This window comes from Hypanus sabinus, unplaced genomic scaffold (genome assembly GCF_030144855.1).
Source record: "Hypanus sabinus isolate sHypSab1 unplaced genomic scaffold, sHypSab1.hap1 scaffold_105, whole genome shotgun sequence".
Classification (NCBI taxonomy): Eukaryota; Metazoa; Chordata; class Chondrichthyes; order Myliobatiformes; family Dasyatidae; genus Hypanus; species Hypanus sabinus.
In genome coordinates, this window is record NW_026779103.1 from 528,745 (window position 1) to 600,833 (window position 72,089).

The following is a 72,089-nucleotide window of genomic DNA, read 5'->3' on the forward strand; positions in this document are numbered from 1 at the left end:
CGTTGACTCTGCAAATGTAGTGGAGGATTGGTATAGGCCCATTGCTTTGTTAATGTTAATGACCAATATCTCGATGTAGAAAACTGAATCAAAAGAACTGCCACCGACTCCTAAGTTGGAGGCGTTCTTCCAGCCAGGAACTCAATCCAAGCTTGGAGCTTAATGTTGACTGACTAGGAAATGGGCTAAAAAATGCCAAATGGCATTTAATACAGAGAAGTGTGAGATGGTCAGCGTTTTGAGGGAAGAAACAATAGGTTCCGAGACAATTACTGAATACTTGGACTTTAGCGTGCAGTATTTAATAAGAGACCTGGTGATATAGACCGATGATTCCAGGAAATCGGCGTCACGGGCAGACCGGCTCGTATTCAGCGCTGATTACAATGAACTTCAGAATCAGATCTCTGAGTACACGAGTGGGGACGTTATGTTGAATCCGTACAACATGTTCGTGAGGCCTTAGATAGAATACCGTTGCTGTTCTGGCCACCTATGTACAGATTTGAAATATTAATAAGCTTCAAAATTGCCAGTAATAATCTGAAAGGAAGAGTTCGGGAAATAAACAGGGTGAATGCACGCAGATCTTCCCCAACCAGTGTCTATACAATAGCCACTATAGAGAGGGAGTGCAGAGGGGATTACTTGGAATGGATGTCGTACCTTATAGAATAGGCCCGTTTCTCCTTGTAATGACAAAGAATGAGAGGTGACCTGACAGAGGTGTGTAAGATGAAGAGAGTCATTGATCGCGTGGATAGTCAGAGATTTTTTTTCACCGCAAGGCCGAAAATGGCTGACAGAAGAGTGCATAGTTTTGAAAAGAGGGCTTTGTCTCAACGGGCTTGGGCGGAAATGGCGAGGCAAGGTAGGTTTGGGTTTCAGTTTTTCCTGTTATTTGAGGAAAGGGGGAAATATGAGTGCGAGAGTACCCAGACTCACGGACGTCCACATCTGCGCCAGGTGCGCCGAGCTGCAGCTCCTAAGGGAACATGTTCGGGAATTGGAATTGCAGCTCATGTCAGGGAGAATGAGGAGTCGATACAGAAGAGATACAGGCAGATGGTCACACCGGGGCCACGCAAGGGGAGTGGGTCACGGTTAGTAGTGGGAATGGCTGGAGTCAGCTACTAGAGCGTACCCCAGTGGCTGTTCTCTTTGACAATAAGTACTCCTGTTTGAGTACTATGGTGGGGGGTGTCAGCCAACCTGGGGGACGCAACAGTGGCCGTGCGTCCAGCACAGAATCCGGCGCTGTAGCTCAGAAGGGTCGGGAAAGGAAGAGGAAGGCAGTATTAATAGGGAACTCGACGGTTAGGGACTCAGATAAAGCTACAGAATGGTAGTTTGCCTCCTTGCGGCCAAGGTCCGGGAAGTTTCAGATCGCGTCCTAGATATCCTGAAGTGGGAGGGTGAAGAGTCAAAGGTCGCCGTACATATTGCTACCAATGACATGGGTAGGAAAAAGGAAGAGGTCCTGAAAGTAGAATATATCGAGTTAGGAAGGGAGTTGAGAAGAAGGACCGCAAAGGTAGTAATCTCAGGATTACTGCCTGTGCCACGCGACAGTGAGAGTAGGAGTAGAGTAAGGTGGAAGATAAATGCGTGGCAGAGGAATTGCAGCTAGGGGAAGGGGTTCAAGTTTCTGGATTACTGGCACCTCTTCTGGGGCAGGTGTGACTTTGTCATGGTCCGGCCGTAATCCACGCTCCTGGTTACGAGCCGGTCCGAGTGCTCTGGACTCCGGGTCTTGCAGCTGTCCCTCCCGGTCCCTTTGAGCCTGTTAAGATCATCCTGGATCAAGGAGGCACACTTGTGGCCAATTCGGCTGCAGGTGTTTATAAGGGGCCGTGAGACGGAGGCCGGGTTGCTGGTTGTTTTGTTTTGCATTCTGTTAGCTCCGAAGCCGGTTTAACCAGCTCTATACGAGGTTCGTCTACTCCTCGTCTGCTCCGAAGTCGGTTTAACCTACTCCACACCTGGTTCGTTTGGTCCGCATTCTGCTCCATATCCTGGCAATTGCCGGTTCTGCAACAGGCTCTCTCATCCGCGCTGCAACCTCTGTACCTCTTTTACCCCGTTTGTCATGCTTTTCCTACTCCTCTCGGGTGCGCTGGCCCCGCCGTCCCGTCTTATTCGTCTTGACCGCGCTTTCGGTTGCCTTTCCCAATGTACCCGGTGGATCACTGTAGTTATGCTGCTCACCCTGGACCCAGCTTCCTACTCGCTGCGTCCGTCGGGAGGATCCGGCCGGACTGCCGCTGCATTGCGGGGTTTCCGCCCCCTCCTACCCGTTGCTTCCGGCCGGAATGCCGCTGCATGGCGGGGTTTCCGCCCCCTCCTACCCTTTGCTTCCGGCGGGCGGGTCCGGCCGGACTGCCGCTGCCCGGCGGGGTTTCCGCCCACTCCTACCCGTTGCTTCCGGCCGGAATGCCGATGCCCGGCGAGGGTTCTACCTTTTCCACCTATTGCTCCCTAAGGGTTGTGCCCCGCACCTGCCGATGTGTCCGCGACTGGCCCAGGCCTCTGTGTTCCCGCCTGGGAGGCGGCCGGGCCCGGAATCCCTGCGGCCCGCCTTGAGGAATCTGCCTGCCTGCCCCGGACTGTGCAATCTGCCTGCCTGCCTCGTCTGGACTCTGGGATCCTCCTGCATGCCTGCCTCGTCTGAACTTTTGGGTCCAGCCCCGCCTGCATTAACAATTAAATGCCATGGCATCCCCATCCTGTCCTCCCCCTAGTACTTCAGTGTCTGCGTCCTGCGTTTGGGTCCATCCGGCCCCCGTTCCTGACAGACCTGTAGAAAAAGGACAGCTTGCACTGGAATCGCAGGGGGACCAGGACCCTGGCGGGGAGATTTGTTAAGGCTACTGGGGAGACTTTAAACTAGAATGGTAGGGGGTGGGAATCAAAATGAAGAGAATTGGAGAGGATATTAGTTCACAAACAGAGAAAGCTTGTAGACAGTGTGTGAGGAAGGGTAGGCAGGTCATAGTGAAGGGGAGCGCTCAGATCGAAGATGTAGGGGACAAGGAAGAAAAAGAAAATAGAAAAGTTGTTTGCACCTTTAGGGATAAACATAGAATAAGAGGAGAAAAAAATTCTTAAATGCATTTATTTTAAATCTAGGAGCATTGTAAGAAAGGTGGGTGAGCTTAGAGCATGGATTGATCCCTGGAAATATGATGTTGTAGTTGTTGGTAAAACATGGTTGCGGGGTGGGGGGGAGTGATTGGCAACTAAATATTCTTCTATTTCGTTGCTTCAGGTGTGACAGAATCGGAAGGTCAAGAGGGGGAGGGGTTGTATTGCTTGTCGGGGAAAATATTACTTTAGATTATGAGGACACTAAGTCCTCGTTTATTGTCATTTAGAAATGCATGCATGCAATACGTAATGATACAATGTTCTTCTACACGACAGAGGTGCTTTGGCAGGATATATTCGACGGCTCATCTAGGGGGACAATTTGGCTGGAATTGAGGAATGGGAAAGGTGTAATAACATTTATAGGGGTGTATTATAGACCACCTAATGGAAAGCGAGAATTGAAGGAGCAAATTTGTAATGAGATATCAGATATTTGTAGTAAGCACAAGTTTGTGATTGTGGGAGATTTTAATTGTCCACACATAGACAGGAAACCCAATTATGTAAAAGGCTGCATGGTTTGGAGTTTGTAATATGTCAGGGTAGTTGTTTTGCAGCAATACATAGATATACAAACTAGAGAAGGGGCTGTGTTGGATCTCCTGGTAGGGAATGAGATAGGTCAGGTGACAGAGATATGTGTTGGGGAGAACTTGGGGTCCAGTGATCACAATATGATTAGTTTCAATATAATTATGGAGAAGGATAGGTTGAGATATTTGATTGGAGAAAGTCTAACTTTGAGGAAATGCGAGAGGATTTAAAAGGAGTGGAGGTCATTTAAAGGTGAAATTTTGAGGGTACAGAATATTTCTGTTCTGTTCGGTAGAAAGGAAATGTTAAAAGTTTCAGAGAGACATGTTTTCAAGTGATATTGGAAACTTGGTTCGGAATAAGAGAGAGATTTACAATAAATATATGTAGCATCGAGTAAATGAGAATGTAAAAAATATAAAGAATGTATAAGGTATGTTAGGAAAGACATTAGAAAAGATAAAAGAAGATGAGTTTGATTTGGCAAGTAAAGTGAAAATAAATCCAAAGTGTTTCTATAGATATATTAATAGCAAAAGGATAGTGAGGGAAAAAGTTGTTTACTTAGAGAATCCGAGTGGACAGCTATGTGTGGAGCCAAATGAGATGGGAAGGTTTTGAACTATTTCTTTTCTTCGGTATTCACAAATGAGAGGCATATTGAATTGTGCAACGTAAGGGTAACAGGTAGGGTAGCTATGGAAACTATGGTGATTAAAGAAGAGGAAGTACTGGCGCTTTTAAAGAATATAAAGGTGGATGCCTCCGAGTCCTGACAGGATATTCCCTAGGACTTGAGAGAAGTTCGTATAGAAATAGCAAGGGTTCTGACTGAAATATTTCCAATTTCATTAGAAACAGGGATGGGATTGGCATATTGCTCATCTGGTTTCATTGTTTTAAAAGGGTTCTATGAGTAAACCTGGCAATTATCGGCCTGTAAGTTTGACGTCAGTGTTAGACAAATTAATGAAAATTATGCTCAGAAATGGCATATATAATTATCTGGATAGACAGAGTCTGATTCGGAACAGTAAACATGGATTTGTGCATGGATTTGTCATATTTGACAAACCTTATTGAACTTTTCGAAGAGGTTACTAGGAAATGTGACAAAGGTAATGCAATGGATGTTCTCTATAAGTACTTCAGTAAGGCTTTGACAAGGTTCCACACGGAAGGTTAGTTTGGTAGGTTCAATCGTCGGGTATTAATATTGACGTAGTAAAATGGATTTAACGGAGGCTGGATGTGATCTGCCAAAGAGTAGTGGTGGATAACTGATTGTCAGGTTGGAGGCCGCTGACTGGTGGTGTGCCTCAGGGATCTGTACTGGGTCCAATGTATTTGTCATATACATTTTAAATTGGATGATGGATGGCAAATTGGAATAGTAAGTATGCCAATGATACTAACATAAGAGGCTTTGTGGATAATGAAGAAGATTTTCAAAGCTTGCAGAGAGGTTTAGGCCAGTTAAAATACTGGGCTGAAAGATGGCAAATGGAGTTTAATGGTAATAAGTGTGAGGTGCTACATTTTGGTAGGAATAATCCAAATAGGGCATACATAGTAAATTGTGGAATGTAGTAGAACACAGTGATCTAGAAATAATGGTGCATAGTTCCCTGATGGTGAAATCTCTTGTGGATAAGTTGGTGAAGAAAGCTTTTGGTATGCAGGCCTTTATAAATTACAACATCGAGTACAGGAAGTTGGGATGTAGTGATAAAATTGTACAATGCATTCGTGAGGCCAAACTTGGATTAATGTGTACAGGTCTGGTCACCGAATTATAGGAAAGTTGTCAACAAGATAGAGAGAGTACAGAGGAGGGTTACTAGAATTTTACCTGGGTTTCAGCCCCTAAGTTACAGAGAAAGGTTGAACAAGTTATGTGTTTATTCTTTGGAGCGAAGAAGGTGGAGGGGAGAACTTAATAGATTTATTTAAAATCTGTGGAGTATAGATAGAGTTAACGTGGATAGGCTTTTTGTTCCATTGAGAGTAGGGGAGATTCAAACAAAAGGACGTGAGTTGAGAGTTAGGGGGCAAACATTTAGGTGTAACACGAGGGGGAACTTCTTTACTCAGAGAGAGGTAGCTTTGTGGAACGAGCTTCCAGAAGGAGTGGTAGAGGAAGGTTCTATATTGTCATTTTTAAAAAAAATGGATAGGTATATGGACAGGAAATGAATGGAGGGTAATGCGCCGATTGAGTTCAGTGGAACTATGTGAGAGTGAGCGTTCGACACGGATAAGGAGGGCCGAGATGGTGTGTTTCCGTGCTGTAATTTTTATATGGTGAGGAAGATCACTGAGTTTTCATTTGCCCTGTGGTGATTTAATATATTCACCACACCTGGAGTGGAGACATTTCCCACCATTTCAGGTCATTTCAGGGGTATCACAGCCAAGTAGACTCTGGTAATTCTGTGTCGTTAAAACCGACGAATTATACAGCTCTGTGCCATAATAATATACACGTTTTATGTCAATAACTGTATGTAAATACGCAACTTCTGTCTTTATCAACAGATAGAAATACTGCTTGTGTAATTGTCAAAATAAAAGTACGGGATTTGCATTACTGGCAGACTCCCTCAAGGAGAAGTATTACAAAGGGTTGATACACCAACCATGTCTGACCAGAGAAGGCAGCGACAGCATTATAACAATAGAGATAGGACACGATTTCCCAAAGATTGCGCGAATGTAGTGTAAAAGGAAGGTTTTCTTAATAAAAAAAACATTTACAGAAGGCTATTAAAACCAGTGAGGAGGGGGAAGTGAAATGATGGTAAACTAAACAATAACATAACAATAATACGAATCAGCCCGTAATTAGGGAGGAGTGCGGCAGATCTTTCAAGAATCAATGGATTCTGGAATGCTTCTTTGTGTTTTGAGAAAATGCCATTCCGGTCCTTGAGTAGCCTGCAGAAGGAAGGCGGTTTAGCCTGACAGCAGTGGTTGTGAAGAATTTGGAGTCCATTATTAAGGATAGGGTTCAGGATACTTGGAAGCACATGATAAAATATGGTGTAGTCTTCTCGCACAGGTGTAAAAGAACTCTGAACTAAACACAAAGCATAAACCAATCAATGAGGCGGTCCCAGTAAGATTAACCGTTTTCTGTTCACTCTTCCACATTAACGTATGGTGAAAACTGTTGATAAATCAATACAAAATATATACACTATTTGTTTACTTCTTGACATCACATTTACATCATAAGTAATTGCAATAGTAAAACTGCAACAACTATATTACATTAAAGTGCAACACACAGTCAGAATCTACCTACGCCATCGACAGGCTTTAAATAAACTTGAACACAATCTATCCGCAACTCTTTAAATAACAAAAAACATAAACTTTATCAACCGTCATTACTTTTAACAGAATCAGAATTACTTCTAACAGAATTTTTAATTCAACATATCGATTATCGCATGAAATTACGGCGTTGCTTCACTGTTGATTCTAGTGCGTAGAAAGAAAACTTTTCTTGCGCAGATGCTGCACACATCCTTCCCGTTTCACCAAACCGAATTTTTCCCACAAGACGAGGCGAAAGAGGGTGTGACGTCATCGCATGCCGCGATATATCACAGACAACGAATTTACTTTAAACAACCTTAACTTTAACTAGAAAACGATAACAAACGAATTACTAAAGCGAAAATATAATAAACTAAACAAATGCCTTAAAGGCAACACACCCCCGGCTGACCTTCGTAAGGTCACAGAGAACATAATACAAAACTTCAGTCTCTAAATCGGTCCTAAGGTAGAAGTGGAATGACTTCTGCAACTGGCCTTTGGCAAGTTTTCACATCACCTTGGTCAGAAGTTTTCAACTCAACCTTCCTGATATGTCCATCACTACCAGGGAATGTGGCAGTGATTCTGGCCATTGGCCAGCAATTGCGGGCGATTTGCTTGTCCCTGAGCAGGAGTAAATCTCCAACTTGAAGATTCCTGCACGGTTCTGTCCATCTTTGTCTGTGTTGCAACAAAGGTAGATATTCATGTCTCCAACGAGACCAGAACCGATTTTCCAGAGCCTGGACCTGTCTCCATTGCTTTGTGTACAAATCCTTATCTGAGAAGTCCCCAGGTGGAGGGAGAGCTCCTGCCTTCTGCGTAAGGGGCATTGAAGGCGAGAGTAGGAAGGGGTTTTGCCGGTCAGAAGACACAGGTAGCAGTGGTCGTGCATTTATAATGGCTGTGACCTCTGTCATTAGTGTGCACAGTACCGCGTGGGTCAGTTGCGTGCGTTGCTGCAGAAACATTGAATCAAAAATTCTTCTGGCGATACCAATCATTTGCTCTCATGCGCCTCCCATGTGAGAGACGTGTGGTGTGTTATACTCCCAGCTGCGTCCCTGCTGACTGAGGTACCTTTGCACCGTTTTGTCCATCCCCAGCTCCTTGGGCGCTCCAACAAAGTTCGCGCCGCAATCAGACCTTAAATGTTTTGCAGGGCCTCTTAGCGCAAAGAAGCTCCTGAGAGCGTTAATGCAGCTGGATGTATCCAAAGATTCGATACCTTAATGTGTACCGCTTTTGAACTCGTGCAGCTAAAGATGATGGCCCACCGCTTGATCTTTGCTTGTCCTTCTCTAGTGCGTCTTGTAGTGATAGTCCAGGGACCAAATAAAGCAGGGCAGGCTTCGAGGCGTTCTGGTGGGAGGTCCGCCATACGTTGAACTTCCAGCTTCCCTTGCAGTTTCCTGCAGGTTACACATTTGTGAAGTACAGAATAGATCAGAGTTTTACCTCCCAAGATCCACAGTCCCGCTGCTGTTATTGCTCCTTCCGTTAGGTGACGTCCCTGATGCGTTACCTGTTCATGGTGATGGCGAGTGAGCAGTAAGGACACCTGGCTCTCTTTGGGCAGGATTACTGGACTCTTTTCTGCAGCTGGAAGTTGGGAGTGTATTAACCGTCCTCCAATGCAGATGATATCGTTGTTCAGGATCGGCTTGAATTTCCTTACAGGGCTGTCCTTTGGTATTGGTTTATTAGCTTGGAGAGCCGAAAACTCCCTTGCAAAAGCTGCTCTTTGAGTTGCTTTAAAGATGACGTCCTTTGCCTGGGCCAATTCGTCCGCAGTGCGAGGTAAGTTACATTTGTGCCATCCCTTAAATCTACTATTTCCGGATGAGTATTTGTGTGATCTGGCCATGTGAATGAGGAACGCAAGTCCTCTCACTGAAGAATGCAAAGTGGAGAACCGCTGAAAGCGTTGGTTAGTACGTATCGATTATTCGAGGTAACTAGCTCCTGTTTGTATTTGCGGCCGGATTTCCGAGTCTCTTTCGGGTTCAATCAGCTGAAATGTCTCGCTCATTTGAGTTTTCTCTGTTGCTGACTGATACAGAAAGGGGGGTCCGGTGAACCAGGATGTCTGAGCCAGGCGGGATGCAGGTAAAGATCTCGATTCGTGGTCTGCAGGGTTATCGGGCGGATACGTTGAACTCTATTATGAACGTACACGTAGAAGTGTTTTGATTCGTTATAAATATAACCAAGCACTATTTTGCTATCTGTGTAGAACTTGATATCGTCCAGCTCTAGGTCTAGCTCGTCCTGGATAAGATCCGCCATTTCCACAGCCAGGACAGCTGCGCACTTTTCAAGCCTTGGAATTGTCGGCTCAGTCTGAGGAGTGAGCTTCGCCTTACCAGTTACAAATCCCACTTCGACTTCACCATCCTTCCCGACTACTTTCAAGTAAGCCACAGCACCGATGGCCTTGGCAGACGCATCCGAAAAAACACACAATTCTGTGTGCGCTGCCACGGTGGGTGAGGTCGCAGTATACCTACGTCGGGTACGAAGCCGTTTTAGATCTTGAAGTGAATCTCTCCAAGCCTCCCACTTGCTTAGCTTGTCTTCTGATAGGGGAGTATCCCAGTCAGAGAGCTCAGAGGTAAGATCTCTGAGAAAGACTCTTCCCTGGATCGTAATTGGTGCCAGTAGACCCACGGGATCGAAAACACTGCTGACAGTGGAGAGAACACGGCGAGTGAAAGGCTTGATCACGGTCGGCACGGAGAACGTGAATGTGTCAGTCGTAATCTCCCAAAAGAGGCCCAAACGCCTTTGTGTGGGTAAGGTTTCTCCATCTAAATCTAGGTCTTTGACTGCCGGAGCACAGTCATCGTGTGGAAAGTCCTGCATTACTGCCTGACAGTTCGATGCGAACATATGCAAGCGGAGGTTTGACTCAGCGAGTGAGGCTTGTGTACGTCGGAGCAGATCGATTGCTTCGTCTTCTTTCTGTAGCGATATCAACCCGTCATCGACATAGAAGTGTATTTCTACAAACCTACCGGTGTCATCGCCGTGCTCCTGTGCGCCCTCTCTGATGGATTTTCGCAGCCCATAGATGGCCACGGCAGGTGATGGACTATTGCCGAAACCTGTATTTCATCCGGTACTCAATGACTTCCTTGTTAATGTCATTGTCCTTGTACCATAAGAAACGGAGGAAATTGCGATGTTCCTCCTGTACGAAGAAGCAATGGAACATCTGCTGGATGTCCGCTAAGATTGCGACCTTCTCCGTCCGGGAGTGCAGCAGGACCCCGAGAAGGGTATTTTTAAGTTCGGGGCCTGTAAGGAGCAAGTCAGTAAGGGAGATACCAGCGCACTGAGCACTGGAGTCAAAGACCACCCTGATCTGATTGGGCTTTTGCGGGTGGTAAACCCCAAAGCACTCCTCGCCTTCCCTCAGTGGCGGTGTTCCTTCAGCATGCCCATTAGCGAAGATCCTCTCCATAAATGCTAAGTATTGCTGTTGCATCTCAGGTTTCCTTTTCAGGGTTTTTTTTCAAGGAAGTGAACGCTTGACTGCCTGCTCTTTTGTTGTTTGGCAAGCACTGGCGTGGTTCTCTGAAAGGTAGTGGGGCGACCCAATTATTTGCTTCATCTCTGAAGACCTTGGTGTCCATTATTTTTAAGAAAATGGCGTCTATTTATTATCATGCTCAGATTGAGCGAAGACTGACTGATCCAGTGTCTTGTCGGTTACTTTACATTTGTTAAAGCCTTGTCGTGCTTCCTTGATATACATGAAACATTTGCAGGGTTGAAAAATTGAATGGCGGCCACTCTCTAGCACATTGGTCTTGAGTATCTTAACTGTCGGTTTGTGTACATTGCCAAGGCACACCTCTCCTATCACCACCGAGTCCAGATCCAGGCTTTGGGCAAATGGGGCGTCTTGTCCATTGACCTGCTGCCTGACCTTGTGCACCTGGAGAAAATCTCTTCCTAATAGCAGGAGTATTTCTGCTTTTGGATACAGTTCTGGGATGTGTTTGGCAATGTGGTGGCGATGTGCTGGTGTAGCACTGCACTTGGCGTCGGGATCTCAGTGCGGTTAATCAAAATTCCATTGAACTCTGAGAGTGTAGGGAGATGGATAACAACTTTACCATCCAAGGACTTGAGCTGGAAGCCTTCTGCCTTCCTTCCATATGTTTCCACGCTGCCTGAGCAAGTTCTAAGGTAGTATGGGAACTGATTACTCTCAATGTTGAACAAGTCAAAGAACTCTGGTCTGACTAGTGTGCGATTGCTCTGATCGTCCGGAATTACATAGGCTTTGATGGCCTTAACTTTGGCACCCTTAGGGTACACTCCAGGACAACTGTTGTCAGCCTCTCCCACCTCGCCGTACTGTTGTGAAGGCGAAGGAGGTTTGTCGGTTTTCGGTAATGGGCCGGGATGCACGGTTCCATCGTGATTATTGCTATTCCATTCCGGGCACTTCACGGAGATCGTACACTCTCTAGCAAGATGAGAGGCAGAGGAACAGCATTTAAAACATATTTTTTTTTCTCTTTGAGAAGGGCCTCTCTCCCTTCAAGGGGTTTTCTCCTAAACGTTCTGCATTTTTGAGGTGGTATGTTTCGTTATGCAATGGACAATTCTTGCTAGGGTCATTGTTAGTTGTAATGATTTCAGTTTTACGCACTGAGACAGGTTTATTAATGTTGAAATTATTCGAACTGGATTTAACTGGCTTGCTGTAAATTGTACTGCCACCTGGATTCATGAAGCTAGGGTCGTTTCGCTTCTTTGCTTCCTTGCACACAAACCTCGTGAAATAGTCAAAGGGAGGAAATCGACCATCGTTCTCTTCCTTGTATTCTGAGCCAACAGACCCACACCTTTCCTGCAGACCAAATGGAAGTTTGTCCACGATTGGTCTAATCCTGTTTGAAGTATCTAGGTATGATAGACCAGTTAAATAGCCATCTTCTTTGGCGCCTTGAATCTCCATGAGTAGATCTCCGTGCTCTCTTAACTTAATGTGCTCCTTGGCTGACACCTTAGGCGAATTTTCCAGACTTCGAAATAGTGCCGTTTCAATAATCTCAGGGGCCGCATAGCACTCCCGAAGTCTCTCCCATGCTTTGCGTAAGGCTAGCTTGGGATTGTAAATGTAGACTGAAAGTATGCGTCTCACCTGTTCGTATGATTCTTTTCCCAGCCATTTTGTCGTAAGATCCAACTCTTGGATTGCTCCGAGCTGGACTCCGTGGATAGCGTTGACGAATGAGGAGTATCATGCTCGGTCATTTTCAGGTTTGTCGTCAAACTGGTATAGTCCTGAAGTGACGAGATCTCGACGTGCTAAATACTGTGCCATGGGTTCAACTGCTAGTGGCATGCTGGCTGGGGGAATATGTCGATGGGTATATAACTGGTGGTGCACATTTATTAGGGAATTTGTTGTTCTGAATTCAGCCTTTGACTCTCCTCTCGCCAAATCTGGTAGGTTTGGTGTCGAGAAGTATTTGTAATCAGCCCTTTCATTCTTGAATTCATCGCGGAGTTGCAAGGGTAAATTGTCGTCCTCGGATGGATGTGATGCAATTGGGCCTCTCTGAGACTCCTCGTGTGGAGTGTGGTGTTAGCATATAAGTATGGAGAGGAAGAACGAATCTTCAAGTCCATTTGAAATCAGACATAATCGCTTGTGCGTTTCAATCTGGTCCTTACTGAAGTAGATTTTACGTCATCCAGAACGTGCATTTCTTCAGCACTTTCTATTATCTTTTCCCCTAAGTCCTGATGAACGGTCTCGGCACGGAACGTCGGCTGTTCACTTTTCTTCTGCAGCTGTTGCCTGGCCTGCTGACTTCCTACAACATTTTGTGTGTATCACCAGTAACTAATATATTACTCCGCATAAATTGTCTGGCCTTTATCTAAACGCTGATTGTTTTCACACTCTGTCTCACTGTGATAGACCGTGCAGGGATTTACAGTTCGCCAACGTTGTTCAGGATTTATTTACGGACCAATGTTCCTCGATTATGGAGCGGATCTTCAGCAGTCGAACAGCCTCAGCTGTCGCTGTAACAAATAATTTGTACAACGCGCCAAACTGCCAATTTGCGTTCACCACCCGTCATCCTGTCGTAGTGTTAATCCGTCGATCTCACACCTTTCTGATGGGAAATGTATCAGCGATATAGATGAAGTAGATTCTCGGATCGAAACGTCGTCTCTTTATCCATTCCAATAGATGCTGACTGGCCTGCTGAGTTCCATTAGCATTTTATGTGTTTTGATTTGGATGGGGAAAGCACTGATTTCTCGCAAAATTGCTCTCAATCTGATGCAAATTTATGGCGTTCATGCGTAGTGTACTGTCAATTCAAAATATCAGCTTTATAAGCTTTAAAATCGAATGGTATTCAGAAACGCAAATGCACCCTCGAATTTCAGCTCATTATCCGGGAACTTGAAATCTAGCAGACTGATCCCGCACTGCAGTTTTCCCGTTATTCCTGACGTTCCGTTCTCGTGGCTGTCGTTGGGAGCTGCGTACCATCGAGATTGGAAAACGCTGCGGTCGCAGAGATCGCGAGGTGGAATACAAGTTGGTGGTTATGTGAAACTGGCAAAAGTGGGGCAAGGGAGGGGGTGAGGACGGTCAGTAGCAGGAATAGTGGTGGAGAATTTTGCCTGACAGTGTGGAGTGTTGTGCGACACCATCAGAATGTAAACAGGGAAATAATTGAGTAAGCGGCGGTGGCCCGATGTAATATTAGTGCATTTCTGCCTGTATATACATATCAATGTGTGCGCTGGTGTCCCTTTGTCGTTTCCCACTTTGTCGGTCATGCTGGCAGTTATTCAAGTATTTTATGTGTTTATGTAGCTGCAAATGTGGATATAATTAAGGTGCAAATTTACCCAGAAGTGGCTCTGCGTGATTCTATATATGCGCGGTCAGAGAGTGACAGTATTTATTGACTATGTAAACGTGAGAGATACGGAATGTGATTGAAGGTACGTGTGTCAGATAAGGTGCAATTGTGAGATGAGGAATATGGATTCTTCAAAGTTCAAATATTCACAGAAAAATCTTTAATCAGAGTACACACATGTCACCACATACAACCATGATATTATTTTTTTTTGTCCTATGGCCACACTTGGCTGACCTATGGAACAGCAATAGTAAACAGGATCAATGGGCAACAAACATTTGTAAATGCAGATATAAATAAATCTCAATAAAAACCAAGCATGAAATAAAAAGGGTGTATTTAAATGAGTGTCGTTATCCAATTTTGTTCAAGAAACAGATGGTTAACCGGTATCTGGTGCTCTTGAGCCTGGTGGTGCGAGTCCAGAGGCTCTTGTACCATCTACCTGATGGCAGCAGCGAGGAAAGAGCGCGGCCTGGGTGGTGAGAATCACCAATGATAGACGCTGCTATCCTACGGCAACTTTTTATTGAGGTGTGATCAAAGGTTGAGCGGGATCCAGCCGAGATATACTCGACCGAATCATCCCCTCCCCGCGTCGGATTTTCCTCTCAATGGCATTGCTGTTACCACACCAGACCGTAATACAGTCAATCAGCACACTCCAGAGTCCTCTGTCGTTTGCCAATATTTTTGATTACATGCCAAATCTCCGCAGACCTATGAGGAAGCAAAGGCGACGCCGCGCCCCTTTGCTACCATACCTGTATGATAGGTCCCGGACAGGTCTTCTGGCAGGATTTTAAGGTTTATTTGTGAATAAAGTAGAGGATTTGAAATTGGATTTGTGACAGGTTGCGTGTATGGAGGTAACACGGAGAAGGTATGCCTGCATGGGTAATTGAGTGCTCATTAAACACAGCTGAAGGTGCAGGAGAAATGAATTATGTGTGCATTAAAGCTGGAAAGGGGACTGCAAAGCGTGGTAAATATTGTATCTGTTAATAGATGAAAAACTTATGAATTTACGCCCCGCTCCCTAATCAATAAATTCAATACAATGAATTTTGCATTGGTGTGAGGAAAGAGTTAAATTTGATTCCTCTTTGCCATATGCTAAGACATGTAACAAAAAACATCGATCTTTGTTAGACTTTTTTCAGTCTATACAGTGGGAATGTTTTGCGAGAGTTCAGCAAAGACCATTGCACAGTGATGTTTTACAACTCAGCGTGAGTACTTTTATAGACTGTAGATGTCCATAGACGCACTTACCCGATGCTAGATACGGAAATCATGATTTATTCCATATGGACATTTTGTCCTGTTTCTAAGTCTTGTATCAAGTACAACGTTTCCAAGAGATAAGATGGCACAGACTCTGCTGGGATAATAAATAACTCCCGGGAAACTAGATCATGAAGAGAGAGAGAGAGAGAGAGAGAGAGAGAGAGAGAGAGAGAGAGAGAGAGAGAGAGAGAGAGAGAGAGAGAGAGAGAGAGAGAGAGAGAGAATTTCGTATATTGCTTGATTTCCAATATAACTCCTTCACTCCTGTGGTAATCACCCTTTTCGATCTTGTCCACCAGTTACATCGCAACTTATTTCACTCCTGTGGTTTTGCACTGTCCATCCTGACCGTCTCATTAAACACCCCCTCTGCTTGCTTAACTACTGCCCAATCCTCCGACCGATCAGTCAGTTAACCGTACACCTCTGATATTCACCTGTAATCCTCATACCTCGAAGCGAGCAGACTATCTCAGTGTCTCGAATGCAATCACAGAATCTCATGTCCACTTCTCTTACAATGTAATTCCCGATCGTAACTACAGTCCCCTTCTCTCCCACCCCATCCCCGTCCCATCTGAGCAATCGTGTCAGTTTCAGAGACATAGACCCGATTGCTGTGGCTACACTGCAACTCGTCCCTCCCCACAGTGTCCAAAGTGGTATACTGATTTCTGAGGTGGATCCCGGTTGTAATCGACACTGGCTGTTCATTTCCTACCAGCTCCTGACACTCACTGAGGTTTATGTCACCTGAAACTTTGTGGTGACTATCTCCTTGTAGCCCTTATCTTTCACGTTCTCAGTGTCCCTTATGACCCGACGATCATCGAGCTGCAATTCCAGTTCCTTATTGATTTCCATAAGGAAATGCCACTCGGTGCACCTGCTGAAGATGTCATTATCCGGGAGAAAATCACGGAATATCAACATCTCATAAAAAGAAAACACATCTGCACTGGGACCATCCGCACTATCAGAGGACGAATGAAGAATAAACTGATCAGATACTTGCTCGACAAACTTGTTCTCGATGAAGCCTCTCCATTCTCGCTAGAAATCATCTGCAGATGCTGGAAATCCGAGCAACACACACCCAAAATACTGGAGAGGCTCAGCAAATCAGGCAACATCTATACAAAATAAAATTAGTTGACGTTTCGGGCCAAAACCCTTCGGCAGGACTGCAGAAGAAAAGTTGAGGAGTAGATTTGGTTGGTGCGGAGAAGGGAGGGAGAGACGCCAGGCGATAGGTGAAACTCGGATGAAGCAAAGAGCTGGGATTTGATTGGTGAAAGGGACAGAAGACCATGGAAAAAATAAAAGAAAAAGATGGGTGAACGAAGAGCACGAGAGGGTGGGGATGGGCGGTCAAGGAGATAACATAAGTGAGGGGCAAGGGCATGGAAAATGTTGAAGTGGGAGTTTCAAAAACCGACACTCAGCTCGGAGGCTACAAAACCAGAATATAAGATGTTGTTCCTACAGCCTAAGTGTGACCTAATCCCGTCAGTTGAGGAGACTATGGATCGACAGATCGGACTAGGAAAGAGAATTAGTATTCATTTGGGTGATCCCGCTGGATCCGGCGGAAAGATCGTAGGTGTTTGGCGAACTGGTCTCGCCGTTTTACAGGAGGTCACACCGGAAGCAAGGTACAGAGTGTCGCCTGATCTGAAAGGACAGTTTGGGGCCCTAATTGATAGGGCTAGCTGTAGCACTTGTTTTTCATACAATGATAAGTGCCGGGAGGGAGATCAGTGCTGCAGAGAAATACCTCAAGAACGTGAGAGCAGCTTTAATCTTAATCACCCTCACGGTCCCGGGAGTAGCCTCCTCTCTAAATCACAATTCAAATGTTCAGTTTAACAAAAGCTGAAAGCCCTCGAAAGTTCCGTTCGTAAACGCACTCACAGGCCTCTGAATTGCCTCCTGTCTCGCTCCCGATTTGATTGGGCCATCGGAAAAGTAAACACGCATATATAACTCCATAGGAATCATGTCGGCCTCATGGAAACATCGTTGTGATAAAACCTCTGAGCTCAGAGCAGTTCATTTATTAAGGGTGGGAAATGGAACTGGAAATGAATCTAGCGGCTGCATCTGGAATTTAATTTCCTGTCCTCGCCATTTCTAAATCCTGGTACAGGAAGACTATTTATGAAAAGGTAACAATGAAGAATCCCCGGCAATTTTTTTAATGCTCACCAGTACCCGTGAAGACTTTGGGGAGGATAAAAATCTGACGGCGAGAGGCTGCGGGAGAGAGAGACGGCAAAGAAAGACGAGAAGAGTAGGAGGGAGTGACACAAGGGGAGCATGAAGGGAAGACGGTGAGAGTTCGTGGCGGAGAGAATAGAAGAAGAGTAGCGCAATCGGCTGAGTGGGACGGGGAGAGAATGATGCTGGAGAGCGCGGCAGGGTGACTGAGAATCGGGGAGAGAGCCGTGAGGAAGACGGGTAATGCAACTGGAAGAAAGAGAAAGGGGAGATGGGTAGAAAAATCGAGGAGAATAGGAGGGAGAGAGACTAGGGGAGCCTGAATGGCAGACATTGAGATATCGAAGGGGAGAGAATGGAATAGAGTGGGATAATGGGCTGAGAGGGACGGTGAGAGAGCGATGCTGTAGAGAGTGGCTGGGAGAATGAGGATCCGGGAGAGAGACATGAGGAAGACGGGGAAGGAAACTGGAAGAGAAGAGACAGGGGAGAGAGAGACGGGGAGAGCGAGATTGCGGTGAGTGGAAATAGGGGAAGAGACACTGAGGACAGCGCGAGACACGGGCGAGAGTGAGAGAGACTGGGGAGAGCGAAACCGATTTGGGAGAGCGAGAGGGAAAGGGAGAGAGATTTTGAGCAGACAGGGACACCAGGGGGAGAGGTAATGGAGTACAACTGAGAGAAAGAGAGAGTAGGAGCGAAGAGAGTCTGTGTGGAGAGCGATCCAGAGGGGAGGGCGAAAGTGGCAGAGACCATTGGGAGCGAAAGACCGTGATTGGGGTCCCGGAAGATTGACTGTAGGAAGAGGGGGAGAGAGAGAGTGATTGTTTTAGAAATTGTCCCTATCCCCTAGCGCACTATGGGTGTGCTGACCATGATGACAGTTTGTTGCTGCATGTTTGCCTGAATGTGTGTCGGTCGCCTCATTGATTAAATCCCCGAAGGTTTTAACCACCTTACTGCTCTTTGACCTAAAGTCTCCTCCTCCTTGTTATCCATACGTCTGAGAATATTGGCATACCAAATTCCTGATATAATTCGCTCTATCATTCTCTCTCTTGCTCTCACTCGCCTGCTGTCCATCACTTCGGTTCTCTGCTGCGCTCCCTCCCGGCGCTCCATCACCGCTCAATTGCTGACAGCAGTCATAAAGGTAAGTGCCTTTCCGGTATCGTGCTGGATGTTGTGAAGCCGTGCACCCTCCCGCTCTGGCAGCGGCTGTAGCAGTATCTGTATTCTTACCGTACGGTGTTTTGTGTTCTAAAGCTCAGTTTAAGTTCTCTAGCTGGAAGACAGTTGAAGGTGGCAGAGGGAATGAGAACCCATAGGTAGTGAAGGAGGAGAAAAAGAGCGTGTACGTAACGACAGGTCACGACAGGAGCAGGAGTGTTTCATGCAGACGATATTATACTCGGGGATCAGGCAGTGCTGTCAAAACTGAGAAATCGGTGTAACAGGCTCTCCTAAACTTTCAATTTAATAAGAGAGGGAGGGTTTATGCAAAGGAAAATTCTATGGGAAAGAATAAACAGAGGCGGACACCATTCATCAGGAACTTCAGTTTGTGTGTTTTGTTTTTGGACTTCGAGGATCTAAGAGATTTTCTCATGTTTACTTTGTATTTCTGTTCAGCACATTGTTTGTTTTCTAACTCTCTTCATAAAAATCCGATTCAACGGGCATTTCACCGCATTCTTCAGTTCCTCTCTGAATTTGCTCTGAGTCAGTCCGCAAATACAAGTGTTGGTGCAGGAACGGAGAACCTGCAGCATCGCGGAAATCTCTTCTGCGATGTAACAGGGGTCCGGGACAGAATAAACATATCTCATTGAAATTAGTTGATAGATATAAAATACCACCCTTGTTACCCACAACAAGATGAAACTACCGGATATGCTGAAGAGCAAAACGATGGATTTGCGACGGTTCACTATCTCCCGGCCCCTGTCAGCCTCTCCACTGTTTTGTCCCCGGAGCCCCTTGCGGGCTCGACTGGCCGCTAGAATCCGCCTGACTGTCAGTATATTGAACAGCAAAATCAGAAAGAATGGAACACAAGGGGTTAAAATGCGGTAAAACAATTCAAAAGCGGTCCATGCGGGATCGTTTTCGAAACTCGATGTAAGAGCACAATACCAGGGAACGCCATCAATTAATTCTCTACGCTCGTATACAAAGTACCAGGGAACGCTCTCCAAACAGGCCAGCGCACTCACTGTCCCGATAACCACAGCCGCCGTTCTCTCGGTGCAATATTTTGTTTTCAGCTTCTCACAGCAAATAGCCACAAATCTATCGACGGTAAAAGCGACAGTCAGCCAGACAGAAGTGGCAGTGCTTGCAAATACCAGCCATCCACCGAGACTGCACACAGGAGTCATGAAAAGGAATGATCGGGGAAAATAAAACGATGCAGTCCACCCCAGCAGCGGATCTGAGATAACGACCAGGAGATCGGCCACTGTCATTCCCACCAGGTAGCGAGTGACACATTTGGAGAGACCGCACCTTCCTCGGGACAGGATCACAATCGCCATCAAGTTCGCTGGATGAGAGAGAGAGAACAGCAAGTTGAGAAAAAGAACTCCTCATATTTGCTAAATTGTTACTACCAAAAGGTAGTTTTATTGTTGCACCTAGCTCAGACAACCGTTCAAGTGCAACTGCAGGCAATCAATTCGTTTAGTGTCAACGGGCTGTGCAAACCCAGTATTCCCAAATACAGGGCAGCTGCTACAAGACCAAAGCACGGAAACCAGAACATCAAATTATTGAATACAAACACCAGGAAGAACGCTATCTAACCCGTTCAGTTCCACAGATGTTGGCCGATTCGCTAAATTCTTGCAGCAGTTTGTTTTCGATCCGGATGCCATAATACACATCCCCGGTGTTTCCATTCCATTCCTGAAATGCAGAACACCAGGACTGGACAGGTGACAGTGAAAACCAGCGACAGAAACGATCACAATATTATAATTAAAATTCAATTCCCATCAACGGCAGGAGACACTGCGGCCTACCGGGAATTCCAAATGCTGAAATAAAAGGACAGTAGATTTCCTCTGTCTGCCAGATGAGAGAACAATCCATTTCAGTGAAAATGTATGAATTCTGTTACTCCCGACTCCACAGCTCGGGCAGACACTTTGAGCTGATTTCGTCAAAACGGCCCTGGTTTATACAAAGTATCGGTCTCCTGAGATATGGTTGCATCCCTGACTAACTTTCTTAGTTACAGCTTCTTGAACAAACATTTTTATTCAAAATTATTGTCTCTGATGTAAGTATTCCGCCGATCGAAGACAACTGCACCAAAAATGCTTGGGCGTTATATAAGCAGTGATTCATCTGGAGGAAATAATGCGGCAGCTCTAATGACAAAGACTGTCTTCATCACAGACCAGTCACATTTACAGATTTTAGGGATTTGCTGACTAATTGTACATCTGTAAACGAGGTGCACCGACACCGCCCAACCGACAACGAACTTCTGCCCCTGCAGTTTCCCATTTTGAACTGCCTTTCAATGCTTCAACACCTTCCTGGCCAAACACCAACATGTACACACACACACACACACACACACACACACACACACACACACACACACACCCACACACAAATGCTCGCGCGCGCGCAAGCGAAACACAGATACGAACAGAGATATAATAGACAGATCAACGTCGTGTTAGCAACGGACAAATGAACACGTTGCTGATGTAGAAAAAATACGAAAACATCTGCAGATGCTGTAAATTTAAAGCAACACACACGATGTTCTGGTAAATCTCTGCTGAGTTCATCCAGCATTTTGTGATTTTGCTGATGTAAAATAATTGTATACACTTCACAAATCTGTCAGAGGTGTAACGAAAACTGAGAAAAAATGTTTCATGCAGCAAATAACTGAGCATACCGGAAACTAATTAAAATTAGTCTCCCTCAGTATAAGAAACATCCTCTCCCAATCTCTCTCTAGCTGTTCAATATTCGATAGGTTTCAATGAGATTCCCCTTCATTCTTCTGAACTAAATTGAGTACAGGCCCAGCACCATCAAATTCTCCTCATTGATAAACATTTATTCCCATGGATCTCTATAGACCCTCTCCAATGCCAGCACATCTTTTCTTAGATAAGGGGCCCAAATCTGCTCACAGTGCTCCAAGTGTGGTCTGACCAATGGTTATAATGCCCCAGGATTACATCCTTGCTCTTATATTATAGTTCTCTTGAAATGAAAGCGACCACTGACTCAGCCCCCAGGTTAACCATTAGATAACCCTGAACAAGGAGTCCCAACTTCCTTTGCACCTCTGATTGTTCAATTTTCTCTCCATTTAGAAAATAGTCTATGCCTTTAATCCTTCTACCAAAGTGCATGACTATTTATACACTTCCGTACACTATATTCCATCTTCTCATGTTCCCAGTCTGTCTAAGCCTTCGACAGATTTTATCTTCCTGAACGCTACCTGCCCCTCCAACTCTTTTTGTGTAATACTGAAACTTGGCATAAAGCCATCAATTCAGTCAGCCATATCATTGACGTATAACGTGAAAAGTATCGACTCCGACAAAGACCTCTGTGGAACACTGCTAATTGACTGCAGCAAACCAGAAAAGTCCCCTTATTCTCACTCCTTCTCTTCTGCCAGTTAGCCAACCTTCTATCTATGCTAGTATCTTTCCTCTAGTGCCGTGGGCTGTTAATTTTCTAAGCAGACTCATGTGCGGCACCTTGTCAAAGCCCTTCTGAAACTCCTAGTAATCAACATCCACAGATTTTCTGTTGTCTATCCTGCTTGTGATTTCCTCAAAGAATTCCAACAGATTGGTTAAGCATGATTTCCTCTGAAGGAAACCACTCTGATTTTGCCTGCTTTATCATGTGCCTCCAACTACACCAAAACCTCATCCTTAATAAGAATTCCAGCACCTCCAACTACTGAAGTCAGGATGATTGGCTAATAATTCTCTTTCTTTTGCTTTAAAGTGTGGAGTGACATTTGCATTTTTGCAATCTTCCAGAGCCATTGTAGAACCTAATGATTATTAAAAGATCATGACTCATACCTCTACAGCCTCCTCTGCTACCTTTTTCAGAACCTGAGAGTGTAGTCCATCCGGTCCTGGTGACTTATCTAACATTCAACATTTCAACTTCCAAAGCACCTTCTCCTTAGTAATAACAACAACACTCAATTATGCTCCCAATATTTTTGGATTTTTGGCATACTGCTAGTGTCTTCTACAGTGCAAACAGACAGAAAATACGTATTAAGTTTGTCTGCCATTTCTTTTCCCGCATTACTACCTCTCCAGCGGAATTTTCCAGTGGTCCGATGTCCACTCTCGTCTCTCCTTTACTTTTTATATTTCTGAAAAAATAGTTTTGGCATCAGCACATTATTGGCTAACTTATGTTCATATTTCATCAATTCATTCATTCTGACTTTTAGTTGCGTATTGTTAGATTTTAATAACTTCGCAATCCTCCAAATTCCCACAATTTTTGCTGTATATTATGTTATCATTTCACTCTATGCCGTCTTTGACTTCGGTTGTCAGCCACAGTTAACTTCAGAATACTTGGGGATGAATCTATCCTTCGCCTTCTGAATTGCTCCCAGATACACCGGCCATTGCTGTTCTGCTCTAATCCCTGGTACTGTCCTCTTCCAATTAAACTTGTCCAGCTCCTCTCTCATGCTTCTGTTACAGTATTCGTTTTTTTCCACTGAAATACTAATATATCCGACTTTATTTTCTCCCTCCCAATCTGCAGTTTTAATTTATCATATTACGATACCTGTCTCCTTTACCTAAAACTTCCTAATGAAATCTGGTTGACAGCACAACACTCAATCCAGAATTGCTTTTCACCTTGTGTCCTCAACCACAACAGGTTCCAGAAACCCAGCTTGAACGCTTTCTACAAATTCCATCTCTTGGAGTTCGGCCCCAACCTGAATTTCTCAATCTACCTGCATATTGAAATAGCCCATGACTATTGTAACATTTCCATTTTTATATGCCTCTTCTGTCTGCTGTTGTAATTTGTACCCCACATCTAGGCCACTGTTCAAAGTGCTGGATATAACTCCCATCAGGGTTCGTTCCCCTTGCAGTTTCTTAACTCTACCCACAAGGAGACTCCATCTTCCAATCCAATGTGTCCTATTTCAAAGGATCTGATTTCATTTTTTTACTAACAAAGCCACTCCAGTCTCTCTGCCTACCTGTATGTCCTTTCCTTACAATGCATTTTTGACGTTAATCTCCCAAACATGAATTTCTTTCATTCACGATTCAGTGATGCCCATAATGTCATAACGGTAATCTCTACCTTATTCCATAAACTCTACAGTGTGCCTTCAGATGTGATACCTTCAGACATATATTCCATACCGTCTACGATTTTGCCACCATGTTAGACTTCAACTCATCCCAGTGGCTGCAATTTTGCCCTATCATCTGCCTGCCCTTCCTCACAGTCTCAATACACTCTGCATCTACTTGCATATCATCTACCCCGTCTTCAGATCTATAATTCCTGCTTCCTTCCTCCCTGCCTAATTAGTTTAAACCATCCCCCACAGACCCAGCAAACATGTCCACAGGATATTGGTGCCCCTTGGCTTCAGGTGTCAACTATCCTTTTGTACAAGTCATAACCTCCCCTCTTAGGCTATTAGTTTCAAGAAAATTAGACCATCATTGTTTAACGTTCTCATGGGTTTCCTAACTAGAGGAAATCAACAGTGTTTAACCACCATTAACACGGATCTCTAGCAGTCTGTTTTGAAACACATGCTGTTGATCTGACGTAACTCAATCCAAGATTCTTCTCTCCTTCAAGGACTTTGCTTCATTTCTACTTCTGACTGCAAGTTTATTCGATTGGGTGTTTGTTCCTCCTGTAGGAGAGGAATGATCCTGTGCATGTTTTTCTTGCGTCATTTCTGGGATTTCTCTTGTTCATATAGTTTTTCGTTTTGAAGCACGTGCACATAAGGGAACAAAAGGGTCAGGGGTTTCCCAACATTTTAAGTGCATAAAGGTGGACCAATCCAATGAAATCATGTTTGCATTGTCGGGTATCAACATCTTCATTCAGTTAGGTAATAGTATTTAGCTATTAACTATTAATTCATAATTACGTACGTAATGTTGTACGTACAAAACGTGATCTCTGTGATTTCTGTTTAAAAATTAATCCCTCAGAAATAATCTTTTTTTTAACAACGGATGGTCTTCTGTGTTCTTCCTGGTGAGGCTTCAATTAGAAATCCTTAATTGCTTGTTTGCTAATATTTTCTCCTTTTTCTACTATTTTCTACGTTCAGGCCACTTCAATGCTAACTCAGAGGGAAAGGATGGCTAACTTAACACAGACAAATTCATCTCTCAGCAACCTAACATACATTGAAAGAGGGAGCGCTTACAAAACTGTTGAAGTAATCTTCATTGTGATTGTAACATTATCTTTGAGTCTGGTGACCATTATCGGAAACATTCTGGTTATGCTTTCTATCAAAGTAAACAGACAGTTACAAACAATTAACAACTATTTCATTTTCAGCTTAGCCTGTGCCGATTTGATTATTGGTGTGTTCTCCATGAACCTTTACACCATTTACATCGTCTATGGCTACTGGCCTATGGGCCCAGTGGTGTGTGATTTATGGCTGGCTCTAGATTATGTTGTTAGTTATGCATCTGTCATGAACCTTCTTATCATCAGCTTTGACCGATATTCCTGTGTGACAAAGCCTCTCAGCTACCCTGTGAAGAGAACCACGAAGATGGCACGGATGATGATTGCAGCTGCTTGGGTGCTGTCATTTATCCTGTGGGCTCCTGCCATTCTCTTCTGGCAGTTCATTGTAGGTGGACGGACAGTTAAAGTAGGTGAGTGTCATATACAGTTCTTCTCAAATCCAGTTGTCACTTTTGGTACTGGAATAGCAGCCTTCTATCTACCAGTTATTACCATGACGATTCTGTATGTGCACATATCCCGTGCTAGCAAGAGTCCGGTCAAGAAGGATAAGAAAGAGCCAGAGTCAAACAAAGGTACCATTTCTCTCAGGCTAGTGCGAGGCAAAAGAATGAAATCGAATAATAACAACATTTCAAGTGTACCTGATGAGATGCGGAATGTCAAAACACAGAACGGCAAGGCAGCTGGTGAAGTAATGACGGATTATTGTGGCCAAGGAGAGGAAAAGGGGGTCTCAAATGACTCGACTTTCCTCAGTGTCGTCCCTTCCATCCAGACGGAGGAAAGAACGATTGATGAGAGCTCAAACATCTCCAGTGAGCAAAGGCATTTGAGCAATGGCAGCTCCAAGCTCTCCAGCATAAAGGTTGTCACGAAATCCCAAAAGAGTGACTACTGTGCTACCACAATTGAAATGGTGTCAGAAAACAGCAGCAAGAATGGTAAAGACAGAGAGCTCGCGCAGCCCACAAGATGGCAAAGACCCCTGCTGAGAAAAAGAAGGGAGCTGCAACCCGGGAGAATAAGGTGACCAGGACCGTCTTGACCGTCTTGCAGGCATTTATCATCACCTGTACCCCATACAATGTCATGGTACTCATTAACACGTTATGTTCAGTCTGTGTCCCTAACACAGTATGGTCTATTGGATACTGGCTCTGTTACATCAACAGTACTCTGAACCCAGCCTCCTATGCACTATGCAATGCTACCTTCAAGAAAACCTTGAAACATCTTCTCTTCTGTCAATATAAAAACATTGGTGCAATAAGATAAATTCAACAAAAAGATCGTCTCCATGAACATTTTATACATGTTACAGATGAATCTCATAATGTTTATCATAAATGTATGAAAGTAAAATGTTCAACTCGCCAGTAATGGCTGAAATAGATATTATCTTTGATATGGTGAAAGCATACTTCAGTTATGGACAATGAATTTCTAATCTTTGTTTATATGAAAAGTGTGCTGATTATTATAATGTTTCTGTTTGAAATCGGAAATGAATCTGCCCAAATTTCAAATATAGTGCATTTCAGTTAATCGGGGGATACTGGGAATTGGACATTCTGGCCTGATTAAGTGATTGCCCCAATGAGCCGATGTTTCCTGGAAATATTTAACAGGGTATAAAAAAATGACAAGCTACCATTTAATTAAGTAACAAACTATGTATTTAAAGGAAGTACAGAATTAATTAGAACACAACCAAAATCACTACAGTACATAAAACTGTATTATTTTCTAATTATTATGCTTTAATTTAATAAGCGTACACTGACATGTTCTTTTGATTGACTGTATATAAACAAAATCATCAGAGACACCAAGTGCGGAGAGTGGACAGCTTTCAAACAGTGCTGGCGATGATTGGAACCTCCAAATCCTCATTTCAATTGGAACATTCAAGATGATTGCTGATACCTTTAAATTAATCATAGTACCTAACTAGATGAAGTATTGAAATTGTTTCATTTCACCCCAACCGTTTCTGGCATCCGCAAGCCTGCATGCTTGAAACCGCAATGAGTAAAACAGTTCCAGTTTGTCTTACTGTTTATCACTTGCCTGCGATCAATGACAAAAATCACTTCTTTTTGAAAACGAGCACACAAGTGATGGCATTTACAACGGTTGTTTTAATTAAAGCGTAGTGTATAATGGTTACATAGCATGCATGTGACTCACACTAGTTAGAACCTGTTTGGCAACAGATTCCTTTCACAATTAAGTGGCGTAGGTTTCCAAATAAATTCCATTTTTTTTTCATTTTTTTTTATTAAGTATTGTCCGAAATAAGCGGCTGCCCCAATTAACCAATGGCAATTAACCATTTGCCTGAATTATAAACTTCAGCATAGGCACATTTAAGGGGTAATGTTCATTTTTATAATATTACTCAGTATCAAAAATTGTTTTTTGTCCGTCTAATAATTTTGTGTTTCTAATGGATTCATACTTCATTACCTTTTAGTTTGTAGTTCTAATCGGTTGCTTCGAAACTTAAACACTTGTATAAGGGGGGCGTTGGTGGCGGACCCAAATGCAAGGCACAGCCACTGAGGGACTAGGAACAGGGCTAGGTGTGTCAAGGAAGCAAGGAAAGTCAGGAATAAATGACACTTGATATTGACACAGGGCTTAGACGTGACTAGGATTCGGAGCCTAGGACTTGGACTAGGGACAAGGAACCCGGACGTGGAACTATGAACTTGTAGCCTTGGTTAGGACTCCCAGCCGGAGACTCGACAGGGAAACGAAACCTGGGTCTTGTCTCGGGCTTGGACCCCGGATCTAGGCGAGGACAAGACGCGGCCTCAGGTCGTGGCGTGGTTAACGGACTGGACATGAGACTCCAGGACAGGACGGGGGAACTCCAGCACCGGGCTGGGGGAGGTAGCCCTGGGCTGCGCGAGGTATAAGGACAGGACGAGGCACATGGACAGGACAAGGGACGAGGGACCTCTACCACCGATCTGGGCGAAGTACCCCTCGGCTGGGCGAGGCAAACTACGGGATGAGGCTCATGGACAGGTCGAGAACATGCAGCGGCCACATTGCGAGCACCGGACGCAGTATGTCACACCAGTCGACTCACAGATGAAGTGTCGCCTCACCTGGAAGGACGTCTGGGGCCCTGAATGATGGCGATGGAGGAGGTGTAAGGGCACGTGTAGCACTTGTTCTGCTTAAAAGGATAAGTGCCTGGAGGGAGATCGGTGGGAAGGGACGGGTGGCATGAATGATGAATGGACAAGGGAGTCGCGTAGGGAGGGATCTCTGCAGAAAACAGAAACTGGGTGGGGGGGGGTGGAGATGTGCTTGATGGTGGGATGCTTCCAGTGTGGCCTTTTATACATTAGTGAGAAATGACGCAGACTGGGAGACCGTTTCACTGAACACCAACGCTCTGTCCGCCAAAGGAAGTAAGATCTCGCAGTGGCCATACATTTATTTCCACTTCCCATTCCCATTCTGATATGTCTATCCACGCCATCCTCTACTGTCAAGATGAGGCCACACTCAGGTTGGAGGAACAACACCTTATTTTCCATCAGGGTAGTCTCCAACTTGATGTCATGAAGATTGACTTCTCTTACATCGTTAATGCCCCTCCTTCCCTTTTTACCCCATCCCTTATTCATTCATTCATTCGTTAATCTATCTATCTACTTAATTATCTATCTATCCATCTATCTATCTATTCATTTATTTGTTTGTTTATTCATTTGTTCCCCCCTTTTACTTTCTCTCCTTTCTTTCTCGTTGTCCCTCAAACAATATTCCCTGCCTGCTCTCCATCTTCCTCGGGAGCTCCACTCCCCCTTTCTTTCTTCCCAGCCTCCCGTCCCACGAGCCTCTCCCTTCTAGAGCCTGGTATCCCTTTTGCCAATCAACTTTCCAGCTCTGAGCTTTATCACCTCCCCATCCTTTCTTCTCCTATCATGTCGGAACTCTCCTCCCACTCCCTCTTTCAAATCTCTCACTATCCCCTCTTTCAGTTAGCCCTGACGAAGGATCTCGTCCCGAAACGCCGACTATGCCTCTCCGTATTGATGCTGCCTAGTCAGCTGCGTTCCACCGGCATTTTTTATGTGTTACTTCAATTTCCAACATCTGCAGATTTCCACGTGTTTGCGTCAGATATCCTTTGTGCACCACTGTCGCATTAACCATCGTGCCATTGTTCACTGTCTGTCAACCAGGTTCATAACTAGCGTCCATACACTCAGTAGTCCAGTTGAACATATATTAAGTCTTGAATCTATTGTTCAAAGGTTGCACGCAATTCAACAATGATAGACAAAGTATTCAGTTAGTCTTGTCGAAAGCAGAATAATTCATTCCCTCACATTCTATCCGGGATATTAGACAGGGAGCAGTAGTTAGAATGGCTGTGACATTGCATCACATGTCCTCACAGAGTGGTGCTGCTTCATGTTAGTGGGAATAACCTATTGGGTCAATGGTTAATCCTCGGCTGAGTGCCGAACCCTTCTCGAATTCTACTTCTCACTTAATCCACACTGTCTCCTGTTTTACCAAATGCATAACTATTTTACCAATTGTTAAACAGAAAAATGCATCTTTTGCATTCGCCCGTGTCCCTCAAAACTTTGCTACTGTTGTGGGGACCATTTCAGCTGGCCACGAATCGCACTCTAGCAAAGTGGTGATGGAAAGGAATTTAAATGACGGCACCGATTCACTTAGTCTGTAATGAAATCGAGTACATTATTTAGAGATGGGCTCAGCGGTGTACCTTTGCATGTGGAGTGTCTCTGGACATGCAGCCTGTACCTTCTGCTGGGGATGTACGAATAATTCAGTAGATCACAGAAAGGTTCGAGAAAAGAGGAGTTATGTAAGGACTTTCGCGGATAAGAAGGTTAAAAAAGTGAAATTCTTGATTCCTGAAACCATGTGAGCAATGTCAAAGAGCATGGAGGAATCTACATTACTCTTGCAAAGAGATTAGAGCCATCCACCGCTTCACAGAAGTGCTGAATAACTTCATTTTGGGTTGAAGACCCAGTGCCTTGCAGATGATATCTCGAATCCTGATACAGCAGAGGCAAACTCCAACCAAGTGTACGTGTGTTGATGTGGGCGCTCCCATTTGCACTGTCTAAACTCAGGATATGGCCAGTATGGTGGGGAGAATAATGTTCAAAAGTAATGACAGGATGTTGTAACAATACATCAATCTTATCTCGTTCACATGGCTAGGGGTAGCTGGACTGTCATGTGGAGGGAGCAGCAGTGGCATTGTCAGTAAAGACTGCATTCGTTATCCCACCATTGTCATTCTGCCAGTTGTCCTGTATGGGAAAGGATATCCAAGCGTCACATGATAATCAGGAGCCCTTCTCATCAGAAACGATGCCAATCTTGAAAGGAGAGTACAGCTCAGAGACAGCCTTATAGACTCACAATTGCACACCAAAGCCATTTGCAGTCTCCTTCACTAAAGTTCCTCACATTCAGCACAGCTGAATGGAAGGTTCAGAGGTCGAAATTAATGTCAGAGAAATGTATACAATATACATCCTGAACTGCTTTATGTTAGCAAAAATCCACCAAAACAAAGAAGTGCCCCAAAGAATGAATGAAAGTTAAACATCAAAACCATGAAGTCCCCCTGCCGTGCATAAGCAGTTGCAAGCAATAATCCCCCCTCTCCCACCGACAAAAGAAGCAAGCATCGGCATCGGCACCAAGCAGTCAAGTGTGAGCAAAGCCATAGCAAACTGACTTGCAGTTACCCCAAAGACCTGGACTTTCACCCAGTCTTTGACATACCACAGGTTCTCTCTCTCCCTAATAAGGAAGAGGGAGGTGTCTCCATCAGCAGACAAATGCATTTCCTTCCTCACACTCTATTCAGTCTCCACTTAAGTGCGTCTGTATTATTTATTTAAGACACCTTCTGTCATGGCAATTTTGATTTCTACCTTCTTACCTATCTTTGGATAAGTAAGTTATATAGTTATGGTGACTAACTTGTGTTGTTGGCCTCTGTCTGCTCCTGCTGACCAATGGAGTTATTCTGTCGTTATCCACTTAGGTAAAGACACTAAGGGTGAAAAAGTGTTCTTATTCCACTTGCCAAGATTGGATTGATAAAACCGGTTTGGAATATTTATTTTGTGTTGGCTTGTATTTCATTTTGCAGCTAAATACGTTTTTGCAGAATAGTGAATTAGGATGTGTTTTACTGCTGCAGTTGGATGAATTGGTCCTGAAATGCATGAGCATTCAACCTCGCCAAGCATGCTGTTTCTGTTTCTCTTTCTTCTTCTTCCCTTTCTGATTCTGAACCCCTACCCCACACCCCCAACTTCTGCTTAGCGTCTCGCTGCTTGATATGGAGCTGGTTAACAAAAGCAGAACCCCTGTAGAGGGAAGCTTGTGAGGCACACTGCAGAATTCCAGCCATAGAATCATCAACAAGTACAGCACAGAAACAGACACTTCAGCCCATCTAGGGAGAGGTGCGAACAATTTGAACTGCCTAATTCCATCGTCATGCACCAGGACCATAGCACTGCATACCTCGACCATCCATGTACCCTTCTCAAACTTCTCATTAATGTTCAAACTGTGCTTTCATGTACTTCTTGTGCTGGCCGCTCGTTCCCCTCTCACTGAACCCACTAAGTGAAAACATTTCTCCTCATGTTCCCCTTAAACCTTCCCCCTTTTCTTCTGCCGTGTTTTGCAGAGCTCCTGCTGGGTGGTGTGGGCACTCGAATCTATGTTGTAGATCAGCAGTTGTTTGTTCTTTTAGAATTTTGTCTGGTAGCCACGTGGCATTTCTGTGTGCAGGAATTCCTGTGTTGCAGAACATCTTGTAGGCATTAGCCCTTGAACTCCCATAACTGCTTTTTGGTTAGTTGTGGTGGGTCAGCTGCAGACTGCAGCAGACCATTATAGAATACAGCCATCTCGACAGCTCCAGGCACCATCATTTATTTGTGTCAATTCACTGATTGGCCGTGCACTGTCTGGTCACCAAGAGGGTGTTTATTCCTTTTGGTTAAGTTACAACTAGATCAGGGGTTCCCAGCCTTTCATATGCCATAGACGGATCCTATTAAGCAAGGGGTTTGTGGATGCCAGATTGGCATCTAGAGTTTTAATGTGGCATCTGCAGAGTTGTGGTCTGATCACCCTGCACAGCGAAGAAGCTTGCACAAAGCTATTCACAGATTCCATTCTTGCTTCTCTGGCATTGATGGCTCTCACTTAGGAAGGTGACAGCCAGTGCATGGCCTCTTCTGGTTTGAGCTTCTAATTATGGCTGGAGAAGGTGACAGTTTTGAGCGGCAGGTTGATTGACTGGAAGAATGTTCTCTTACTGAGTTTCAGAGAATTGCTCCTGGATAGTTTGTGTATGAAAGCCCTTCTTCCGAGAAACTTCCCTCACTGTCTCCCGCAGCTTCCTCTCTCATCAAGTAATTCTCTCTATGTTCTCTGCTCATTCTGCATACAAAAAAAAATACCTGCTAATCCACGCTCCACCCCCTACTATATCTGGGACAAACTGGTGTCTAAAGAAACCTTGAATTCAAGCCAAAAGCTTAATGGCTTAACACAACATTCCCTGTACACTTCCCAGGTGTAAACATTAGAAACAACCATACCATTGTGGATTTCCAGTTCACGAATCAGAAGTAAATCAAATCTCTCAGCGTAGTCTCAACTAAGCAAGGTTTTTCAGAAAATGTATGAGAATTTCAAGATAGCCTGCTGTGCTAGAACGTTTAGTGTTATCAATGCAAGTGTCTTGGGATAAATAGGAATGCATCACCGCACTGTATAAACACTTATCACAATGACGAAAAGAATGAACCTTTGTATCGGTACAGCTGTCAAAAGGAATGATAGATTTTAGTGCCATTGCACATCAGGATATTTTGAAATAGCTGTCCAGTTTTGAAAAGGAAAGTCGGTCCTGAGGAGTCTCGAAGCTGTTGCTTAATTTCTGCTTGCTGTGAATAGGATGTCCCAGGGGCTTGTTTGTTTCTTGAATTCCGAGACTTGGGCGAGTGCACCGAGATTGGTGTGCCTGTGTTGTGTCTTTTATTTATGCAAAATCCAGTTCCTCCCTGTTATGACGGGGATTTAGAGCCGTTCCTCTTTCATGATGAAGAATGAGGTGAGGGCCTGGAGAAAGGGGGCAAGCAACTCAAAGAGGGAGAGGAAGGAATGAACACTAAAAGGCTTTGATAACTGGAAGGAATATTCAGAAGCAATTCATCCACCTGAACATTAATAGGAAACAATGTATCAGTTATCTGTGTATCAAGAATGATGTTCTCTCTGAAGCCTGCCACCTGTTCCAAACATAGATAAAATAGTTATTGTTTTCAATTGGCAGTGAAGGGACTGTACCTTTGTCATGCTGCAACTAATATGGAATGTTAATTCCTACATATATTTGAGTTCCATTTACTAAACCTCAGGAAGAGATGCTACATTCAACATAACATATTACAGTTGTATTATTTTAATAAATGGATTCAGAAAAATAATCTACCTTAAAGACTACACAGTTAATTTATCTTCATCAATAAATATTGAGAGGAAAACTGTTTTGTGTCCAGTAACTTGACTGTATCCTTACTCAGTATCCTGCGTTAAGATTTACAGCTCAGACTTATGGTCGAATAAGTAAGAATACCGCAGTAATTTGCTGATCAGGTCTTGTTTTAGAATATCAAAAACAAAATACCTTTTGAACTGTTATGCTTTTTAGAAATTCTCTAGCTTGATTACAGCTGATTTTGAACGCTGGAAGCTATGCTGAATTATAGGTTATAAACTTCCCAATACAAATTATCAGCACACCCATAATATATGTATTTATTTATTCTTCAATGATTACTGCCTTGCTCTTAGACAAGGTCATTTGCAGAGTGCTTATTTCATTCAAATATGTGTCAAAGTGGAAATGCTTTTCCTTTGGGTCAGTGCCAGTGAATAATTAACAATATCGTACTATTAAATTTTTATGGGACAAAAGAACTAAAGTAAGGTGCCTGTTGCATCTTACTTTCCACATCATTGCCTTCCTTTAGTTTCTCTTCATTGTGATTGAATGAAATGAACGTAAAACTTACATGTATCGCCCTCATCATTTTGGTAACATTATCATGCTCTCTGATGTCTCTCTGATTTCTATTAACGTCATTTGACATATGTGTTCGTTAATACCCTCAATATGCATGCAGAGAAAGTCTATTGACTCCTCATTTCATTGAAGTATCATTGTTTGAAATGACAGCCTTACATTGTGAATCCGTGAATGAGACAAAGTCTTCAGGATGGATTTTGGGCACTGTAGTATGCAAATTACACTATGTTCTGGTTCAGAGATGCAGATTCAATACAGCGATGCAACCGTTGACTAGTGATCGTGTTTGGCTTAGTGATAGATTTATCAGTCAACCTGCTTCGTCAGCATGGTGGTGTATATAATTGAACCCTAATTCAACGAGGAGGAATGGATCTGATGGCAAACGGAAAAGCTAACATCAATCCAGGAACTAGTAACCAACTAAAGGAAATGGGTGAGTTCCAAATCTGCACTGACATGTTGAGGAGGATAGATTATACTGTATTTTCCATTGACGATTTTTCAGTTACATATTCTAATTAATTATTAGGCACTTGGTCTTTTATTACTTTGTAAAAAAAATCTTCTCTTACCGTTTGCAAAGCGAAGGTAGGTCGTTAATAACATTGATTATTTGAATTGCAGCACAATTCTGCTTTTCAGTCAATTATCCAATTAGATGCACAGAGAACATAATTTGGTTATATTTTACTTGATCTCATCCGTCCACTCCAGGAACTGGTTTCGCATCCCGGGGTAGACAACTCCCTATCTTACAGGGGCTGATGTTTCCTGGGTACGCTCAACTGGTTTAGCGCGCCTGTCGACGCGGTGTACTCGGGTGTTGCCACTGTCGCATGCGCACTGTCACCTGGAGCCACGGGTGAGTTCTGGATGGCAGGAGGGGACTAAAGAAGTCGGAGCTGCCACTGTGTGGAGCACGAAAAGCCCGCCGCCAGAAGTGACTGACCAATTAATGTTTATAATATTTTTAAATAAATGGTCCTGGAGTTTTTTGCACGATTTTCATAATCATTGCTGGTATCTGTTTTCTGGTTGTAATTCTGTATATTCCACAGGAATAGTGTCCGTGCCTCTTTTAAAGAAAGAGATTTTCAGTTTATTGCCAATGTGCGGATATGAATCGATATTAGATGGATAAATAGATATTTAGAAAGATAGATTGAGAAGGATAACATCTAGGAGACTGATAATTGATTCCCTTCCTCAGCTGTGAGGAGACAACCGGGTTATTTCCCTGCTTCGAAGGGATCCACTGCTGCAGTGAACAGAACTGTCAGAGCTCTACAGGCACATCACTGACCAACCCGGTCACTGCTTGTCCAGTTCCCTCAATATTGCAATGTTATTATCACAGCTCATTCGGGCCCACCATCTCTCACAGAACATATCACTGCTTATTCAGAACCATCTCTGAGTATACTGGTAATTTCATTTCTCGCAGTCTCATGATGGACACAGCGAAAAGAAGATGTCTGACCATAAGGACATAACAAATCATAACATCGTTCTTTGCAAATGTACACCTCCGCACAATCACAAAGTTTGGGCCGATGCCCTGTCATCACTCTCCACACGGTCACTGAGTATCAGAGCAGACAGGCTATGTCTTTATTTGCCAAAGCCGGCTCCCTTGCAACAAATAAAATGCTGCTGTCGCAGCAAATTACAAACTGGAGAATCAATACCTCAAACGTGCAATCAATAATGTAATTTATAGTACACTGCACAGCAGCAGACGGCAATGTGATGTGGATAGAACTTCCATTCAACTTATCGTTATGGACTTGTTTTACAGGTTGTACAGTTCAGAGGAGAGGGAAGATCTATCCATGTACCAACGAGTATCAGAGCATCAGTGGAACGTAAAGTCATTGAACCTCGGCTTTTGTTAATATTGTTGTACTGATATCAGGAGTGACCCGGTTGCTCAGGAGAGATATTCACTCTTTATTGACTCTATCATCACATTGGGCCGTGTTTATGTATCGAGACTCCGGCACATTTTTATGTTCGTTTGTATAAATGAAAATCGGCGTCCTTTATTTGCAAGTCTTGTAACACACTTTTACCTAGTCGGTCCACATAAAAATAAATCTGGATATTGTTCAGTGGGTTCGAGGTTAAAGACCCTCCTTGACGAAAACAGGCACAGCTTGTGTTCAGTAGGGTCAGATAATCTGAACCCCCAAGAATGTATAGTCTTTATCACTAACACCTTTACACAACCAAAATGTTTTTCACTGATGTCTCATACCAAGAATAGAATAGTAAATATAATTGTTAAAATACCCTCTATACATGTAAATATACGGTAGGTTTTATTAAACCTTTGGGAAAAATGTTCTGTATGCTGCGAATAAGTGTGTATATTTTTGTTGTTTCTAGCAAATGGTGTAGAACAGAAAGAGAAAATTATTGCACATCACTGGTCCGATTAATCACAGTCCAGATGAGATGAGGTTAACCCCTTATAGTTCGGCACTTGCTGAATTACGAAATACGCTCAGTTATAGGTTTGTGTAAAATCACATGAGACAGATTTTTTTCGAAAACATTTTGTCATAATTTGTAAATATTGCTTGACTGAGAGAAAACACTCCAAGGAAACTAATAAAGAGGACAGGTCTCTGCAGATGAGCAGTAAAGTGAAGTACAACCAAATGAATAGGCACAAACTGAAGAAGGTGACAGGTGAAACCAGAAGGAGGAGGAAATACCCTTCTTGTTCAGCTCTCTTTAAATTCTCAACTTCCGGACACAGATTGTCATCTATAAGACTGGACGGAATTCGGTATTATTTACACTGAAGTACTCTGACGTTAATTTCTATGACCTATCCATTCAAATTTAAATCTGGACGCTTGTGCGGATCAGTAGAAACTAGTAGTGCGGCTCCCCGTGCTGTTCAGAACTTATCGGTTGATTTTGTGAGTCAATCCATTTCATGTCTTCCAAAACTAATCTCTTCAACCGACACAAGTTCCACGTCACTCCATCGTCCACACTTCCATATCGCCACTATCACATCTGTATCCAACACCACCCCTGTTCAGACACCAACCACTATTAGTAGGAAAGGAATCTGCACCGCACATCCCCTTGAAAAATTATGTCAGGTTTAACATTACTGCTTTATATGCGTTGTTTTATATTTATATTATTCATAGTCGCGCACACGCATACAAGTACTCACGCAGAAACACAAGGCAATGCGCACACAGAGATAGACGCACAAGCGTACACACAACACATACACAAAAAATCAATCACACACGCTGATACACGCACACTCACAAACATAGAGAGAGAGAGAGAGAGAGAGAGAGAGAGAGAGAGAGAGAGAGAGATACAAACTCACAAGCACAGAAATGCACCAGCACACACGTACACATACTCAGACATGCGCGCACACATAGATACATCTACACCCACCCAACCCCAAACACACACAGTTAGTCACACACACTCACAAACTAACAGACGCTGATATTTAGAGACTCACACACACAGACAAACACACGTACACAAACGAAAGACAAGTACACACACAAATAAACACACGGGCGCGCACACAGTCACACACCCCACACACACGCACAAACACATAAACACACTCACACAAAGATAGTCACACACTCACAGAGAGAGATACAGTCACACACACATACACACTGTCTCACACACACACACACAAAGAAACCCACAAACACACGCACACACATACGCACACAGACTCACAAACAGAGAGATACATAGGCAGACACATACACATACACATAAACTCCACTCACGAGCGCACACAACGATACACGCACCCTCACCCACTCCTCCACACAGATAGTCAGGCTCACTCACAAACTAACAGACATACACACACATACAAGCACACACATAAACACCAAGCATGCAGACCCACATTCGTACACACACACACAGATTCTCACTCAGGCACTCACTGATGGACACGTACTCACACACAGTCACATACACACACAAGCACACATATACACACAAATAAACAGAAGTCATGCCCACACACACATAGTCACACAAACACACATGCACAGAGATAAACACACACAGAAAACGACATACACACACACACACGCATAAAAACAAAGACGCAAACAAATATACCCACACCCACACACACAAACACACACCCACACACACATCGGTACTTTGTTATTAAAGTATTTATTCATCAGCACAAAGGATATTTTCTTGCGTGCCGGTAGAATTCCCCAAACATAGCCCCCATTGAAATCGATAACAGTCGGTGATACAATAAGAATTTCCTAAGCTACAATCATACAACTTGTTTCAATATATTTGTGTCCGGCAAATTGTTCATTTGAAGCACACATTCACAGTGGAAGCACGTTTAATTGATAAAACTCATCACGTCACATTTGCGAAGTCAAACTAACACCCACAAAGTTCTAAAAAAAGTCACTAAATTAAGCACAATCTGTCACCGCAGGGACTGCACTTGGCTAAAATAATCGGTTTGTAAATAATTTTAAAACCTTGTTTTTAAGTCTTGTAATCAGACCCTGTGGATTCACCAAATGTTATTAAAAACTCCAGGCATGTGCTACCACATTTCCTTCCGAGAGATCACCCGCAGCATAGGAGCACAAATTACTGGACAGAGAATATATCAGCAATGTTCGATAGGTACAAGAGGGTGGGGAACATATTGTACATGTTCATTGCTGTCTTTGGAGTTCCTGGTGAGTGAGCAGAGCAAATCACAATTGCAGCCTGTCATTCTGTGTAAACCAGTTAATTATCATTTTGCAAGTTTCCAGTGTGTGAGATATCTAGATCCTGCCGATCCAACATTCTGACTTTTCATATTTAAAGCAAACTAAGCGGAACATCTGTCTCCCCTGTAACTACACACACAAAATGCTGGTGAAGGGTCTCGGCCCGAAGCGTCGACAGTGCTTCTCCTTATAGATGCTGCCTGGCCTGCTGTGTCCCACCAGCATTGTGTGAGTGTTGTTTGAATTTCCAGTATCTGCAGATTTCCTCGTGTTTGTATCCTCTAACTGATGGGTTCGACTCCCATTTTGGCCTTGTTTTTCATGCCACCTTGTCTGGAGTTTTCTTAGTGCTGGGCAACGGAATGACTACGGGAAGGGCTGACTGGAAAAGTGTGAATGTAATTTTTCTTCAGAGTGGTATCAGAGCTGAGGACAGGGAGGTGCGGCTAGAGATTAGATTCTGAAGCACACTATTTCTGAATTATTTAGTGCATTCCTGCTTCTGAGTTTCACGCCTGTTTGCATAGTCTGTGACACTCAGATTCCACTGCCTATTGGTCAGTGATTGGATCTGATCATCTGAACCAGTGTCCATGGATCTATAGTCGTGTGCTATAGAACTGAATCGCTAATCCGTTAACCGAGCTATTTAGTTTCTGCTTACTAATTATTTCATGTTTTCACTCTGAGTCGGTCTGAAAATTGGGCACCGCATCGTCCTGAAGTAGGGTGTCGACCCAAAACCAGAGTTTCCTCACTTCCATGAATGGTACCTGACCTGCTGATTTCCTGCAGCACTTTGTGTATGTGCTGCTCCGCTCTGTATCCGTTCAGTTTCCAGGCAGCTGATCAGGCTCAGGTAAATCAGGTAAAGCGACCCAAGCACCGACGCGAATCATCGCAAGTTGTTGTTGTTCATGCAGGTCGTTTTTATCGCCGACGGTTGACCACACATCATCTGGCCTCCGCACTGAAGAAGAAAAATTATAGACAGTGCGAACCCTCTGTGATGTTAGATTAGCAGGCGTTTACCGACTCCAGCACGCCTGATCTTTAGCTGAAACCCTATCCGATGTTAATTCCCGGAGAATGTGTTCAATAATGTCCGTGTCTGTTTTATTCTTTCCCAATCTACCAGTTAATGTCATGGCGATAATGATCCTGTCCCGGGGAAAGTGCGGCCTCTCTGTCTGCACCACTCGCTGCCTGGTGGCCATGGCTGCAGCAGACCTACTAACAATTGTCACCGAGGTCATTCTCTATCAAATCAATGTGTATTGCTTCCCGTGGACATTTTTGGACATCACCCGTGTGCAATGTTATCGGTGTACTGAAGTTCACAGTCTGGGTCACCGTCACTTTCACCTCTGATCGGTTTGTCGCCATTTGCTGCCCGAAGCTAAAAACGAAATATTGCACCGGGAAAACGGCGGCTGTGATTCTATCAACAACCGGTGCGCTGTTCCCTTTGAAAACAATGTTTCCCGATACTTTACGCGGGAACCCTGGGTGATCATTAACAATGTACCTTGGTTCGGCATCATCATCAGCAATTATTTCACTGACCCCGTCTGGGTTGGATATGACTGGATCGATACGGTTTTAAATCCGTTCCTCCCTTCCGCTGGGATCCTGCTGCTGAACGCTCTGACTGTTCGGCACATTTTAGTGTCCAGTCGGGTAAGTAAAGGGTTGAAGGCTCAGAGCGATGGGAAGAACCATAATCCAGGAACAGGCCGGTTCACTTCCCTCTGTCTCAGCTCACGATCCGTACACGGGCCCCGGGGAGCTTCTGGCTGATGAGGGAATGGGACCCGATGGCTCTAACAGTCAGAGCTGAGCTCCAGATATCTATCTGCAAGTATTAGAAAACATAAAGTGCACTGCAGATGCAGTGGTAAAATCAAAATGTACTAAGAAGCTGGGTGAACTCAGCAGGTCGGGCAGCATCCGTTGAAAGGAGCAGTCCTGACGAAAGGTCTCAGTCCGTCCTGCTGAGTTCAGCCAGCTTTTTTGTACGTATTGTAAGTATTAGGAACTCGGAGAAAGGGAACGAAATATTTTACATCACTAGTTGAAAAAATCAGCTTCGTTCGACATCAATCAGAAACGAGAAAATCTGCAGATGTTGGAAATCCAAGCAACACCACAAAATGCTGGGGGAACTCAGCATTAGTACTCTTTTCCAAAGATGCTGCCTGGCCTGCTGAGTTCCTCCAGCATTTTGTGTGTGTTGTTTGATCTTCCTCCTCTTGTTCTGAACTTTTCTACCACTGAGAACATACCCATTCTTTCTGGGTACATAATGATATCAAACACCTTTCCCATGGGCAGCAAGTAGCTTTCACATCACAAATGTGCCAGACTCCAGTGAGACAGAGTACTGTCCGTCCACTTATATTCATTGGCATTGCCACTAATGCCATCATTGCCATCAATTGCCACCTACACCACCATCAGTCACCTGGGGACGGGTTCAGGGGAAATATTTATGTCCAACACAGAAACGGGTGTTACCTGTGTTTAGTATGGCGATGCAAAAGTTGCTGGAGAATTTGCAAGTGGCAGGAAGTGGAGTGATATTTGGAAAGCTGACTTGTTAAAGCATCATTTAGCAAGCAAATCAGCCTGCTACACAGGCTGAAATTGCAGATGAACTGGATCAAACGCAGAAGATATCAAAGTTCTGATTACCTGTGATTTGCTAGCTGATAAAGATAAATATTATTTAAAATTCACTGTGCACATGTTGTTGTCACTGGGTAAAGATTGAACAGCTCAAGATTTTTTGGTACAAAAAATTACATTACAAATTAGATGGGACATTAGTGGGAAGGTGGGGAGACAGTGTCCCTGATGCCCTCACCTACAAGATGAGCATCCAGCTGTAGCCTGCACGTTAGGGACATTGATTAATTCCAGATCATCTGGGAGTCGAAGGGGGTATTAGACGTAAAAAGAGGTGAGTTGCACCCAAGGAGCAGGACACCGGGAACTGGGTGAGAGTCAGGAAGGTGAATGAGTTTAAATAGCCATCGTAGAGTACTGCTCTGGCCATCCCAAACAACAACAGGTGGATCACGTTAGAAACTGTTAGGGGCATTACCTCGCAGAGGAATGTCAAAGGGATGATAGGGGATTTGGTTGTTAGGGAATTAAACCTAGAAGAGGTCTAATATAGTGGTAGGGCTTGCTAGTGCTAGTGTGTGTGTGTGTGTGTGGCGGGGGGGAGGGTGGTTAAACTAAAGTTGCAGGGGGATTGGAGTCAGAATGCCAGAACAGATATTGGAGAGGGTGAATTGAAATGACTTATATCCTTCATATATATGAGGAGTAAAAATATTTACATTACTTCTCCATCTAAATGTGCAATGTGTAATATATAGTAATTGGAGTAAGGACATTCATTATCACACAGAAATACAATTGTATCAATATGAATTAATCAGTCTGATGACCTGGTGGAAGGAGCTGTCCCGGAGCCTGTTGGGCCTGGCTTTATATCCTGTGGTACCATTTCCGGGATGGTAGCAGCTGGAACTGTTTCTGGTTGGGGGTGTCTCGTGTTCCCAATGAGCCTTTGGGCCTTTTTAAACACATGTCTTTGTAAATGTCCTGAATATTGGGAAGTTCCCATCTACAGATGTGCTGGGCTATCCGCACCGCTCTCTGCAGAGTCCTGCGATTGAGGGAAGTATGGTTTCTATAGCAGACAGTGATGTAGCCATCCATGATGCTCTCAATCGTGCCCCTGTAGAAGGTTCTTAGGATTTGGGACCCTCTACTGAACTTCCTCAACCGTCTGAGGTGAAAGAGGCTAACAGCCACACAGACGGTATGTACAGACCACATGAGATCCTCGGTTATCTTTATACCAAGGAACGTAAAGCTTTTCACCCGCCTAGCCCCAGATCCATTGATGTCAATAGGGTTTAGTCTGTCTCCATTCCCCCTATAGTCCACAACCAGTTTCCTTGCTTTTGTGACATTGAGGGAAGCCAGATGAGCTCAGGACAGGGAATTATGATATTGCAGCGAATACTGGGACGTGGTTGCACCCAACAGTCTGAGGGATATAGAGGAACAAATTTGTAGAGAGATTGCAGACTGTGGCAAAAGACCAATGTTGATTCAGTAAATGATTTCAACTTTCCAAATATTGACTGGGTCTCCCATACTGTAAAAGCAATAGCTGGGGAGAATTTGTCAAATGTGTCCTCAATCAGTATGTAGAATTCCCAACGTAGAAGTGTGCAATAAGCTGTTAGGAAATGATCCAGGGCTACTGAAAGAAATTAGTGTATGGGGACACTTTGTATCTAGTGGTCATAATGCCATGAGATTCCAAGTAAATATGTAAAAAGAGAGATCTGGAACACAGGTTGAAATTCTAAATTGGAGAAAGGACAATTTTGATGTTATCAGAAAGGATCTGACAAGTGTGATTTGGGACAGGCTGTTTTCTGGCAAAGGAGTACTTGTAAGTGGGAGGCCCTCAGAAGTGCAACATTGAAGGTATCTAGTTTGTATGTGCCTGCCAAAATAAAAGTTGAAAGGTAACTGGGACAGGGACCCTTGGCTTTCAAGAGATAGTGAGGATCCGGATATTTTATTCCTCTAAATGCCTCAGACTATTGGGTGCAACGAAGACTCATTAATGACTACAATATCATAATCTAATGCCCTGAGCATACCTGATCTTGTGTAGTAGTCTTCTAAAAACTTCTAAAAACTTTCCAATAGATTTTTTTCTATTATTTTCCCTCTCTTTTGCTTCTATGTTGGCTTTGGCTTCTCATTTCAGCCATGGTTGTGTCCTTCTGCCTTTCCAGTGCTTTCACTTCTTTGGGATGTATCTATCACTCAGCTCCTGAATTGCTCCCAGAAACTCCAGCCAATGCTGCTCCGTCGTTATTCCGACCAGTCTCCCCTTCCGATCAAGTTTGGCCAGCTTTTCTGTCATAGGGACATGGAGACGTTCCGTGAAACAGCCCATAATGTGCTTGGAAATAGAAACCGTGGGGATGTCTGGGTTAAGTTTTTACCCAGAGATTAGTGCGTGCATATAATGCACTGCCAGTGGCGGTGGTTGATAAGGATACAATTGGGTCTTTCAACAGCCTCATAGATAGGTACACGGAGCTTAGAAAGATAGAGGGCTATGTGTTAGAGAATTTCTAGGCAGTTTCTAGAGTAGGTAACCTGGTTGGCACCACATTGTAGTCTTAATGTCCTAGAATATGCTGTAGATTTCTATGTTCTATGTTCTATGTTAAACAGCGAAACATAGAAAGCCTACAGCACAACACAGTCCCTTTGGCCTACAAAGTTGTTCCAAACATGTCCCTACCTTTGAAATCCTTAGGCTACCTATAGCCCTCTATTTTACTAAGCTCCATGTAACTAAGCATATTAAAAAGCCTCTTAAAATACCCTATCGTATCTGCCTCCACCACCGTTGACGCCAGCCCATTCCACGCACTCACCATTCTCTGAGTAAAAAAAAAACTTACCCCTGATAACTCGGTGTACCTATTCCCCAGCAGCCTATACCTGTGTCCTCTTGTGGGAACAATTTCAGCCCTGCGAAAAGCCTCTGACTATCCACACAATCAATGCCTCTCATCATCTAGTGCACATCTCTCAGGTCATTTTCGCTCCAAGGAGAAAGAGCCGAGTTTACTCAACCTATTCTAATAAGGCATGTTCCCGATTTCAGCAACATCCTTGTAAGTCACTTCTGCACCCTTTGCACCTCTACATTTCAGTCCTCATGAAGGGTTTTGGCCCGAAATGTCGACAATGCTTCTCCTTATAGGTGCTGCCTGGCCTGTTGTGTTCCAGGAGCGATCAACTGCTCACCGGTACGTGAGTCGTGGGACCCGGATGCCTCGCTCGAAACTGTCAGAATGTCGCCAATCCACTGACACTCATACCTGTCATTGTCTTGCAGCCGGAGTGCAGCACCTGATCTGTAACTTTCTGTGGTTAGGCAAAACAACTTTTTAAATATTGAATGAAAATGTTCAAATTAAATACATCCATTAATTTAAATAAATAAGTGCGTAGTTCAGTTGATGAATTGATCGAAATTAGACCCACCGAGGCAGCGCTTTTCATGTTCCAGCATCATTTATCTGAATATATTTCGTCTCAGCAATTCTAAAGTGCTACCTGCACCGTGCATGTCTGCAATCTTATGTTCGCCGATCCAGTCACATATTCCTCAATATGCACTGGAATTTATTCCAGTTATGTCCTACTTAGAAACAATATAATATTCATCTGGATTTTCTTATGACAGCATAGACGGGTCTGCAAGATTGCATGCATGTTTTATTGATTAAAAAATTATTCCGTTGTTCTGTGCAACACAGAGTTTGCGAGTAGGAAAGCGAGGGAACCTGAAGTTTCACTCTTAGCATCATCCCAAGTTACACATTGCAGCACGTGGCTGATTGATGAACTGCTGAGACACTGGCGTCATTAATTACGTCACAGCACAACCCCGAATATTTCGCTTGTCAAGGGACATGGTGGACGAAAGAAGTTACTGCTGTGCTGCTAGGTACAATGTCCTATATCATACTCATCGGGGCAGAAAAACGAGATGTATTGAGGTGTAAGGACAGCGATTGATGAATAGATCGATATTACAATGTGAACACATCACCGGCACATGTTGGAGTCATGAAAAATCAGAGCACAGGAACAAGTCTTCTGACTCACTTCTTCTGCGCTGAGCAAAACACCGAATGAAACTAAACTCTGATGATTGGACATGACCCATCTCTAGTCATTCACTGCATGCGTATGTGCTTTAATTGATTATTTACGTTATGGGAAGCTCGAGATTATAGCTTAATAGATGGCAAACCCGTAACATCAGCTCCCTTGGTGAAGTAAATACTTCTGAAGACAAGAGAAAACACTGAAGGATTAAACAATATCTGAAGGCTCAGTTAAAGACATCCACGGAAGTGAGCAAGGCCGGTGAGTTAGACAAACTCGAATCAAGCTGCGTGGTGAAATAGAATCGAGTCGTGGAGGTCGGAATGACAGAGAAACCAGCAAACCGTACACCTATAGACTGAGTCATGACACAGCAACAGGATCAGGATTTAGCAAAGGTACACAGATCAGATTATTCTGAACAGTGTGGGAAATATCGAGGGATACAGGCACGGAATAGGTGGATTAGAGATGCCAGATTGAGAAAGAAACCAGATGGTATTTGCACCATGACATTTGTGGGCATCAAGGAGCAAGGAGGAGAAATAGAAGGAGGGATGGAAGATAAACCGACGGTGGCGCCTGCACCAGCGCCCTATATTAAGATAAAACCATTAACTCCCTCATTAACTTTATGCCTCAGCAACATTCATCATGTCGCTGTAACTTGGAACAACTCATAATGTTTATAAGATGAAGAGCTACCTACCATGGTTCAGAAGCGCAGAAACCTCTCGGATGAGTGACAAAATGTCTTCTAGAAAAGAAGACAGCAAGTCCAGTTGCTTAGATTTACTAAGGTTTGGAACAGACGACGTACTGGAGCCGTAACACTTCTGGGCACCGTGAAACATACAGAATCATGGAACAGATAAGAAATCTATGTCGGTGGACAAATTTGCGGGAAGATGTACATTACTGTAATAATCGTTTGACTTGTGCCCAGTGATAACCCAGATAAATCGGCTAGAGAAGTATTTTAAGGTATGCCGTGTACAAGGACCATGTGCTAATCTGCATGTGTATTCTGTTGTATCTTCGCTTCCATCCCCTGGAACACTGAACCAGGTCCTCGATGTGGAGAGCGGATGTGTTCACCAAGTGGAGCGAGTCCCTCCCAACTGGACAATGACGAACGCTGACGTCACAGGCAGGATTTTGCCCAAGAGAGGTTTTACCCTTTGGGGATTGCCAAGAACTCTAGAATCAGATCATGGTCCCCACTACACCACACAGGTGACAGAAAACCTAATGACACTGTTTGGGGTAAAATAAGAGGTTCCATATCCCTATCGACCACAATCCAGTGCGATTGTTGAAAGGATGAACTGGACTTTAAAGGCAACGTTGTCTAAAACGGCTAATCTGTCATGGATCACTGTCGTATCCTATGTTCTTATGATAGTAATCAACACAGAAGCATCCTTTCCTGCATTTAAACATTTGGGTTAGTATTCCTGCTTGGTTAGATTTATCACAGGCCGAGTATGACAACATTGGAAAGGACAAGTGCAAGCAGCAACTAATTAACTCTCATAAGGAGGCCCAATATAATGCGGCCCATAATACGTGACGGAAGAAACGGCAGAGAGAAGCTTATTTCGAGGTGGGAAGTAAACCGCGGGCGTTGGAAATAGGACAAAAGGAGATGATGTCATTGCATCAGCCGAGACCTTTTACACCTTCGCGATTGGTGGGGACAGAGCCAGTCCATGAGTATATGGGATTCAGATCGTTGCAAACAAGTTGAGCTGGTATCATATTAACCAACTCAGACCTCTTGGAGACAGTCAATATCCTCTAGTATCTGAGTTCCAGAAAACATATTGTCAATGGGATGCTCTGGTCCGAGATGAGATGATCCTCATAGATTTACGTTTCAGGCAATCGTTGGTAATGGGGATAAAGGAGCAGTTGCTCCCTCAGTAAGTTGGGCAACAATTTCCAGTTTGTAACTGGAGATTAAGAATAGTTCACATCTTTGCACTTGCCTGAGCAAAAGCTGAGACTCTGCAAGGGGGAAACAGATGGGATACTCTGTTTGTTACGTGGTCTTCTAGAAATAAACTGGGTGATAATTGATCTGATATGAATTGATTTTAACGAGGCGTTAAAGTTATCCATGGTAGGAACATTTATAACGCCAGAAGGTTTGAAATCCAAGGAACGCTGGCTGATGGATTCGGACGTGGCATCCAAAGAAGATAAAGGATGACTGTGGTATGAGCTTTTACTCCCTGGATGCCGGTGACCAGTGGAGTCTTGCAGAGATCTGTTCTGAGACCCCCGGCTTTTAATGATTTTACGAACGATTTGGACGAGGAGGTGGAAGGGTAGTTTATCGTATTTTCAATGAGGTGGAAGTTGGTGAAACTATGGAGAGTATAGAAGGTTGTCACAGATTACAACAGGACAGTGACAGGACGCAGAGCAGCGCTGAGAAGTTACAGATGGACCTCAACCTGGAACGTCAAGGAGTGATTCACTTTGGAAGGATGAATTTGAAGGCAGTCGTGACACTTTCTGGAGTCGACCGAGGACCGCACGTTAGTAGGAGTTCCACAATGGAAACAGAGTGATGAGACTTTTTCAATAAACCGAGACCCGCTTATCGCTACGTGGTTCACCGTAGGCACGAAGCGGTGAACTGCAAGCGCAGGAAGAACTGTGATTGACACGTGAGCATGAACACTTCCGCTGTTCTGCACCTACTCATAGTGACGCTCGAAAGGCAGTATACCTGAACGTAAATCAGGAGAGAAAGAATACAACTTCGTGGCAAATAATAGAACAGCCTGGGAACCTGCGGAAAGTTCACAGACTCCACTTGCTACTTTTGTTAAAAGACTGAATGAATAGGAAAGAGTGGTAGAATTGTGGCAGGTTTTAGAATATCTTTAAAGTTAAATAGACTGCATCGCACGTCACGGGTGTGGGGTGGTCAGGTCATTTAACGGCAGAGGTCAGGTTTCTGCCAAACGGCCCATGTGTGCGATGGAAAACATTGTTCTTCAAACTGTCCACAGTCTTCACGAATTTCCTGATAACACGTTCAGTTTTTGATCACAGGTCTCTGTAATATCGCCGTGGATCTTTTGCAATGTATGCAGGAATAAGTGCAGTCTATTTTATTGTAACACGTGTCAGTTGTCACTGAGATTTCCATCACTCAGACCGCCCGGAATGACTGGAATGAATGAAAGAAAAGATGAAAGAATGTTCCCCTTTAATAAAGAAGTTTTCTCCATTTTACCTGCCAGAACAAACACCTTCCCTCAATTTCAGAAGTGAATGTGCTCCGTCAAATGTTACAAAATAAATCCTCTTCAAGATGAATGCCTACTTTAAATGCAACACAGATATTCAAAACATATCCTATTTAAATAGCTCAAGCCAAGTATCATGGCAAATAACATGGCAAATACGAATCATATATTGTTTAAAGTAAATAGATTATAATTTCCCTTGAGGAGTCAAATTCGTGACATGGGAACAGTGAGTAAAAATAGTTTAATGGAAGTGTTTGTGCAGTTGGTTGTCACTAATGTCCCTACGTGACAGCCATGCTAATTGCCTCAGTGGAATTGATCTCTCCTCAATAAAAGTCTGCTAAACCGATCAGAAGTACATCCCAGCAGCTGAAACGTTCCGTACAACTGAACGCTGCCTCTGACGGAATATGGGATATCCGGCGATTTACTACATCGCGGGCATTTTCTATCCCACACTTGTAGCGGTTGGTGTCGCCGGTAAGATGGCAGAGCTGGTTACTTTATGTATGGTGTCGTTGTTTTGCTGTTACTTTGCTGCGGTATCCGCACTGTTACTAAGCACAGATGCTACCACCGGCTGAAAAGTGTTTCCGAAAATGGAGGATTCAAACATCCCATGGTTTTATTTACATTTTCCATATTTCGATAGCAGTGTTTTTTTATGTCAATTAAGTTAGTGCCGCTATTGTCCTGGCTTCATAATTTCACCTCTTTAGGCTTTCTGAAGTGATGCTGGTCTCTGCTTTTCTAAGCCTGAGTCTCTATGTCTGTCTGAGTGCAGACAGTTCGCCCTTATAACAACGCGGCAGCTTATTGTAATGACGGTCCGGTCTAATTTTTACATGTAGATCTGTTCTTCTGGAAGTCCGTAAATGAGAACTGGTGCTTTATATCTCCTTGACACCACTTTATCACCGCTCCAAACAATCCCTTCAGCCATTTCACCTCTAAAAACGGAAATTGTGTTGTTTACAGGACGATCAACTGCTCACCGGTCCGTGAGTAGTGAAACCCGGATGCCTCGCTCTAAACTGTCAGAATGTCGCCAATCCACTGGCACTCACGCCTGTCATTGTCTTGCAGCCGGAGTGCAGCGGCTGGATTTCCGCTTTCCAATTCCAAACAGACCATACCCTCTAAAGCATCGGTAGAATGGGGCATTCTGGGAGCTGACCATATTTACATTTTGTTTCCAAATTTCTTGTAGTTAATTTAACGGCTATCGTGATCCTATCTCGGGGAAAATGCGGACTCTCCAAATGCATCACCCGTTACCTGGTTGGAATGGCAACAGCAGATCTGATGGTGGTTATCGTTGTTGCTTTAGTGGAACAGACCAACAATATCTACATTTATTCCAGGTCCCTGCTCATCACTCCTGTATGCGCCCTGACACTTGTGTTTGTGGCTATGACTCAGGACTGTTCTGTTTGGTTTACGGTCAGTTTTACATTTGATCGCTTTATCGCAATATGTTGTCAAAAGCTGCAGGAGCGATACTGCACTGAGAGAACAGCGACGGTGGTGATTGTGACCGTGGTTATAGTGACCTGTGGGAAATGTGTTCCGTTTTACTTTGCCGTTGAACCTTACGTCATAATTGATAACACGCCGTGGCGGTGCACCGCCACATATGAATACGCCACTTCACCCGTGTGGAGAGGATACCAATTACTGCTCAGTATTTTAACACCAATGGTACCAATCGGATTAATCCTGGTGTTTAACGGGTTAACCGTAAGACATATCGTTGTGGCAAATAGAGTCCGCAGAAGGCTTCGGCACAGCAGCGACAATCAGAAAGATGCCGAGGTGGAAAAACGCAGAAAATCGATGATTTTGTTGTTTGCTATATCAGCTAATTTCATATTATTTTGGATGCCCTCTGTCGCACATACCCTAAAATGGCAGAGGGAAAACTATTTTTACGAGGATAGGTATTTGAGTTCCCCGGAATACATCCTACAGCAATTTGGTTACATGCTGCAGCTTCTCAGCGTGTGCACCAATACTTGTATCTATACACTGACACAAAGGAAATTCAGAGAAGAACTGAGGAATGGAATGAGGTATGTGTTTACATTAAATGGCCATCTGTGTAGATAACGCCCACGTTTAATGACAATTCAGAGTTTTCAAATAAAGCCGTTTTACAACGAAAAGGTTTGGCAAATATATCATAAATTCAAACCATCATATGCCTGGTCAACCGGAAATTGCAGAATTGGTGGAAGATTGCTGAATTCATACTGTTCAGGTAGGTAGCATAGCAATTGCTCAATGCTGCTGGCCTGATTGTTACATTGTTTGAATTATGATCCAAACAATCACACACACTCGACTGTCACAAGGGCAGGGGTGGCTTCTGGACGCTCCCTGTTTTGGATGTTGAAAAATGGACAGGGTCGGGTAACGGAGTGTAAAGGGAGTGTGATGGCAAACCGGCGATAGTATCGCGGTTGCAGAAAGGGAGGACAACGTGGGGCGTTTGCTTATTAATAAATGGTGAGGCTAACACTGAAACATGAAGGACGCGATCACCCCATCTGGACTATTCTATACAGCCGCCCACCAGATCAAAGAAATAAATACAACGGGGACGGTAAATAGCAGATCGGGAAGCGGATATTGGACAGCGGCCATGTTATTGACACGTCTAACTGAAACTTCGCAATATTATTTGCCACCTTCCCAGGGTAAAAGTTCTAGGTATGGCATAATTTCTCAGTTGTGTCCAGGAAGGATTCATGTCACTATATGAAGACAGGCGGTCCTGCGAACAGTCCATACCGGATGTAATATTAGAAAAGGAAGCGTATCCGTTGACAAATCTCTCGGTGGGTCAGCATTTCAGAGCAATAGGGTAGATCTGCCCTCTATTTACCTTGAACAAGGTTAGGACTAGGGAGCAGGGAGTATGTTTAATTGGAAGTCTGCTTCCTGTCAGGAAATTGGGAACGTACATTGGGAAATGATGTACTCAGGGAAATGCGCAAGAGATGTGTGGAGATTGTTTAGGGAACACTGACATGGGTTTCAGTGAGGGCTTGTCTGATTGTCGCAGGGAATGGATGATAGCATAAAGTAATCCTGGGTGACAATAAAGTTGGAACAACTCGTAAAGAGGAAGAAGGAAAGGTTCATAAGGTTTAAGGAGAAAGGATCAGGTAGAGTGAAGGAGGGTCACAATGCAAACAAATGAGAATTTACCAATGGACTTAGAAAAGTTAGAAGGGGACTTGATATGTCCTTGGCGTGTTGCCGTCTGAACAACAGGAGGATGACTAGAAAGAGTGTGGGCTGATCGGAAGTAAAAGAGATAAACTTGTGCCTGGAGTCCAAGAACGCAGTGAAGCTCCTCACTGAATACATTGATGAAATTGAATACAAAGTAAAAAGGTAGATATGTTAGAACATTCCGACGCTGAGAAAGAGGATGCGCTGGAAACTTGGAAAACTCTATGATAGATGAGTCCGCGGTGATGGAAGGGATATAGTCCAGATGATTTGGGAAGGGAAGCGAAGACTGCTGAGCGTGTGGACAGGACACTTGTCTTTTCCCTGGCCTCGGGAGTAGAACTGGTAGAGGGTGGCAAATGTTATTCATTTGTTGAGGCAAGATAATAGTGATACTCGTTTCATTATAGGCCAGTGAGTCTTTCATCAGTAGTGGGTGAACTATTGTAGAGGATTATTGAAGATGAAATTTATGAGTACTTGGAGAAACGTAGTCTGGCTACGGAGAGAACGTGGCTCTTTGAGAGGTATGTTGTCCTATATGAGCCAGATTGAATTATTTGTAAAAGTGAAAATAAGACAAACAAAAGAATCTGAATAGTCGATGTTGGTGTATTAATTCAGATAGTCAGGGGGCATGGAATCTAGGTAATCCTGCGTTGATTCATAATTGGCTTCCTAACAGAAGGCAGATAATGTAGTGGATAGAGTGAATACTGGCTGGAAGACAGCGGGCAGCCTCGTCCCGCTAGGAGGGTGGAAATTTTGGGACATTTTACAACTTTTGGACTCTGCAGTTACAGTATTCAGAGTAATCAGGCTGAGGGAAATAATCGATTTAATGTGACAACACAGCAGCAGCTGGATAATTTATGGAATTAGGGCTGATGACGTAAACAATTGCTGAGCTATTGACTTCACCAGCGCGTTATCTAAACTTCCATTTACATATTACAACGGAAATGCTACAATGACCTCAAAACAATCTTTTCCAATAGAGACCTACAACTTAAAACCTGAATTTAAAAGTGTTGAGAGCAGCTTCTGGCACTCAGTGAAATAACCAGCTTTCCAATATCACAATTCCGAATTCCCAATTCAAGTACACACCAATTTATCCCAAAAATTCTATATCGTGGTTTTATCGTATCGGGTGTAGACACGCTCAAACTTTGAAACATTTAACTCTGAATCCACATGGCCTGTATGAGATCCATGTCTATCTCTGAAATTACTAATCAATGAAACATACAAAACTGCACAAACTAAAAACGCAGGGAGAGAAAAGCAAACATCCGGGCTCACTCTTGTCTTCCTTCAATGCCATCGCAGGCAATTGGAGATTAAACAACTTGCAAAGCAAAAGGCATCAGCACGTACTTTGAAGAACTTAGGAGAGTGAGATGTGGAGAGCTGAGGCCAGCATACATCAGCACTTCATAGAACTTCGGAAGGATATGCAGCCTTCGAAATTCCATCACTTCCGGGTAATCACTTTTCGCTAGATGATACAATTTTTAGTCGCGTGCATAGAGAAAAAGAAGATTAATTCAATCATCCCAACACAAGGAAAAGAAACACACAACTTAAATAAAGCCGTAATCTTTCTCTTTCTCTTTCAATTGAACTCACTTATGTCGAAACCTCGTGCTATATTTTAAAACTGCAATGCATTCATATTTTCAAAACATCACAGAAAATGACATGCTCTTATTTGTTCAATGGTTAACAAGCATCTGTTATTGGAATCATATAACACTTAACAACGCCTTTCGACTCCAAGACAAAGAGACGCATAAAAGCAGCGTATCGTCCACGAGTTAATATTCAACACAATTAAAACATGACGTCCCCACACATCCGACGACTTCCAGGATCTTTGACCTCCAATTTCCGACCAAGGATAGGATTCGGATTAAATGAAACCTTTGCTGTGTAGTATCGGGAGGAATGATCCCCATTACCACCGCTGAAGCAACAGATTTGTTCACTGTGCTGGGACCACTGACACAACCACACCCAACCCGCAACTATTGTCTTTACCGCCTTACGTGTGGTGGGATACTCCCTTTATCATCTTACATCTGCGCTTCCATCTTCTCATGCTATAGCCATCCATTTTACTCAGTCTCCATGCTTCAGTGTGCGCAAGGACAGAGGGAGCGAACAGTATCAACGACTTTCCAGATTCGTCGGTCCTGTGAAACACTAAAGTTCTAACCCAGATATACAGTCAGACAGCCAGATGTAACCTCTGCACAGAAACGGGGACTTCAGTCCTCAGTCCGTGAGGAATTATTCAAACTGCCTACTCCCATCGACCCGCACATGGACCATGGCCATCCATATCCCTTTCAACCATGTACTCATCGAATCATCTCTTAAATATTGACATCGGAATCTCAATTACCATTTGAGTTGGCAGCGCTGTTTGCACTCTGGCGACCCTCTGGGTGAAGAAGTTTCCCCACATGTTTCCCTGAAACATTTCACATTTCACCCTTCACCCATGACCTCTAGTTGTATTCTCGCCCAAGTTCAGTGGAGACAACCCGCTTGCATTCACACTCTGTATACACCTCATAACGGTGTATACCTCTATTGAATCTCTTTTTCTTTCTTTTTCAATCTTTTTATTGATTTTCACATGTTCACAAAAAAAAATAACATAATAATGAGTAAATTATGAATACAATAGACTTGAAATCACATTGATAATAAGATAACAATATCCTATTAAACATCAACAGAAGAAAATACCTTAATCAATCAGGTCCATATGATTATATATGAAAAAAAACAAAAATAACCATTGAAAAAGAAAAAAAAATGAAAATATGTGAAAAAAGTATATATTAAGAAAAATAAAACTCTAAACTAAACTAACATGGGCAATAATAATAGTTTACAAGTATATGATAGTGTCAAAAAACTCCAGAACTCCATACCTGAACATGAATAAGCAGAAAGAAGGTCTGGAAAAGGCCAAATTAATTCATATGAAAATGTCGAATAAACGGTCTCCAAGTTTCTTCAAATTTAATTGATGAGTCAAAAATAGTGCTTCTAATTTTTTCCAGGCTCAGATAAGAAATAGTTTGAGAAAGCCATTGAAACGTGGTAGGAGGATTTACTTCTTTCCAATTTTGTAATATAGACCTTCTGGCCATTAATGTTACAAAAGCAATCATTCGTCTGATTGAAGGGGAAAACTGATTACCATCTTCATTTGGTATGCCAAAAATTGCAGTAATAAAATGAGGTTGTAAATCTATATTCCAAATTGAGGAAATAGTAGTAAATATGTCCTTCCAGTAATTATGTAAAGTGGGACATGACCAGAACATATGGGTCAATGAGGCATCTGTCACATTGAGGGTTAATATGAGAATAGAATCGAGCAAGTTTATCTTTAGACATATGAGCTCTATGTACAATTTTAAATTGTATTAAAGCATGTTTAGCACATATAGAAGAAGAATTAACCATTTGCAAATTTTTTTCCCATTTATCTGTTGATATATTATATCGAAGTTCTTTTTCCCATTCTTGTTTAATTCTAACTGATATTTCTAGTTGTATCTTCATAATCATATTATAAATAAAAGCTACTAATCCCTTCTGACAAGGATTTAAGGTAAAAATCAAATCTGTAAAGTCCACCAAAGTTGAATTAGGAAAAGATGGTAAAACTTTATGTAAGAAATTTCTAATTTGTAAATATCTGAAAAAATTAGATTTAGGTAATTCAAATTTGTTGGAAAGTTGATCAAATGACATCAAAGTATCTTCAAAAAAGAGATCACGAAAACATTTTATACCTTTCCTTTTCCATATGTTAAAAGCTTGATCTGTCCAAGAGGGTTTGAAAAAGAAATTAAGTAAGATAGGGCTGTCAAGAACAAAGTTTTTCAAAGTAAAAAACTTACGAAATTGAAACCAAATTCGTAATGTATGTTTAATAACAGGATTAGATATTTGTTTATTAAATTTAACTAAATCCGCAGGAAGACAAGAACCAAGAACAGAGAATAGAGAATATCCCTTTACCTCATTACATTCCAAATTTACCCACTGTGGGCACAGTGGTGAATCCAAATCTAGTTTCCAATACATTAAATTACGAATATTATTTGCCCAATAATAAAATCTAAAATTGGGTAAAGCTAAACCACCATCTTTTTTTGATTTTTGTAATTGCTTTTTACTTAACCTAGGGCTTTTATTTTGCCACACAAATGAGGAAATTTTTGAATCAATGTTATCAAAAAAAGATTTAGAAATAAAAACTGGTAGGGCTTGAAATAAGTATAAAAATTTCGATAAAATCATCATTTTAATAGCATTAATCCGACCAATTAATGATAAAAACAAAGGAGACCATCTTGTAGTAAGTTGATGAATTTGATGAAGCATAGGTAAAAAATTCAGTCTGAATAAATCTTTATATTTCTTGGTAATTTTTGTACCTAAATAGGTAAAGTTATCAGTAACAACTTTAAATGGTATCCTATCACTCAATAAAGTTTGTGCATTTAAAGGAAATAATTCACTCTTATCTAAATTTAGTTTATAACCAGAAAAAGTACCAAATTGAACCAACAAGGATAAAATAGCGGGAATAGACCTATCAGGGTCAGAAATATATAACAGCAAATCATCAGCATAAAGTGATAATTTGTATAACTTCTCTTTACGGGTAATACCAAAAATATTAGGAGATTCACGAATAGCAATAGCTAAAGGTTCTAATGCAATATTAAATAATAAAGGACTTAAGGGACAGCCTTGTCTCGTACCACGAGATAATTGAAAAAAAGAGGATCTATAGTTATTTGTAAAAACAGAAGCAACAGGTTTATGATATATTAATTTAATCCATGATATAAAGTTAGGACTAAAATTAAAATTTCTCAATGTATTAAATAAATATATCCATTCAACTCTATCAAAAGCTTTTTCAGCATCTAATGAAATAACACATTCTGGGACTGTGGGTGGTGAAGTATGAATTATTAATCAATTTTCTAACATTAAAAAAGGAATACCGATTCCTCATAAAACCAGTTTGATCTTCTGAAATAATCTGAGATAGTACTTTTTCTAATCTAATAGCTAAAATTTTTGTAAGAATCTTAGAATCTACATTTAATAGTGATATAGGGCGATAAGATGTACATAAAGTAGGATCTTTATCTTTTTTAAGAATTAGAGAAATATTAGCTTCATAAAAAGATTGAGGTAATCTCTTCTTAGCAAACATCATTAAAAATTTCACATAACCAAGGAGAGAGCAAAGAAGAAAAAGTTTTAAAAAATTCTACTATATAACCATCAGGACCAGGAGCTTTCCCTGAATTCATTAATGAGATAGCCTCTCCTATTTCCACCATAGAAATAGGAGCATCTAACAGGCCATGGTCTTCATCAATCAGTTTAGGAATATTCAAATTGTTAAAAAAATTATCTATCATGGACTGGTCACCATCAAATTCTGAATGATATAATGATTTATAAAAATCTTGAAAGGTATTATTAATTTCTTTATGATCAGTAGTTAAATTACCGTCTTGTTTGCGAATTTTAATAATTTGTCGCTTAGTCGAGATAGCCTTTAATTGATTAGCTAACAGTTTACCAGTACGATCACTATGAATATAAAATTGAGCCCTGGTCCTAATTAATTGATTTTCATTTGAAGAAGATAATAGTAAACTATGTTCCATTTGAAGCTCAACTCTCTTCTTATAAAGTTCTTTGGTAGGAGTCACGGAATAAATCTTATCAATTTCCTTGATTTTATCCACTAGTAAAGCAATATCTAAATACCTTTGTTTTCTTTTACCAGCAGAATATGAGATAATTTGTCCACGAATAAAAGCCTTAAAAGAGTCCCAAAGTATACCTCTGTCGATTTCTTCAGTACAGTTTGTTGAGAAGAACAAGTCAATTTGCTGTTTTATGTAAGTAATAAATTCTGGGTCTTTAAGCAAAGTAGCGTTAAGCCTCCAAGATCTGATATTATTGGAATAGTCCGAAATCTTAATAGATAACTTCAAAGGTGCATGATCCGAAATAGTAATAGAATCATATTTACAATCAATAACATCCGATAATAACCGATGATCAATAAGAAAATAGTCAATTCTAGAATAGCTATGATATACATGTGAAAAAAATGAAAATTCTTTATCTTTAGGGTTCAAAAACCGCCATATTTCTGTAATTCCCGAGTCAACCATAAATGAATTAATAAGTAGGGCTGATCTGTTCGGAAGAGTACGAATAGGTTTAGATCTATCCATCGAAGGATTCAAACAACAATTAAAATCTCCACCCATTATCAACATATATTCATTTAGATTAGGAAGGGAAGTAAATAAACTTTTAAAAAATTCAGGGCAGTCAAAGTTTGGAGCATAAATATTAACTAGAACAACTTTCCGATGGAAAAGTAAGCCAGTTATCAACAAAAATCTACCCTGTGGGTCAGAGATAATTTCATGATGTGTAAACGATATTGAGGGATCTATAAAAATAGACACACCCCTAATTTTAGCGGTACAATTCGAGTGAAATTGTTGACCCTTCCAGAACCTAAAAAAACGTTGATTATCCTCCCTCCTGATATGGGTCTCCTGTGCAAAGATAATATTAGCATTCAGTCTATGGAATACTTTAAATATTTTTTACGTTTAATCGGATGATTTAAACCATTAGTATTCCAGGAGATAAAGTTAACAGATTTATCCATCATACCAATATTAATTGTGTGTATCATAAAAGGTTAGAAAGACAGATAACCCACAATTCAGGAAGGAGGAAAATTGATTCAGGAGCAACCGGAGAACATGACACCTCAACAATATTAATAGTTTAAAGTCGGCCCATAAACTCAAAGCAAAAAAAATAAAAAGCAAAAGCGTGAAAAAAGATCCCTACCCCCTCCCCCCACCCTTCGAAAAAAAGCCAAGCGGCAGGCGCATAATCTAATACTAATATTACCCCCATTTCAAGATGGCAGCTCTATAAAAAAGATTAGAAGAAAACTATATAACACCCAAATTAAGATATAGAGTTGCAAATATATATATATATATCTTTCAGAATAAAAGAAAACTAATATAATACAACAAACAATCATTAATAAAAAAAGTATAAACGTCAAAATTTAAAAGTGTAATATACCTTTAAAAAAAAATCCGGTGTTCAAATACAAGATGACGTTTCAAAAGCAAAGGCTTATGGGAAGAAGAAACGCCATTTTGAAAAAGCCATATTACTAAATACAAATGTGAGTTCAGCAATCTGTTAAAAGACAAAATAAATTTTTTAAAAAAAGGGATATAATAAACAGTACAATATATATAAAAAAAACCAAAAATCCAGAACATTCGTCCCATATCTGAGTACAGGCAAACAGATAAATGCTTGCAAAAAACAGAACCTTACGGGAAAAAGAAACGACATCTTAAAAAAAGGTAAATCATTATTGCAAAATATAAACGTATATAACCAAAACAGAAAGAAAAGAAAAAGATATTATGAAAATTAAAAAGAACATCTATAAACAATGATGATAGTAAAAAAAAACCCGACCCATAGATCAAAAAATAAAAGTTATAATCCAGCTTCATAGGTTAAAACTTAAAATAGAAAGATATCCTCTCTCCGAAAAATCTTCCACATAATACATCGTTCTAGTTGCAGTAGAAGATCGAAATTCTTCAACAAATTTCTTCGCTTCTTCCGGAGTGTTGAAAAATCGTTGACTGTTGTCGTCCAGCACAATTCTAAGCTTCGCTGGATACATTAAAGCTTGTTTAAGTCCAATCGAGTGAATCTCTGCCATCACTGTTTTAAAAGCGATTCTGGCTCTCATAACCTCATAAGAATAATCCTCAACAATTCGAAATTGGAAGTTATTGTAAGAAATCATACCTTTTTTACGAGCTAATCGAATTAAAAGCTCTTTATCACGGGGATAATGAAGGCGAACAATCACCGCTCGTGGTTTATCATTCATAGACGAAAACCTCGCAACTCTATGAGCGCGGTCAATAACAGGTTTCGATTGCAAACCTTCAGCACCGAAAATTTCCCACAGTAATTTAGAGAAAAATTCAGTTAAATCACCGGACTCAACTTTTTCGGAAAACCCGATAATACGCAAATTCTGTCTGCGAGATCGATTTTCGAGATCAGTAATTTTAAACTTATGCTGATTTACAACTTTAAGAGTCGATTGTACCTTCTTATCCAACTCCTCAAGTGTACATGCTTTTTCAACAATTAATTTTTCAAGAGTCTCCAACTTATCTTCATGCCGCTGAATATCCGTTGCCTGCGACTGAAACTTAGTATCAAGCGATTTAACAGCTCCTTCAAGTTCAGACATTTTCGTGGTAAACGTGTTTTCCAAACTTGCCATTTTACTTTCCAGCTTGCTATCCAAACTTGCAAGTTTAGTGTCCAGAAGATTAGAAATTGCATCGATAGATAAAGGCTCCTTAGACGATTTCTTACTTGTAGCCATTTTAAGTTCGGCAAAGTTAGATCAAATATAGTTTTAAGAGAAAAAAAAGTCAATCGAAAATATCAACTCATTTGATTAAATTCGAAAAGATTTGATTAAAGAGTGATTATAGTTAGAAAAGTGAAGAGCTCCTAAAAGGCAGATGTTTACGTCGCCATCTTGAAACTCCACCCCCTCTATTGAATCTCCCCTCAGTCTTCTACCCGCTCGGATTAAAGTGCTAACATGTGTAATTTTTCCTTTCAATTCAAAAAAACCAGTCCCGGCAATAGCCGTGTAATATTTTTTCTCTATTCTTTCAAATTTATTTACATCATCCCTGCAGGTAGTTGAGGCCCACAGCATACAATATTCCAAATTAAGCCCCAGTAAAATCTTAAACAGTATCAACAGAACGTCCTACTTCGCGTACTCAGTACTTTGGCCTATGAAGTCAAAAGCTTCTTTTTCCACGACCCTGTCTTCCAAGATTCGTTTGTTCCATCGTACTCCTCGGTGCCTTATTTCTCATTTTGTCAGACCAACCCTGGCTGGTCCTGCCAAAGTGCAAAACCTAACACTTGTCTGGGCTAAATCCGATCTACCATTGTTCAGCCCATCTCTATAACTTGTCCAGATGCCGCCTGATGCCCGGTAGTTTTCCACGCTGTCAACTACACCCATAGTGTTGGTTCTTCGGGAAATTTGCTGATCCAGTTAACGACATTATTATCGAGATCGTTGATATAGATTGCAAATATCAACGTACACAACAAGGATCCCTGCGGCAATCCTCTCGTCACTGGCCTCCAATCACTCCCCCAACACTGCCAAAGGCTAATCCAGTTTACTACCTCATCGTTAAAGCCAAGCGACAGAACCTTCCCGAGCATCCTCCCATACAGACGCTTGCAAACTCATTGATTTAGTCCCTGTAGACGGCATCCACTGCCTTGCCGTCAACACCATTCCTAGTAACTACGTCGTAAAGCTTTGTAAGTTTGGTTAGACATGACATTCTACGCGCTGGCCCATATTGACTATCGCCAATGTTCCTGACTGTCCAGATACTTCCCTTCATACCCCATGACCAGCGTAGTCTGAACACCGAGGACAATTACTCATTACGTAGTATTTGACGAGTCCCTTTCAAACAAAACTATCGATTCATCCTGTGGCTGTCACTAATATTTATGGCCAATTGTTGTGAAATGATGCTGCAATATTATCAGGAGCATTGAGAGTAGTACGGAAAGGAAGGCGTCATAGCTTTAAATAATTAATTAACTGGACTTAAATAATGAGGTACTGTGCACTAAATAGAGCATAGATAATAGAGTATTACTGTACAGCACAGCCCTTCGTCTCACGAGATTCTGAGATACTTTTAACTAATTAAAAAACTGACACATCCCCGCTGCCACTGAATCATAATTGGAAACAGATACAATATCACAGGCATACGTCGTGAAATTTGTTAACTTTACGGTAGCAGTACAATTAATCTCCCTTCCCGATGGTAACACTGTGTAAATGACGAGTCCTTTGGGGGGGGGGGACTACTTTAATGATGGGCGCCGCTTTTACAACAATCATCCCTTGCATTAATGATCAGTGAGGTACAGAGAATCTGCATTTGCAGAATCTTTTTTTTATTATATCAACTCTAAAACGCGTAGGTTCGGACGCTATCTTCACTCCATGACATTCCATGAGCAGTCAATGAAGAGGAAAGTTATTATCCGGGTAAGGAGTCGACGCTGGCCAGAGAGACGGGAGAGAAGGACTGGGGACAGAGACTGGTGAGGTAGCGAGAGAAAGAGGAGGGTAGAGAAACGCCGGGGAAGTCGAGGGATCTGGTGTGGAGAGAGATCGGTGGTAGGAGAGTGACATTAGATATGGAGAGAGATCGGAGTCGGGAGTTTGGTGTCGGGAGAAAGCGGGAGAGGGATAGCCGGGAGAGAGAAAACCGGCGGAGAGTCGAGCGGTGCAGAGACCGGGGCCCGAGGAAGTGACTGGCTGAGAAACAGAATGGCGGAAGGAAAGTCCGGAGGAGCGCGAGGGTTTGGAGCTAGTAGAGAGAGGGGTAGGGAAAAAAAGGCCGCGGTTACGGAGGGATCGGATAGATAGAATGTGCGATACGGGTGGGGGGGGGGGGGTGCAAAGTGACTGAATCGACGGCGAGAGTCTGAGAAGAGTGGAACGGGAAAGAGAGAGTGAGAGACGCTGCCGAGATTCTATGAGAGGAGAAACGGCAGAGGGAGACGGAAACTGAGCGAGAGAGGGGGGCGGGGTATAGGGAGAATTGTATGACAGAGCTAGGTTAGAGAGATAAGGCAGAGAATTGTGACGGAGGGACTGGGGGAGAGTCCGGAAGTGAGACCGGTGAAATACAGAGAGATCGATGAGTTGGAGAAAGACGAGGGGGTGGTGATCCGCCGAAGTCGAGAGATCTGAGGTGAGGAGAGATATTTGGGAATCGGACTCAGGAAAGAGATTAGAACAGACCTCGGAAGCGGAGGCCCCCAGATGGTGGCGCGTGATGGGTAGGGTAGGAGTGACGGTGGGAAGGGAGAGAAATTCCTGACAAGGAGAGGTGGAAGGGAGAGACCAGGACTGGGGAGTCAATGGAGGGAGAGAGAGGCAGGATTAGGTCCTGGTGGACGGAGGGGTTGAATGGACTGGTGGATACGGAGAGGCGGGAGAGTTGGAGAGGGAAATAGGCATTGAGGGTTGAGAGAGAGAAAGAGAGAGTGAGAGAGACTGGGATGAGGTAGGGAAGTGTGAGTCAGAAAATGCATAAATGCACTGAGCGATTACAGGACTTTCCCTCCTGCAGGGCATTCTGGGATTATAGTGCTTCCATTCTAAAATCCCTCTGAAACAAGCAACCAGTGTCATCTCGCTGATCTCTCCCACCCCGCCCGCTTGAACCGTGTACTTCCCACACCGTATCCGTGATTTCACTTTCTTCAACCGTTCTTCGCGATATTCATCCTCACTCCCCGTCCCTATGACCACAACGGACTGCTGCTGTAACGAACGCGCAGAGTAGAATGATGAAGCTCATATACTGAGTCAGGTTAGTAACGGAACACTGTGGGCAATTTACAGTGTGGGAGCTACAAACCAAACCCACCCGAGCCGAAAAACATGGACACCGGATAGCCCGCGCGGAGGCAGCGCTTCATACGCGCAAGAGATCAAATCGATACACACCGCGCTATCAAACAGCCGCATGCGCAACAGCCACTTCATCGTAATCGATCTGATGGAGAGTTTCACATCCTGCCCCTGCACTTCTTCCCGCCTCCGCGACACCTTTACTACACTCCGATGTGACCCTCGCTCCATCTCTCCAAATGGATCATACTCCCTGCATCGGAACCCTGAGCTTCTCGGACTGCACTGTCTCCCTGTCTATCGGCAGGAGGCGAAGATTCCTCGGGAGAATATGATGAGAGGCTGAGGACGTCAGGAGCGGCTGAGAACTACAGAGTTAAAGTGTTTTCTGGACACGTGCCAGGGCTGGCGAAGGTCGCAGCTCCTGAGTGACTGTCTCTACGGAATCAAGTTTGAAATGAAGACGGAGAAACTGGAGAAAGTGATCTGGAACCATTTGGACGACTTACAAGTTGGAGAGAACGAAGAAAGTTGTCTGACTGAGGGCAACAGCAAACTGAGAACCTGGAGAGGGGAGTTTGCTGAGGTGAAGAAATTACAGACAAATCGCGGAAGAGGGTAGCGGAAGCTTGAAGGGAACCTGAAGATGACCATCGACAGTTCAAATGAAGTGCAAAACCTGAAAGTTGATCTGGAAGAAGACAGGAGGAAGAGAAGTGCTGTGAATACTGAACTGGAGGCTGGCCAATCTTTAACGGTTGCTTTTCGGGTCGGGGTGGAAGAAGCTGTTGGAGTAACTGTGTCCCAGACTGAGATGGCCGGGATGCGTGAGTCAGAACTGCTGAGCCTGTGGCGAGAGTTGCAGGGGCCAGAGAAGACGCTGATATCTCACTTGCAGGAGGCTGAAGAGATTGCAGGAGCAGTGCAGGCCACATGTTTCCATTTGGAGAAGATCAAACAGCAGCTACCGCTCGCAGAAATGAGGAAGAATACAGATTCGATGGATGATGTGCTGGATGTGTGATACATGCTGCCTTTTGCTGACTTTCCCTCGATTGAGGAAGAGACCTTTGGCCCTTCTCCCACTGAGTCAGGTGCAGCGGGGAGGGTTAGCTGTGTGCAGTGGAGGGCATGAGTGAGAGGTTGAGAGAGGAGTTGGTAGTGGGCCCAAGGTATCCCCAGTTGTGTCCTAGCCTGAAGGGTTTGGATGAGGGGGTAGGGAGGTCTCGGAAGGGTTAGGGAACTCCCAGATAGTTGGCTATGTAGCGCCTGAGGAACAGCGCGTGAGGTTTACTGTGTGGGGAGGAGATGTCACTGCTTGTGCTTGGGTTACGGTGTGTTGGCAGGAAAGGTGGCGAGTTATTTAATAGTCATGAGCACATGACTTTTATTTGGTGAGGGGAGAGGGTAAAGGGGGTTTCTTCTTTTCTCTTTGTTACTGTGTACGTAATCAAAATGGCTTCTTTGTTTTGTTAAAAGCAGGAATGCTTCTTTGTTGCGAGAGAGTGCTGAAACTTGTTTGGGTTAAAATTTACTGATAACGAGAATTGTTTTCCTTTGTAAACCAATTGGGATTAATGTTGTTTTTACTTCTGAGTCTGTAAGCTATTGTTGACGGGCTTTTGGGCAGATCGGCGCGAGGGGTGAGAGAGAGAGGACGCGAAGTTGTAAGCTGGGAGAGGAACGGGCCCCAAGCGGGGTCCGAGGCCACGAAGTACTCCGAGGAGAGGAGATGAAGCTAGATGTGCTTGGTTGACCACTTTGGATTGTCCTAAGCTGCGACTCGAGGAGTTCGGAGGGGATCGAATGGTGGCCAGAAGACTTCGGTAATTGAGCTCCAACGGTTGTGCACGAAGTGGTTTGGACTTTCATTAGTTTGGCGCCTTTTCTTTATTTTTTTTCTTCATATATACTGTATCGTTAATAATCAATTAGTTATAGTAACCTTTATAAATTGTACTCATTTAATCGCATATGGTGTACTGTCTGTTTTTGGGCGAGGCGGGGACATCACACAGCATCCACACCAGCTGATTACCCAGTTTGGCGGGGCCGAAGGCCGCTCCCCCTAGACGAGAACGAGCTGAGCGAGCCTGAGGCGAACCAGGGGGTTACACACAGTATTTTCTTCTCAATATGCAAGGCTACACACTTCCCTACACGATATTCCATCTGCTTCATTTACACCCATTCCTCTTATCGCCAAAGTCCTTTTATAGCCTCTCTGCTTCCTCAAAACTACCTGGCCCTCCAGCTTACTTGGGATCATCGGCAAACTTTGCAATAGAGCTATCCATTCTGTCATCCAAGTCCTGTGGAACATCACTAGTCACCGGCAGCCAAACCAGAAAACGTCCCCTTTATTACTGTCCTTTGCGTCCTGCCAATCAGCCGCTGTTTTACCCATGCAATAATCTTTCCTGTAATATCATGGGCTCATATATTGTTAACCAGCCTCATGACTGACACGTTGTCAAAGGTCTTCTGAAAGTCCAGGTGCACATTATCAACCGATTCTTCTTAGTCTATCTTGCTGATTACCACTCCAATGAATTGAAGGAATTTCAACACACTTTTTCAGGCAAGATTTTCCCTTGAGTCAAACGTTCTTCAGGCCGATTTTATCATGTGCCTCCAAGTGCCCTGAAAAACACACCCGCAACAACCGACTCCAATATCTACAAAACCTGTGAGGTCAAACTAACTGTCCTAAAATTTCCATTCTTCTCTCTCCCTTCTTGAATAGCAGAGTGGTATTTCCGGATTTGCAGTCTTCTGCAACCATACGAGACTGCACTGATTCTTAAAATATCATTACTAATACCTCCACAATCTGTTCAGCCACCTCTTCCAGAACTCTGGGATGTACACCATTTGGTCCAGGTGATCTATTTACCTTCACAGCATTCTGTTTCCCAGGATCCTTCTCTTGAGTAACGGCAACTTCACTCACAATCTGACCACTGACATCTGGACTTCCAGCATCCTGCTGGTTGTTTCCACAATGAAGACATATGAAATAATTATTCAGTTCACCCGCTATCTCCTTGTTCGCTATTCCTACGCACCCCACCCTCCCCTGGCATCGTTTTCCTCTGGCCTGATGTCCACTCTTGCCTCTCTTGAACACTTTATGAATCTGAAGAAACATTTGGTGCCATTTTTAATATAATTAGCTAGCTTCATATTTCATCTTTTCTTTCTTAATTAGTTTTTTAGTTACCTCTTGATTGTTTAGAAAAGCTTCTCAATAATCTAACTTCCGACCAATTTTTGCACTGTTTTCTGCTCTCCCTTTGGCTTTTATGTTGGCATGGCCTTCTCATTAGCTGTGGTTGTATGATGTTGTCGTTCGAATAGCTCTTCCTTTTTGGAATGTATATAATCTGAGTCTTCCGAATTGCTTCCCGTAATTACAGCTATAGATGCTTCGCCATCATCCCTGCCAGTGTTTTTTCCCTATCAGATTTGGCCAGTTCCTCTCTCATGCCTCTGCAATTGTCCTTATTCCACGGTTATACTAATACATCTCACTTTGGCTTCTGCTTCTCAAATTTCAGGGTGAATTCCATTATATTAAGGTCACTTGTCCCTCAGGGTTCTTTTCCCTTAAGTGCTGTAATTCGGTTCATTGCACCATACCAAATCCAGAAATGCTGATGCCCAGCTGGACACAACCAGGAGGTCGTTGACCAGTGGAGTGACTCAGGTATCTGTTCAGACCCTTACTCTTGGTGATTTTTAGAAATTATCTATATGGTGAAGTGGAGGGATTGGTAGTGTTTGCTGATGACAAAGGTTGGGGGTGTTGTGCATAGTGCAGAGGGCTCTGGGACATTGATAGGATGCAAAACTGGGCTGAGAAGTGGCAGATGGAGTGGTGAAGTGTGAAGGTTCATTTTGGTAGGTCAAACACGATGACAGAATATAGTACTAATGATAAGACTCTTGGCAGTGTGGAGGATCAGAAGGATCATGGGGTCCGAGTCCATGGGAAGCTCAAAGCAGCTGTGCAGGTTGACTTTGTGGTTAAGAAGGCATACAGTGTATTAGCCTTCATCAATCGTGGGATTGAGTTTAGGAGCCGAGAGGTAATGTTGCAGCTATATAGGACCCTGGTCAGACCACACGAGTACTTTGCTCAGTTCTAGTTGCCTCACTACAGGGAGGATCTAGAAACCATAGAAAGTGCCGAGGAGATTTACAAGGATGTTGCCTGGAGTGGGGAGCATGCCTTGTGAAAACAGGTTGAGTGAACTTGGCCTTTTCTCATTGGAGAGACGGAGGATGAGAGGTAACCTAATGGAGGTGTATAAGATGATGAGAGGCATTGATCATGCAGATAATCAGAGGCTTTTTCCCAGGGCATGAAATGGCTGCCACAAGATAGCACAGGTTTAAGATGCTTGGAAGTATGTACAGAGGAGATGTCAGGGGTAATTTTTTTTTAAACACAGTGAGTGCATAGTGCATGCTGGCAACGGTGGTGGAGGTGGATACAATAGGGTCTTTTAGGAGACTCCTGGATAGGTACATGGAGCTTGGAAAAATAGAGGGCTATGGGTAACCCTAGTAATTTCTTGGGTAGGAACCTGTTCGGCACAACTTTGTGGATCAAAGGGCTTGTATTGTGCTGTAAGTTTTCAATGTTTCTATCTTAACCCTTTAGAAGCAGGAAAAATAACCCATAATGTGGAAATGAGGCATGAATAAGGGGGTTAACTACCAATATCATTCCTCCTCAGCCCAGAGATTTGAAGGATGAGGAAATTGTCAGATAGAACTGCAGTCAGCTTGACTTCTTCGGTCTACAGAGAATTCAAGGGGAACATCTTCACCCATGGAGTGGTGACTGTTTGAAACCCATTAACACAGGGAGAGCGAGAGATGAACAACAGGGGAGGATTGAAACAAACTGTCATGGAATAGAATCACTGGCAGGGCACAGCTGGCCTGAGTTGACTCTCTACTGTACACTGTTATAACTACTCTACTGTACACTAGGTGTGTTATACATTCACTAAGTACCGGAGACAGAGTTTAAAATTGAACTGATTTATTTTTCCCAGATCCAGAATGTAAACTCTAGTCCCATTAAAGGTGAATATCCAGAAGAAACTCCTCCCAGTCACCCAGTGACCAGTGTGAAGAACTGGATGTGGTGAGCAGCAGCAATAATTGCAGAGTTCAGCACCGATAGTCACTCTTGAAATTGCATTCAGCAATGGTGACGGACAAATCTCCAGCATGAAGCTTACTGAAACTTTCTCCCCAGTGTGAACCCAGTAGTGTGACACAAGGTTAGGTTACTGAGTGAATCCCTTCCCACATTCACAGCAGGTGAACGGCCTGTACCCAGCCTGAACTCAATCATGCACATTTGATTGAGAAGGCTGAGAGAAACTCCTCCCAGTGTCTGAGCAGGTGAACAGACTCTACCACTGGTGTGAACTTGCTGGTGTTTCTGTAGTCAAGATGACCATATGAATTCTTTCCCACATTCACAGCAGGTGAACAGTCTCTCCCGTGTGAACTCGCTGATGACTTAGTAGGTGGGTTGACCGAGTGAATCTCCTCCCACAGACTGAGCAGGTGAACGACTTCTCCCCAGTGTGAACTCGCTGATGTCTCTGTAGGGTGGATGACTGACTGAATCTCATCCCACAGACTGAACAGTTGAACGGCTTCTCCCCAGTGTGAATTCGCTGGTGTACCAGTAGTTTGGATGACCGAGTGAATCCCTTCCCGCAGTCTGAGCAGGTGAACGGCCTCTCTCCAGTGTGAACTGACTGGTGTACCAGTAGGTCAGATGACTGAGTGAATCCCTTCCCGCAGTCTGAGCAGGTGAATGGCCTCTCCCCAGTGTGAATTCGCTGATGTACCTTCAGTTTAGATGACGAAATGAATGCCTTCCCACAGTCTGAGCAAGAGAACGGCCTCTCTCCAGTGTGAATTCGCTGATGCTCCTTCAGGTTAGATGAGCAAGGGAATCCCTTTCCACAGTCTGAGCACGTGAATGGCCGCTCCCCGGTGTGAAATCGCTGGTGTGCCATTAGGGTGGATGACCGAGTGAATTCCTTCCCGCAGTCCGAGCAGGTGAACAGCCTGACCCCAGTGTGAACTGACTTGTGTACCAGTAGTTCAGATGACCGAGTGAATCTCTTCCCACACTCTGAGCAGGTGAACGGCCTCTCCCCAGTGTGAACTCTCTGATGTACCTTCAGTTGGGATGAGCAAGTGGATCCCTTCCCGCTGTCTGAGCAGGTGAACGGCCTCTCTCCAGTGTGAACTCGCTGGTGTACCAGTAGGTCCGATGACCAAGTGAATCCCTTCCCACAGTCCGAGCAGGTGAACGGCCTCTCCCCAGTGTGAACTGACCTGTGTGTCAGTAGGTCGGATGATCGAGTGAATCCCTTCCCACAGTCTGAGCAGGTGAACGGCTTCTCTCCAGTGTGAACTCGTTGATGTTCCTTCAGTTTAGATGAGCAAGTCAATCCCTTCCCACAGTCTGAGCAGGTGAACGGCCGCTCCCCGGTGTGAACTCGCTGATGAGCCATTAGATCAGATGACCGAGTGAATCCTTCCGCACAAATTCAGCAGATGACCAGCCTCTGCCCAGTGTGAACTGACTGGTGTGTCCACAGCTGGGAAGAGTGACTGAATCCCTTCTCACCCACAAAACAGATGAATGGCCTTGGCCAGTGTGAACCCGCTGATGTTCCTTCAGTTGAGATGACCGAGTGAATCCCTTCCCACAGTCTGAGAATATGAACGGACTCTCTCCTGTGTAAAATAACGGGTGAGCCGGTCGGTCAGATGAGCAAATGAATCCCTCCACACAGTCTGAGCAGGAAGGAAGGTTGAATGAATCCCTTGCTCCTCGTCTTAAATATCTGGATAGAGACAGCAAACCTGACGTGATCTGTTTGAGATTCCCGTAGACAAATTCCTTGTCATTTTTAACCTGTAAAAAAATTTACAAAATCCATCAATGGGTGAAGTACAACATTTCAGATGAGATCACCGATTTGTCAAGGTGTGATCTGGCATCACCGTTAGAGTGAAGTTCAACCCAAGTTGGAGAGAGAAGTCATCTTCTAACTGGGCACAGTGCTGGTATCTGGAATGACCAGCAAACTCTCTGATGCTTTTCCTGTCTCTATGAGAATGGGGCATTTCTGCCATCTCCAATCTGTGACCTGGCTCAGTCTGACTCTCTCCATTGATATTATTCCCTGTTCCCACTGAGCTGCATGGGTGCCCGACCCCACAGTAACTGAAACACTCTCACACAAACATCTGGCAGTGCATTCCACGCACCCATCACCCTCTGTGTAAAAAAAATTACCCGACAGCCCCGCAGCATCCATTTCCAAGCACCTTAAAACTGCCCCTCATGTTAGCCATTTTAAACCTGGGAAATAGCCTCTGACTATCCATGCAATCAATGCCCCTCATCATCTTTTCATCTGAAATACGCTCTGAACATAAACAAGGGAACCATACATTGCTTTCAGGTTTTGTTCAAAGTATACAAAATTATTTGTGTACAGATAGGGTAAACGTGAGCAGCATTTTCCACTGAGGTTGGGTGCGGTGATGTAAGTGGTGAAGGTAAAAATTTAATGGGAGCGTGTGGAAATAGACTTCACTGAAATGGTTGTGTGAGACTGGAATGAGATGTCAGCACAATCGGTGAATATGAGCTCGTTTTCAGCATTTAAAAGAAGTTTGGATGGGAGCCTGGATGGTAGGGGTATGGAGAGTGATTGTCCCCGTGCAGATAGTTGCATTTGACAGCTTAAATGTTTTTTCAGCATTGACTAGATGGGCCAAATAGCCTGTTTCCGTACTGAACTTCTCCACATTTCTGTGACAGAGAAGCTGGCCAAACTTGTTTGGAAGGGAAACGGTAGGAGTGACAACGGAGCAGCAATGGCTGGAGTGTCTGGGAGCAATTTGGGAGCTGAGTGATTGATACATCCCAAAGAAGTGAAAGCATTGGAAAGGCAGGAGGACACAACTGTGGCTGAAATGAGAAGCCAAAGCAAACAAAAAAGCAAAACAGAGGGCAAACGAAAGAGCAAAAACTATTGGGAAGCTTTTAGAAACCAACTGAAGACAAGTAAAGAAAGTCAGATGAGCTCAGTGCGTGGAATCATGATATTTTAGTCATTAATGAGTCTTGGTAGCACCCAACAGTCTGAGGCATTTAGAGGAACAAAATATCTGGGGCCTCAATACCTCTTGAAAACCAAGGTTTCCTGCCCCAGTCACCTTTCAACTTTTATTTTGTAAGGCACGTACAAACTCTACACCCTCAAAGTTACACTTCTGAAGGCC

The 72,089-nt window shown here is 43.2% G+C and overlaps 1 long non-coding RNA gene and 1 pseudogene across 2 annotated transcripts in view; one reads left to right on the forward strand and one right to left on the reverse strand.

Moving 5' to 3' along the window:
* The first annotated feature begins 24,819 nt into the window (after positions 1-24,819).
* LOC132386172 (muscarinic acetylcholine receptor M2-like) lies at positions 24,820-26,222 on the forward strand (annotated as a pseudogene).
* A 44,047-nt stretch (positions 26,223-70,269) lies between these two features.
* Positions 70,270-72,089, reverse strand: part of LOC132386175 (uncharacterized) — a 14,989-nt gene continuing 13,169 nt past the window's right edge. For both annotated transcript variants that reach the window (XR_009509423.1, XR_009509424.1), the window contains one exon: positions 70,270-70,710. This is a non-coding gene — a long non-coding RNA (uncharacterized LOC132386175). The remainder of the gene's footprint in view (positions 70,711-72,089) is intronic.